This window comes from Eulemur rufifrons, chromosome 20 (genome assembly GCF_041146395.1).
Source record: "Eulemur rufifrons isolate Redbay chromosome 20, OSU_ERuf_1, whole genome shotgun sequence".
In the NCBI taxonomy this organism is placed as follows: domain Eukaryota; kingdom Metazoa; phylum Chordata; class Mammalia; order Primates; family Lemuridae; genus Eulemur; species Eulemur rufifrons.
In genome coordinates, this window is record NC_091002.1 from 16,138,607 (window position 1) to 16,208,944 (window position 70,338).

At 49.5% G+C, this 70,338-nt stretch overlaps 2 protein-coding genes across 3 annotated transcripts; both read right to left on the reverse strand.

Moving 5' to 3' along the window:
* Positions 1 to 2,785: 2,785 nt before the first annotated feature.
* SGK2 (serum/glucocorticoid regulated kinase 2) lies at positions 2,786 to 17,486 on the reverse strand. Its single transcript, XM_069495723.1, has 12 exons — positions 17,436 to 17,486; positions 16,262 to 16,311; positions 15,678 to 15,735; positions 15,431 to 15,514; positions 14,362 to 14,493; positions 13,143 to 13,255; positions 12,818 to 12,854; positions 11,769 to 11,855; positions 9,331 to 9,426; positions 8,181 to 8,336; positions 5,934 to 6,023; positions 2,786 to 3,018 (listed from the first exon to the last, which is right to left on the reverse strand). Exons 1-12 carry the CDS (start codon positions 17,469 to 17,471, stop codon positions 2,854 to 2,856), a joined length of 1,104 nt encoding a protein of 367 aa, XP_069351824.1. The 5' UTR covers positions 17,472 to 17,486; the 3' UTR covers positions 2,786 to 2,853.
* Positions 17,487 to 28,907: 11,421 nt separating this feature from the next.
* On the reverse strand, positions 28,908 to 57,432 carry L3MBTL1 (L3MBTL histone methyl-lysine binding protein 1). Of its 2 annotated transcripts, XM_069495641.1 has the most exons (20): positions 57,297 to 57,432; positions 56,901 to 57,127; positions 56,255 to 56,396; positions 55,835 to 55,985; positions 55,588 to 55,711; positions 54,835 to 54,919; positions 47,777 to 47,865; positions 47,144 to 47,248; positions 46,105 to 46,240; positions 45,661 to 45,752; positions 44,234 to 44,385; positions 43,748 to 43,824; positions 43,118 to 43,203; positions 42,820 to 42,930; positions 42,267 to 42,381; positions 41,272 to 41,371; positions 40,895 to 41,092; positions 40,744 to 40,793; positions 37,228 to 37,385; positions 28,908 to 29,710 (listed from the first exon to the last, which is right to left on the reverse strand). In XM_069495641.1, the coding sequence occupies exons 1-20, from the start codon at positions 57,430 to 57,432 to the stop codon at positions 29,576 to 29,578; spliced, it is 2,469 nt and encodes an 822-aa protein (XP_069351742.1). In that variant the 3' UTR covers positions 28,908 to 29,575. The 2 variants fall into 2 exon arrangements, with proteins under 2 accessions (XP_069351742.1, XP_069351744.1); XM_069495643.1 differs by lacking the exons at positions 56,901 to 57,127; positions 57,297 to 57,432 and adding an exon at positions 36,704 to 36,766 and having other exon boundaries at positions 56,255 to 56,663.
* Positions 57,433 to 70,338: the final 12,906 nt, after the last annotated feature.

Sequence of the window (70,338 nt, forward strand, 5' to 3'; positions counted from 1 at the left end):
ACTCAAACCGATGAGTGCAGAGACTTCTGACACTTTTGATTTACATTTATGTTTGTCTTCAAAGAGTACAGAGTAGTAGGAGTTTGGGATATTAAAGTACACACACAATTGGTGTTGCCTTTTCACAATACTGTCCCTGCAGATTTAAAAAAGTGGAGAAGAGGGTGAGAATTCTCTTTTGGGGGATGCTTTATTTTGGTGCAAAATTGGGTGAATACAGTCGGTATTTAGGGTAAAAATGGAAGGAGGTATTCCCACTGGAGAGAGAGTAGGCTGTTCCATTGAGGATTGGGACAAGTCTTAGGAATTTTCTGCCTGTGTGCAATCATTATTTGCTAAAGCATCTGCCCACAGCACTTCTCCCACTGTTGGAGGTTGCAGAAGAGCATGAGTTTTAGAATCAGCTGCCACCACATTCACCTCCACCAAGTTCAGCTGTGCCAAGTTCAGTTCCTGGATATGCCCAGTTCTTCACTAACTGGGTGACCTTGGGCAAATTGCTTAATCTCTCTGAGCAAATGTTTCCTATCTGCAAAGTGAGGTTAATAATTTCTAACAGCTGGCTTACTGTGAGTATTGTAGGTGATGCATATAAAACTTGGAATGTGCTCAATAAACATAGGTATAGCATGATCAATTCAATAGCCTAGTTTTTCATTTTTATTTTTTATCCTGGTGAAAAATTTGTGATTTTACACCTTAGATAAAACCATTACATGTTTCACAACCGATAGCTGATTGTGTACTTTTGACAGTACTAGCATGTGTCTGACAATTACACTTTTTGCTTTGGGAAATTGGGGGGATTTTGACCTCTCCCTCATCTTGTTCCATGTTTGTCAATTGACAAGTGTTATTAAGATGGAAATCAGAGTGTTTCTTTCAGAGTTCTCAGCACATGTCAAAGCTTAATATTAATTCTTCCTGACCCAGCTTTGATCTCCAATAGGTCAGTGTCACTGGTGTTTTTTCCATGGTCTCCCAGACTTGTCCCCATAATTGCGCGGGCAGGGGACTAGGTGGACAAAAATGGAAGGGAAAGAGTGGGACTGAGTTAAGAAGGAAAGGCAATAAAATCACCAGCACACACTGATCCTAAGAAAGTTCCTCCCCTTGTCCCCAAACCCAAAAGCTAATAAGGCCACCCTGAAGTAGGAACCACAGGTTTGTGAAAAACCACTAAAGTAAGGAAGTATGATCCATTCCACAAGTGTAGGGTGTCCCGAATTCATGAGGTGTTATATGCTTACATTCTGTCCATTCGAATTACCTTTAGAAATGACTAATCTTCAACATATGGAGCTCCATGGGTGGCCAGGAAGCTCTGGTCACCAAGCCTGCAGCAGTCTCCAGCTCTGTCCAAGGCCTGAGCTCCCCATGTGAGGTGGAGCACAGCATGAACTTGGCAGCCAGGCTCAGACCATGAACAGCATCCAGTTGAATGGCTCCTCAAGACCCCATTTCTCACACCTCCCTTGGTCCAACCAATTCTTGAATTGGCTCTCATTAGAGATTTTGACAGTCATTCTGCTTGGACCTAACTAACACCCAGAGTGAGGGGCAGACCAGCACAAAAGTTCAATGTGAGAGTCAAATATGGCTCCAAGTCCCAGTTCTGGCCCTTATTAGCTGTTCAACCTTCAGGCAAGGAACAACTTCTCTGACCCTATTTCCTTTATTGGTAAAAAGGGGATAGTAATAATTCTATCTTAGGGTTGTTTGGATGAAAATTGGTAACAGACATTAAAAAGTCTAGCACAGAAACTGGCCAAGCTTAGGCAGGCGATCTAAAACTGATTTTGGCCAATTAAGCAAAAAAGGAGTGTGTTAAAAGCATTAAAAGCTCTTGACATTATTGGGAAAGCTAGAGAGCAAGACTTGAGGCTTCCGGGAATGACACTGCAGTGCTGGTCTGTTGAGGAAACTGCTGCTGCTGAAACTAAGTACCAATTGCTACAATTTGCATTGTTGCTATTTTTATACCAGAAACTCAGCTTTGTGGGTACTCACCACAATTAACACATGAAAGAGAGCTCCTAGTCCCTTCCCTGAGTCAAAGACTGGCACAGGTGCATCCCTGGGCCACATGCCTGGCCCTAGCTCAGGGGAGGCTGGGAGAGTCAGTATCTAGCATTTCTAGCTACTCTACCTGGAGGTAGTTACTGCCCTTCATGAAGGCTTATGAAGTAGGGTACTCCCTGAATATAGGAAGGGGTTCAGATACCAGGCAACCAACCCAAAACAAATATCCAGTACTATCCACAACAAAGAAAGACACCATCAATACGGAGATGTTGGCTAATACCCTATAAACCTGTTACATCTCTGTTATTTTACACAGTGAGATCAAAATCCAAACACTAGGAGCCATTCTGGTAAAGAGTGCTTGCTTACCTATCCAACATTCTCCCTTGCTCTCTTAGTGTCAGCTGGGTAGTCATGTGTCCAGCTAATGAGCCACGCAGCCCAGCCTCCAATCCAGGCAAGGGTGTGTGGTTAGTGAGATGTAAGCAGAAGTCACTGGTGGGGCTTCTGGGAAAGCTTTTAACAGTGCCATTTTGCTCTTCTCCCTTCCTCCTTTTTCCCTGCCCAGAACACTAAAGTGGTGGCTACAGCTCCAGTAACCATCTTGTGATATGTAGCAACCCTGATATTGGAAGCCATTGCCTCTGAGTGTCTGATGACCTGTCACACTAGCCCTGGACCTCCTAACACTATTCTTTTATGTGATGGGAAAAAAATAAACTTGTTTCTCATTCAGGTCATTGTTACTTTGCATCTCTGTTCCCAGTAGCTGAAGGTAATTCCGTACTAATACCAGCTGGCCTCAGTGGTTTCACAGGTGCTCCTCTTCTAGCAATCCAAGAGGTCGTCATCCTCCTGCGCATACGAAAATCCCAGGAATGCACTGGAGGCCCCAGAGCTGCTGGCCACAGTGTCAGGGGTGCAGCCAATGGACTTGGACACAGCTTCCTGGGTGAACTCTGGGTCAAAGTTTTTCAAGTCGGCAGGTCCTGCCTGTCAATAGAAGCCAATGATGAGAAGGGAACCCTGGGGTCTGAGCTGCCCAAAGAGCACAAAGCCTCAGAGAGGGACATCAGGCCTGTCCTCCAAGTGCTTCCTAGTCACCCGTACTTGGCTGTCACTTACCCATGCATTGACATTAATCATTTTATTCCATGTGGTTGATTCCTGGCATCCTGCTTACTCCACACCAATCTTAGCCAGTCAACATATACTTACTAAATGCCTGCCAGGCACCGTTCATGGCACTCCCTGCTTTTGTGAAGCTTACATTATGAAGGGGATAGGAGGATTGATATTGATAATAAGCATGTATGCAGATAGATAATTTAGGTTGTTGCTAGGTCCTATGAAGAAGATAACCTAGGGCAATGTGGTAGGGAGTGCCCAGGGCAGCTTGCACTACCTTGGAGGAAGACCTGTGTGGGAGATTGCAAAAATGATCACAGATTCTCCACTTCCCATCCAGAGGTGGAGTCTGTTTCTCCATCCCTTTACTATTGGTTAGCCACGTGACTTGCTTGGGTCAATGGGACATTCCCAAATGTGATGCAAGCAGAGGCCTGAAAAATGCACATTGGGAGTGGTTCTCTCTTGCTGTACTTGGAACCCTTAGGCCATCATGTGAACGAACCCAGACTAGCCTGCTGCAGAATGAGAGGCCTCAGGAAGGAGAGCTTGGCTGCCCTGGCTGCCTGCCAACTCCCAGACACAGAGTGAGGCAACTAGATCATCAGCAGCCGCTAGCTGACTACAGGCCCGAGAGAGTTCTGCAGAGACCAGCTGGCCTGGCCCAGACTAAAAACACCACATAGAATCTGAACAAAATAAAAGACTGTTGTTTTAAGCCCCTTAGTTTTGAGGAGGCTTGTTATACAGCAAGAGCCAATCGATACAGTCTCTCTCTGGACGAGGCACAGGCTATGGAGATTATGCCACCTAGGTTTTATGATGTCAGCAGGTGACCCAGCGGAAGGGTCTGAAAATATGCTTTCTTCCTGGGCTGTGGAACCAAACAGACCACGGTTTCCAGTTTCTCAAAAAGGCCACAGGGTGCGGTGGTCTCAGCCAGAGGCTTAGGCTTCTAAGACCAGATTGTGAATCATGGCTCTGGCCCTTGACCTTGTTAGTTGTGTGGCTCTAGACAAGGCGGGTTTTGTTGTTCTTTTACAAATGAAGAAAATGATGCTAAAGAAACTTAAGGTCTCCCAAGCGGTAGCTGGGAGCACCAGGAATCCACCCAGCATGCCTCACTCTAAGATCTGTGCGCTGCTGCACTGTTCCGCACCCCTGCCTGGCACTCTGTGCATCGTCCTCTCTCCAGGGCGTATGCTTGACATGCTCTTCACTATCTTTTTAAAATCCCGAGCAAAAAAACTTTTCAGGTGCCTGGACGGAGTGTATCCTATCTGACAACTGTTGTCACAAATCTGGTACTCAAAGACACGTTCATGAACAGGTATATGTTCATGAACATTACGAACACCTGGGTTTTATAAAAATGGAAATAGTGAATCCACACTGGCAGTGTGTGGAGTGCAGACTGCTTGGGCGGAGGGGGCTGGACGCTGCTGGACACCGCACCTCACAGGTGGCCGAGACGACCTCACACGTCCACCGCAAATGGGGCTCCTTTCATTCACACTGCTGCTGCTAATTAATGTTTAAAAACTAACCACCTTCACCATAAATCAAAGAAATAGAAATTAAATTAAAACAATGAGATGCCATTTTTCCCTTACCAAATTTGCAAAGCAAACAACAATAACAACAACACATGATGCTGCAGAGGGCGAGTAAGACGAGAGCGCTCCAGCAGGTGCCGCTGGTAGGAAACAGATTGTCCTCCCTTCCGCACAGTGGACAGGCAGTACGAATCCAGAACCTAAAAACGTTCACATTCTCTGACCTGGCAATTCCCCATCTGGAATCCATTCCTAAGGAAATGACCAGAACTCTGGGCAAAGATATATACTGAAAGATGTTCGTCAGCACATTATGATAGACGGAAAAAAAAAGGTAACAACCCAAAGTTCACAATTAGGAACACGGTTGAGTAAATTATGTTACCAACATAAGATTGAAATATTATGCAGCCACTACAAATTGTATTTATAAAGTTTTATATGACATATGGAAATGGTAACAGTTTTTAGCCAAAAAAACAGGGAAGCCAGACACGGTAGTGCAGGCCTATAGTCCCAGCTACTTGGGAGGCTGAGGCGGGAGGCTCACTTGAGCCCACAAATTCAAGGCTGCAGTGAGCTATGATCATGTACTGCACTCCAGCCTGGGCGACAGAGTAAGACCCAGTCATTCAAATAAATAAATAAATAAATAATTTTAAAATGGGGAGGGGGAGAGACACACACACAGACACACACACACACAGATAGGTATTATAATGTATGACCTATGTGGAAAAAAAGACACAGAGAAAAAAGACTGGAAGGAAACATGCCAGTGGTTTCTCTTGGGTAGTGAGATAATAAGCATTTCCCTGATGCTGCTTTAAACTTCTCTGCTTTACACACGTTCTACAAGGAATACATATTATTTTTGTTATCAGGAAAAAGTCTAAAAATAGAAAAAGATACAACATCTCTGTAGGGCTTGGCTCTGTCGGGGTGTGCTACATGACACAGCACTTTCAAAACCATGAAAGATCCTGTGGTGAGGGTTACCGGTGCTAACGATCAAGGACGGCAGCTGGCCCCCAAAAGTTGAGCTGGCAACCAGGACTTGCGGGTGCTAGAGCCAGTTATGCCTCAGACTTACTGTGTGGCTTTGCACAAATCCATGAGCCTCTTGGCCCCCCAGTTTTCCCATCTGCATGAAGAAAGATGGCCCATATACCAAGCTTCCACCTGCCCTGGACACCCAGAATCTGGAATGTGGGGACCTCTTACCACATTTGGGTTGAAGGGGGGAGTTAGCCTCTTGTGGTACAAGTCGTCCCAGTTTATGGGGCTGAAGAATACGTGATTCTTTATCTCGAGCTGCAGGAAGAAGGTGCTGGTTAGAAGTACCCTCCCCACAGGCGCTCCACCCCACCCCCACATTCGCCAGAACCCCAACTCTACCAGCAACTGGCTGCCAACTGGAAAGTAACTTGCAGTTCTGGCTGGTCTCCTGGGATAGGAGATCATTCCACAGCCAGGCCTCGCCCATCATCCGGAATCCAAACCCTTCTCCCCCATAGCATCTGTTTATTCCACAACTATTTACTGTGCACCTTCTCTGAGCTCCTACGTTGTCTTAGGTTTTACAGGCATGTCACTGAGCAAGACAGCGGAACCTGTTCTGGGTGGAGGAGGGGGAGGGAGAACTCCTAAGGGGTGCTTGGGGACCCTCCCCCCATTCTGCCTCAGTACATCTTGAGTCTTCCAGAATGCAACCAGAGAAATAGATCAAATCAACTCACTAAGGAAGGTTTGAGAAGTTAAACCCCAAGAAAACCTGTAGATTCCGAGAGACTCAGAATTTAGGAATTGGACCTGGGCATGATTCACCATTTCTTTCGGAATTAAAATTAATGTTGTCACCAACTTCTTCTCATTGTAGCAGGACCTTCTCTCTATCTGTGTTTCTCAAAAAATGATTCCCCAATTCCCTGTACCAGAACCCTGCAGTAGGCTGGTTAAAAAGCCAGATCTGAGAACAGATTGATAGATATTGGAGACTTGGAAGGGTGGGAGGGACTTGAGGGATAAGAAATTACCGAATGGATACAATGTACACTATTTGAGTGATGGCTACACTAAAAGCCCAGGCTAGGCCTGGGTGCAGTGGCTCTCGCCTGTAATCCCAACACTTTGGGAAGCCGAAGTGGGGAGGAACACTTGAGGCCACAAGTTCAAGACCAGCCTGGGCAATATAGCAAGACCTCGTCTCTACAAAATATAAAAATAAATAAATAAATAAAATCCAGACTTCACCACTACACAGTACATCCATGCAATGAACCTGCACTTGTATCCCCTAAATCTATACTTTAAAAAAAAAAGCCAAATCCAAAATATCTCCAGAAGAATTCCCAAGAAATTGGTAACATTGGTTGCCTCTGAACTGAGGGACCTGGGTGGCTGGAAAGACTTTTTCTAGATGTTCTTTTGTACCCTTTGAATTTTGGTCTCTGTGAATGTACATAATTTATTTTACAAGTCACACATGTTTTTTAAGATGCAAACTTCCACTTGGAAGGAAGGGACTTATCTTCATGGAAGCCCCTGTTCTTTAAGCTGGCCAGGGATAGGCAGGCAAATGCCCTAAATGTCACACTTCACAGTACGTGGCCTGCAGGACTCTTGGTACAAACATTCCACAAGCACTTACTGTGTGCTCGGCACTGGTCTAGGTGCTTTGTGTATGTTAATTCATTTAACCTTCATATTATTATAGATGGGGAAACTGAGGCTCACAGAGAGAAATTAAGCAATATGCCCAAGGTCCTGCAACTAGACACTGTATCCCAGGTGCCCAGCCTGGGATCTGGCAAGCAAGAAGTGCTCAGATATTTGTAAAAAGCAAGTCCAGTCCACTCTCTGCACAGAAGCTGGAGGAATCTTCTAAAAACTTACACTGGGTCATGCTGCTCCCCTGCTCAAACCCCGCTAAGGCTTCCCACGCTCCTCATTGCTGCCACAGGACTTTTGCATGTGCTGTGCCCTGTGTCTGGGGTGCCTTTGCCCAGCTCTATGACTGGCTCCTTCATCCTTCAAGTTTAAGCTTAATTGTCACCTCCTCAGAGAGGACCTCTCTGATCACACTGGTGTGAACCTGTCCCCCTCCCATCATTGTCTATCTCAGCTCATTGTTCATTTCCTTCCTGACATTTGTCACACTTTGTGATAAGGGTATATAATGTTTGTTTTTGTCATCCCCCCCCACACTTAATAAGGACAGAGACCCAGTCAATGGAATCCCTAGCACCATGCTCTATAACCCACACATGGCAGGCGCCCAATAAATATTGATTGACTGAGAGAACTAAAGAAAGTAGTCAGCCAGCAGCAGCAGTGAATTTCCAAATGAAATAGTTAGCAGTGCCTGGTTTTTAAAGGGCAGGAGGACACATGTTAAGGTGCTTCTGAGCTGCCTCTGCAGGAAACTGAGAGCTGCAAGAGGGGCCAATGCTGTGCTGGCAGGTCACCTACAAAGTCCGCTTTGGAGCCCAGCCTCTGCCTCTGGTCCTTGTGGAGAAGGCCCTCCAGGAGGTCGCAGGCAGCCACTGTCCGGCCCCCAGGGATCTGTAGTGGCTGGTGCAGAATGTTCTCATACATCTGGGACACGTCTTGGCTGTAGAAGGGTGGCTGGTGAGAGAGAGACAGAGAGAGAGAAAGAGAGAAAGCTGCTGGAGGATCACCCACAAGACAGCGGGAACAGGCTCAGGGAGACCTGGAGCAAGCTGGCCAGCTGGGAGGATTCCGCCAGCCCTGTGTCTTGTGCTGTGGCTCACGTGGTGGACGAGAGAGACGGGACCTTCAGGCTCCAGCACAGTGGAGAGGGTTGCTGGGAAGGCCAGCAGTCTTTCCCCACCAGTGTGAGGCTTGTGGACTTCCTGGGAGCATCCCCTGGCCCATTGCTTTCTCTCTCTCTCTCTCTCTCTCTCTAGCACTGAACATGCAGAGCAACCCCGGCCCATCTCTCTTAATCCAGCTTGTGCAACAACTTCACACTTGGCCAAGTTTTCACTTTCACTTTCATCATTTCATCCCAGTCTCATAACCGTCTTCCGAGAGAGGCTGGGATTTTTCCCACGGGAAGACAAGGCTCAGAGCAACTACGTGCACATGGCTGGGAAGAGAGCCAGGCCCCAACCGTGTTCAGGGTCCACTTCTCTTTCTTGCTGCTCTTCCTCCCACTCCTCTGCCAGCTGTTCCTCCTCCCAGCTCCCCCAGCCTGCTCCTTCATATGCACCAGGCTATGTGGGTGAAACCACCCGGAGTAAAGCAGTGTGGCCTGGGGGTTGGTTCCACAATTTATTGGGACGTGACCTCTCTTGGCCTCAGTTTCCCTCTCAGTAAACTAAAAATAACTCCATTTCCAGCAGTGTCAACCTCCAAAGGCTATTTTGAGGCACCCAAGGTGAGACAGTGTGTTGTAAACTGTAAAGTGATAAACTAACATTATTGAAAAAATATATATAATCCTCATATCACTTTGGCATCATCTCTTTTAGCCTGGAAGGAACAGACGGCTTGTTCAGCTCCCCCAGCAGAGCTGCGTAGACCACATGCGGGAGAGACTCACCCCTAGCTCACCCCAGAGCCAGATGTCCCTTACAGATGGCTACACGCCACTCACCAGGCCATGCAGCATCTCATAGAGGACTGCCCCCAAGCACCACCAGTCCACCGCCCGGTCATACGGCTCTTTACGGAGCACTTCCGGAGCCAAGTACTGAAAGAAGGAAACACACTTGTCTGAAACAAGTCGTTCAGCCTCATTTGCCCCATCTGTAAACAAGGCACTCGGAGGAAGATCGGGGAGGGCTGATGCCGCTGTGATATCCTCATGGCTCTGCACGTGTTCGTTCAGCATCCATTTGTGCAGGCCCTCTGCCATGTGTTGGGGATGTGGAAGAGATCAGGCAGGACTGCCCTGTACCAGTGTGCATGTTGTGAACCACACAAAAGTACAGCCAAGGGGTAGAGGGGCCTGCAAGCCTGGCTGTGATCCACTCACCCAGCCATAACCTTAGTTCAGGGGTAAAGGTCTATCTGGCGACTTTATTTTTGTTTAGAGGGGTGCTTTTTCTAACTAGTCTGCCCAGAGCAGGTGCCTTTTTCTGATTGCACAGAGGCATCCAATGGGCTCTCAGTGTCCTGGGTGCAGGAAAGCCCTGGGAGTACTCACAGTGCAGCAGGGACACTGATGGACAAAGTGTAAGTAAATGTGGCTCATACTTGTGCTGGAAACCTTAGTGACAGAGGACAGGGTCAGGAAAGGGGAGGTGACAGGCTGACAGATAGATGCACACCATGCGTCTATGCCCTGCACCGGGAGAGAACCTGAGGCAGAGCTTTGATTCCTGCCAAAAAAAGGACTTGCTGACCTCTTAGCCTGGCGTCTCCGCCCTTGGGAGAGGGGTCTCAGCCACAGGCAAAGCCACCCTGAGAGACTGTGTGGTTCTGGGGAAGGGCAGAGACACACAGCCCTGAGCCTTGTTGGTGTGTGGTCTCAGGCAGGTCATTTAACCTCCCAGAACCTTGGTTTCCTCAGCCATGAAATGGGGATGCAGAATCCCTCCTGGGGGCTGTTTTAAGACATGTGCTAATACAGGTGCGGGCCCTCGGACGATGGGAGCAACCTTGTCTGCGCTCCCCGGCACCACAGCAGTGCTGAGTCATGAAAAAGGTGATGTGTTGGGGCCACATGTCTCCTACACGAGCCTGGTTCCACACCATCTGCTCCCCAGCCCTAGCAGCGTCCAGGAAAGGGATAGCTGGGCTGTCAGGCAATGGGGGCCAGCTTTGTCCAGCAAACACCCCCCATATACAAACACAGACACTGGGTCCTGCTCAGAGGTGGTTCTAGGGTCCATTGGCTACCTAAGCCCCAAATGGAGGAGCCCATCAGATCCCAGACCCGGCTTTTCAAGCATATGGAGAAAACCAGAGCAGCTGCGACCTGTCCCGTGCCAGGTGGGGAGGAGCTCCCCAGTCTGCAGCCTCAGCCCTCCAACCCCCACCCTGACATCTGTCCAAGCCACTGGGGGACCCTTCAGGTCCAAAGTCCAAGATTGGTGGGAGTTCAAGGAAAGGTTTTAACTCTAGGGCTACAGGGAGGCCTTGGCAGGACAGACAGATGTGTGAATTACCGCTGAGACCTGCAAATTTTAACCCTCCAGGCTCTGAAAGAAGGTGGACCTGTGTTTTGCACTTGCAAGCCCTGATCTTAACTCTCAGGCCAGGCCCTTCTGTTGCACATGGACTTCACCCACTGGCCACACGCGGCTGTCCAACACTTAAAATGTGATTGGTCCAAACTGAGATGGGCTGTAAGTATAAAATTCATGCCAGATTTCAAAGACTTAGTTAGAAAAAAAAATAATAAAACATTTCAACAATTTTATATGATCGTATGTTGAAATGAGAATATTTTGGATATATTGGGTTAAGTAAAATATATCATTAAAATTAATTTCAACGGTCACGTTTTACTTTTTATTTATTTATTTTTTTAGAGATGGGCTCTCACGCTGTCACCCAGGCTAGAGTACATCCTTGAACGCCTAGGCTTAAGCCATCCTCCCACTTTAGTCTCCCGAGTAGTTGGAATTACAGGGTGCGTGCCACCATGCCTGGCTAATTTTTAAATTTGTTTTAGAGTCAGGGTCTTGCTATGTTGTCCAGGCTGGTCTCAAACTCCTGACCTCAAGTAATCCTCCTACCACGGCCTCCCAAAGTGCTGGGATTACAGGCATGAGCACCTGGCCTTTTTACTTTCTAAATGTGGCTGCTGAAAAATTTTAAATTGTGTGTGTGGCTTGCGTTTCTGTTTCTGTTGGATGACAGAACTGCTGTGGAGCTTCGCTGGCAGCTAGCTGGCTGGGCCTTGGCAGCCCTAGGGCTGGTGTCATTATTACACAGATGAGGAAACCAAGGCTTCGTGCACAGCCAGCTCAGGGGAAGCGCTCGAGTCAAAACAGTGAGTCCCCTCAGCTGTAACCCGTTGGCTCTAATCAGGATCTGTGGTCCCAGCCACTCTGACCTGCCCTCTCCTGGCGTGGGTACGCTTACCTCGGGGGTGCCACAGAACGTGGACGTGGTCTCCTCGGGCTCGACACCTTCCTTGCAGAGGCCAAAATCCGTCAGCACCACGTGTCCCTGAGGATGAGGGTGGGTAGGGACAGGGGGGTGGGCTAATCCAAGGGTATGGCCGGGCCTAACCCTAAAGACCAGATGCCACACCCCAGGGCAGCAGCGGTAGGATCTGATGCCCAGGCACAGGTCGGAGGCTCCACTCAGACCCAGGGCTCCCGGGGCAGCACAGGGAACACGGCATTTCACTGTCTGCTCCCAGCTCATCGTGGTCTCAGACCCACCCCTACAACAGCGGCAGCTCCAGGATGTCAGCGGGACAGCAGCCCCCCTAACAGAGGGCTGGGAACTCAGAAAGCAACCACACCTGGTGGCAGCCAGGCGGGAAGGTAGAGTGAATGGAGACTCCCAGGTTCTGCCCAGATCCGCCCTTCCAAAGCTGCCACGCCCATCCCCTGCTGCGAGGACACTGCCTTCACCCAAAGTCATGCCCTCTCCCCACATCCAGTGACCGGTCGGGTGTAGGGGCACGAAGGCCCAGCCTCTTTGCCTCAGTGTGGGACAGTCCTAAGGAGCCATCCCAGCTCAGGCCCCAGGGAGATCAGATGAGGCCGCACTTGCAACCGTGATGCACGTGAGCTTACTCCTCTACCCAATTCTGTTTTCTTCACCCCTTGAAGGTATTTTATCTCTTGAAAGTGTTCCCCAATTAACCTTCTGCTCTCACCTCACCATCTCAGGGTCTGTTTCCAGGGAGAAACAGTCTAAGGTGAAATCCACTAGCCTCCACCTGGCTCTGCCTGCCCCACACGGACCTCGCATCCACATGTCTGCACGTGCATATACACATCTACAGTCTCATGTGCACACAATGCACATACACGTGTGTACACGTGCATGGGCACACATGCACACACGTACTTGAATGTATCGTCTACCCAGATGCACGCATGTACAATGCACATACACCCATGAGCACAGACTCATGGTCAGCACACATGTGTAGCCATGTCCATACACACACCAACCTGGCAGTCCAAGAGAATGTTCTCTGGTTTCAAGTCCCTGCAGAAAATAAGAGAAAAGAGCCCTATGGTGTCTCAGCCATTTAGTGTGAGGAGAGTTGGAGACTCAGGGTCCTGGCAGGAGGACCATATGTGGAGGCTCCCAAGATGCAGAGGAAGAGCCCAGGGAGGCCGGGCACCAGGCTCTAGGACAGAGGAGCCCCCACCTCCACCCCAAACAAAGGGCCAAGGTCACTGGGATTCCATCAGGATTTAGGGGTCTGTACAACCCCTGACTGTTAGAGCAAGAGGAACCCGGGCTTGGCTCTGAGCCACAGGTACGCCTCACCTGTAAATGATGTTGAGGGAGTGCAGGTAGCCAATGGCGCTGGCCACCTCTGCAGCATAGAAGCGGGCCCGGGGCTCCAGGAACCGGCGCTCCCGCTGCAGGTGGAAGAAGAGCTGGAGGGGAGGAGGTGCGTGTGAGGAGCTCTGGGGGCTCCAGCTCCTAGAATGCAGGGCAGGGCCCCCAGGACCCCACCCTGTGCAGCTGGCCACGTCACCCCTCTCTGAGCTGCCATATATTCCTACCAAACAGAACGTGCTGGCCCCTGCCCCACACAGCAGTCCTGGCTGTCCTGGCAGCAGAAGAGATTAATTAGCATCAGTTAAACACCTACTGTGTTCCAGGCTCCCAGTCAGGCCCTTTTACATCTCTTAGTTCATTTAATCGTCACAACAACCTTCAAGGTACAAATATCATGCCAGTTTCATGTAAGAGGAAGCTGGCAGGGGTCAGAATGGTTAGGTGACTTGCCCAAGGTCACGTAGCTTGTAATTGGCAGAGCTGAGATTTGAACCTGGGTGGTTCAGAGATGTGCTTTTCCTCCAACCCAGGCAGTAAGATGATTATGGCAGTCAAACCGAGCCCAGGTGAGACGTACCTGGGGGCCAACCGCTTTAGTCTACTTTGCGGGCATGGAAAGCGCTTCGCTTAGGGATGCAGGACAAAAACTCCCGTGGGCATCAGACTGAAAGGCACGAGGTCACTCAGGCTAAATCTGGGGTCACAGAGTGGAGCCCCCCAGACTTTGCCATCTTGCTCTGACAGATCGAGTGAAGTCCAGGAGAGCGCCCTGCTTGTCCCAGCTGGGCTTCTGGGTCACCAGGTGGCCTCGGGTCTCTGTTTACCACAGTGACAGGTCAATCCCACCCTGTGGCCTGTGGCATAAAATGGCAGCACTGGGCATCCTGACCACAGAGCGCCTCTTGGCCTTGACCTTTCCCAGGTCTGTCAAAGGGAGTCTGTGGGCAGCCTGGGTGAAGGAGCCAAGAAAGCGCCATGGGAGCCCGACAGACCTGCATCCACGTCCCGCCTCCACCAGGTATAGGCTGGGTGGCCTTGAGTGAGTGATTCACTCCCTAAGCCTCCGTTTCTTCAGCTACAAAATGTGTCTGTTGCAAGGATGAGCTGAGATCATTCCAGAACTTTCACGCAGTGGGCATGTGGTTTGGATAGCTCCCAGCCAAGAGCCGGCCCAGGGAAGCCTCCCTTCCGGCCCACTCACCTCTCCCCCATTGACATAGTCCAGCACAAAGTAGAGCTTCTCAGGCGTCTGGAAGGAGTAGCGCAGGCCCACGAGGAAGGGGTGCCGCACATTCTTCAGAAGCACACTGCGCTCTGCCATGATGTGGCCCTGCTGTGGAGTCACACAGACAGGGGGCCATGTCACAGCCCCCCACAGCTCCTGGCATAGCCCACACAGCCTTGCTGGTGGGAGTTGTCCTGCCCAGGACTTTCTCATGCCCCTGCTCAAACACCCATTATGGCTCCCTACTGCCCTCAGAGCCAGGCCCAGGCTACTTGCCTAATATTCAGGGCTCAGTGTGGTCAGCCTCACCCCCAGCCCCTCCATGTGGGTGCAGCTCCAGTCCCTGGAGCTGCCGCCCCCAGGGTGAAAAGCAAAGCATATATGATGATGACATAAATGAGTCCCAAGGAGAACCTCTGACAGAAAAGAAGCCCAGCATGATCCACATTCATGCCTTTGCTCGTGCTGTTTCCCCTGCCTGGACGTCCTACCCTCTTCTCACACCATTGAAATCCTACCCTCAAGGCCAGCTGCAAGGCAGCCTTCCTCCGGAAGACCTCCTCTTCCCACCCTGACGATGTCCTTGTTAACATTAATCACTCTCTTTCCTGAGTCCCCTGACTGCACAGTCAGTCCTCTCTCTGGGCCTGCTCTGTCCTATTCATGGGGCTGGCTGTTACAGGGACTAGAGTCAATGGAGGCGTCAAGCAATCCAGGCTGGCCTTGGCTTGCAGGGCCTTTGGAGAGTATAGCACACGACCCCACACTGCACCGCTGGTGAGCCTGGCACCTGCAGAGGGCAGAAGACTTGTCCACTTGGGGCCTGTATTTCCCAGGGGAAGGCAGAGGCCGGGACAGGTCTTCCTGAAGGCCCTATGGGTGAGGTGGCTTAGCCTCCTGGGCATCGCCTTTCCCCCACCTGCCACTGTGACCACCTCTGTACCCACACTCAAGGACCCTCAGAGGTTGGACCCATCTTTGGAAGCCACCCTAGGCTGGGGGTGGAGAAGCAGGAGAGGAAATGTCTGTGCCTAAGCTCTGGTACCTCTTTCTTCTTTAAGATGGATTTTTTCTGCAGCACCTTCACTGCATAGAAGGTCCCGTCGGACTTGTGCTTGGCCAGCAGGACCTGAGCAGAAGCATAAATGCAAGGCCTTGTGGGTGACTTTGGACTTCCCGACGGTATAGGGCTTCCTGCTAACCCCGCTTCCATCTGCAGGTGTGTGGCAGGCAGGGGCTGAAGGAGGCACAGCAGGGAGACCCTGGTCCCCCACCCTCCTCAAGTCATTCACCTTCCCGTAGTTCCCTTTGCCAATGACTTTGAGAAAGTCGAAGTCCGTGGGCCTGGCACTGAAGGAAGAGGGAAAACTCTGATCAGCACTGTCGAGCTCCAGAAACCTGGCACCCAAGAACAAAGCCTGGCTTCTCTTTATCTGTAGAGCTGGGAAATGCAAGGAGCCTTCCAGGAGCCACTTGCCCTTTCCCTTGAAGAACGCCAGATTCTCCCAGCCAAGAGAAGGCTTGTAAGACTCACCCCTGCCCCAGGGGAGCTCACATTCAAGTTAACAACAGGCCAGGTGGAGATAAAACCAGACGCCCTGCAGAAAAGGCGGGGATCTGGCCCCCAAAACCCTGAGAAGGGCCTCAAGGGTGGGAGTTGCTAACAATGCAGACATTTGGGGGGCACCGCAGGCAGTGGGGTCAGCAACGGGAAAGGCTGGGGAATTCATGGGAGGTAAAGCTGGGGGACTGTCCTGGGCCCAGATGGTAGAGGGTCTTGAACACTAGACCAGAGAACTTGGATTCTATTCTCAGGCTGCGGAGCCAGGTATGAGGGGAGCCAGGTAGGAAAGTTGCCTGAGAGACCCAAACTCACTTTGGGTTGGCTGAAGGCCCCAGGTGGACGTTCCCATTGGCCCTGGAGGGCTAAAGACAGTAAAGAAAGGGTTGATTAAGATCAGCAAGACCCTCCTCCCTGGCCCCCTCCCTTTCCCCCCTTGCCTGGGCCCTGATCCCTTCTCCAGCAACTCTACTAGGCTTCCTTCCTTTTCTCCTTCCTTCCTTGTTCCTTTCCACCCGTCTACCCACCCACCTACCCACCCATCCACCCCACCATCCACCACCCATCCACCATCTTCCCTCCTTTGCACAACAGCCTTGGGGGGCTGCTGGCTGTTGGGCCAATTGCACAGGTGAGGAAACAGGCCCAGAGAGTTGTCCAAGGTCTCACGGGCAACCGGGCTGGGATTGGGACCCAGGTGTCCTCAACACCAAGCCCATGACTTTTCTACACCATCGACTTTTTCTTTTCTTTTTTTTTACCAACCATATAATTCCAAAGGTTCAGATTCTTTTTAATATAATACTTTTTTCACAGTGCAAGCTGTCCATATCTGAATTAAATATTTGTTATTCTATTTTTTTAAAGTTGTTTCTAACATTCTGACAGGATTATCCTTTAACTTAGATCCTAAGAAGTACGAAAGAACATCTTGGTTCCTCAAAGAAAGAAGCCCATCTATTTTTTTTTTTGTTGGCAGAGTCCCACTCTGTCACCCTGGCTAGAGTGCTGTGGCGTCAGTCTAGCTCACAGCAACCTCAAACTCCTGAGCTTAAGTGATCCTTCTGCCTCAGCCTCCTGAGTAGCTGGGACTACAGGCATGCACCACCATGCCTGGCTGATTTTTTTCTATATACTTTTAGTTGTCCAGCTAATTTCTTTCAATTTTTTTTTAGTAGAGACAGGGTCTTGCTCTTGCTCAGGCTGGTCTCGAATTCCTGAGCTCAAACAATCTGCCCTCCTCGGCCTCCCAGAGTGCCAGGATTACAGGTGTGAGCCACCTCGCCCGGCCTATTTCTTGAAGCCCTTACTCACATCTCTTCTTTCTTTACCCCGTGAGAGGCCCAATCCTGTGTGCTCACGGTGGCCCCTGTTGGCCCCCAGTCCTGGCCTGGGACAGCCCGTGGGACTGGCTGGTGTCTCTACAGATCCTCAGCTTTGGGAGGAAGCGGAGCCCCTGGTGACGGGTGGGGGACCAAGAGCCACTCACCTGTGGACTGGGGGCCCTGGCCAGGCTAGAGTCCATTCTGTGGCAGTGATCAGGTGGGGTCTCTGGGGGCACAGGGAACAGCAGGCATGAGAGAGCTGGTGTTGGTGGGTTAACGTGACCCCTCCAGGACTTCAGGCACCACTGTCCTCTCAGTCCTCCCCAACCCCTGCACCTGCCACAGCCCAAGCATCTCCTACGCCAGGGGCCAGCAACCCCTGCATGGATGGGACAAGGAGTGACAGCTCCTGGACCCAACCTCTCTAACCAAAGATAGCAGGAGGGCGGGAGGGGCACGGCCCCTCCCAGGCTGAGTCTTTTCAAGAACTGGGGACATCCAGGGCAGCAAGACCCCTGTGAGCTGGGGCAACTCCAGGAGTCCGGCATGGCCAGGGCTGGAAGGACCCTTGCAGGGCATAAAGTCTGACCCCTTGCCCTCACTTCACAGGTGGGGAGCCTTAGGCCTAGTAAAGGACTTTCCTAGGGCCACACAATATGTGGGGGGCAGGCTAGGCTCCCCGACTTCCACACAGGCACGTTGGCAACCCTGAATTACTGCGAACAGTCCCAGCTGGGCTCCGTGTTGACTATGACTTCCTTGCCACAGGGAATGGAAGCTGACCTGGGGGCCTTGGGCCAGAGCCACAGAGTGACCCAAGACTGGCCAGGGTCTATCTGAGGTCAAACAGCAGAGGGTGTGACCAGCTGCTCTATGCAGCCGGGAGCACAGTGTCTTCCCTGCCCACTGCCCCCAACTCTAGTGGAGGAGGCCAGGCTGCCCAGATCCTGGCTCAGAGTATTTGGGGTCCCATAGCCTCATCCCTGCTTGGAAGGCCAAGGCCAAGAGCAGAGATCTCATCTGAGAGCCCACTTACTCGCAGGGGCTGCTGGGCACTGTGCATCCCAAGACCACAGGCTTGGCCCACTGTGGGGCCTGGGCTGCAGCCCAGCCTCTCTGGCTAGAGACCGCCCATCTTTACAAGGGGGTTCCTAGATGCACCCCCACATGGCTTCCTTGGGAACTGAGAAAGTGAAGGGCACGGGAAGGGATCCCCCCCGCCAAGCCCTAAGAGAGCAAGCTGTAGAACTGCCGAATAGGGCGTGCAGCCTGGCTCCAGCCATTGCCATCGGCCTGAGCTCCTGCACACCGCCCACCACTCTGCCACACCCTCTCCTGGGCTGACCCTGATGGCCTGCTGCCAGGCCCTGCCCTCCCTGGCCCCATGTACCTGCACAGCCTGAGAAGCCTCTGGGAGAACCAGCAGTTGGAGCTGAAGACAGGCAGTGGACAAGAGAGCCTCTCTCTGTTTTCCCAACAAGGGCCGAAGTGTCCGTGCCTGGTGCCGGCCTGGCCCCAGCACAGAGCTCGCAGCTCCCGGCAGCCGCGAGGGGGCTGGCTGACGTCACCCGGGATCCAGCAGCGCTTAAGAGAGGACCGGAGACCTCTGTTCCCTGGGGGACGTCATCTCCCCTGAGGGGTGGGCTGGAGGGGGTGGGCAGCAGCCCCAGGAGAGCCCTGGAGATGCTGGGGCTTGTTAGAATGTGTGTGACTGTGCAGGCCAGGGTGTGTGTGGTGTGCGGTGTGCGTGTGCCAGAGTGGCGTGCATAGATGTGCTTCAGTGCGTCTGGTGTGTCAGTGCGGCTCCGTACTCCAGGTATTTATGTCGGTGTGTGAGTTTGTATAGAAGACTGCAGGTATGTGTCAGTGTGACCACGTTTGTACTTTTATGTCAGTGTATGTGCACAGTGACTGTGCATCGTTGTGTTTCTCAGCATATGTAGTGTGACAGACCTACACACAAACCACATTGTTCGTACACAGGTGCGTCACGGTGTGTCTGTGTTCATATTGGCGTATATCAGTAAATTTCTGTGTGAGTGGGTGCGTGTGCATGTGTAGGGGCCTGTCTGTAAGAAGACATGATAAGAAGGCCTGGGAAAGACCATCTGGGATGAAGACGAGGTCCCACAGACCTCGGCCCTGGTGACTGAGAGCCCTCCATCACCCTAGACCTGCAGATGTTTCAGAGGAACCAGGAGCCTGGAGTCTGGCTGAGTCCGGCTGCCTTGGTCTTTGACTGCTGAGCACGTGGCCCTTCAGGCCTTTCCCTGTTGGCCCCTGAAGGCCTCTGGCCCCGTCCTCAGGGCAGGCCCAGTTGGCCCACAGCTCTCCTGCGGTGTAAGAAGCAGGGTCCCAGCGGGCACTCTGACTCATGAAGGCCTTGCTGACTAGAGCAGTCACTAGGGACTCACGGGGACCCTTCCTCTCCCCAGGAACTTAAAGAGGTGGGCAGGTGTTCTAGGGAATGAAGGATTTGATGGGCCTAACACAGCCTCTGCCCTTCTAGAACTTTCGGGGTCGCTACACCACTCCAGGAGGAGGACCCATGGGGCTGGGGCCAAGGGGGCTGGTCAGGGTGGGAATTGAGCCAAGTAGCCTCAGGGGTGCTTTGCAGGCTCTGAAATGCAGGGGACCTGGAGGTGCTGGTCAAAGGACACCTGAGTGAACAATGTCAGAGCCTTCTATCTTTCAGCAAAACAGAAATGTTGACCAAAACACGATCAGCAGGATGTCATGTTGACAAAATACACACCCAGAACAAGGACATTTCTTTTCAAAAACAAGACCCTGATGGGGCCTTCATTCAGCAGCACAATTTATAACAGCAAATGATAGTGATAACAGTCACCTGAATGTCCCACCACAGGCCACTTCAGAATACCTGCGGCTGTAACAGCCCTCCCTCGTGACCCCACACCGTGTCCACATACTCTCCTATTCCTCTGTTCCCCTTTTCAGTTAAACTTCTTGGAAGAGTTGTCTGGACTCTTCATCTCCACTCCTCTCCCTTTTCTCTTTTGAGCCCATTGCAGAAGCTTTCATCCCAACACTCCCATGAAACGGTGGACCAGTGACCTTCACGTGACAAAGCCAGTGATGCATTCTTCATCCTCATCTTACTCAGCTTCTCTAAGGGATCTGGCACACTCACTTCACCCACTTGGCCTTGGAAGCTCCTGGCTTTCCTTCTAGCCCACTGACTGCTTGCTCCACCTCTTGTGCTGGGATCTTCTCCTTTTTTAAATCCTTAAACACGGGCCTATCCCAGGGCTTGGTCCTTGGACCTCTATCTACATTTGTCCCCTAGTTGATTGCAACCAGTTTAATGGCTTAACCAACCATACTCCACAGTTCCCAAATTTATCTCTCTAGTTCCAATTCACTCCTGAACTCTGGACTTACATATCCAACTGCTTCCTTGACAATTCACCAGTTAGATTTCTAGTGACATCTCAGTCTTCACATGTCCAAAACAAAGGCTTTGTAGGCCTGGCTCGGTGGCTCACACCTGTAATCCTAGCACTCTGGGAGGCCAAGGCGGGAGGATCACTGAAGGTCAGAAGTTCGAGACCAGACCAGCCTGAGCAAGAGCTAGACCCCCGTCTCTACTAAAAACAGAAAAAATTAGCTGGGCATGGTGGTGCATGCCTGTAGTCCTAGCTACTTGGGAGGCTGAGGCAGGAGGATCGCTTGAGCCTAGGAATTTGAGGTTGCTGTGAGCTAGGCTGACGCCACGGCACTCTAGCCCGGGTAACAGAGTGAGATTCTGTCTCAAAAAGAAAACAAAACAAAAAACAAAGGTTTTCCCTCACATTCCTTCCAGTCTTCCCCAGCCTGCTCCTCCCTCAGTTTTCTAGCTAAGTAACGGCACTACCCACTGCTCACAAGTTCAAGCCAGCAACTTGGAATTCATTCTAGAAACCCTGTACCCTCACCCCACCTGCACTCCATTGTGAGATCCCATGCAAACCACTGATGCTCACCACCATTGCTGCTGCAGCACCCTGCCTGGGCTTCCTTCCTCACTTGCATGGATTATTGCAATAGATTTTCACTGACTCCCTGCTTCTCTATTCTCTTTTTTTAAAAAAAATTGTTTAGAGACAGGATCTCACTATGCTGTCCAGGCTGGTCTCAAACTCCTGGGCTCCAGCGATCCTCCTGCTTCAGCCTCCCGAGTAGCTGGGACTACAGGCACGAGCCACCGCACGCAGCTCCTGCTCCTATATTTACCCACTATAGTCTTTCTCCACTGAAAGCCAGGGTGAGTCTTTTAAAATGTAAATCATATCATGTGTCTTGGTAGCTCACAAAGTCCAGCCTCCATCAGCCCCTTCCTGACTGCCCTCGGCCTCTCTGGCATTCTCTTACTGTCCTTTGAACATATAAAAGTGCCCTCTGGCCTCCAACTCCTCGCACTTCCTCTTCCTTCTGACTAGAACACTCTTCCCCAGGCATCTGTATGGCTGGTTTCCAGTAACATCACAGAGGTCTCTGCCTAAACGTCCCCTCTTGGAGAGGCTTGCACTGATTACAGGTGACAGGTCATCCCGGTTTGCCTGGGACTTGGGGGTTTCAATGCTAACACCGGCATAGTCCTGGGCAAACCAGGATGGGCAGTCACTTTACAATGCCGGTCCTGCTCATTCCATACGCATTTCTTCTGCTTTTTATTTTACTTTGTAGCACTTATCAGTCTCTGATGCCTTTTATACAGCTATTTGGTTTTGTCTCAAACTAGAACATCACTCCATGAGGGCTGCTATTGAATCGCCAGCACCTAGCACAGGGCCTGAAATGCAGTAGGTGCTGAGTACATATTTGACTAATGAACCAAGAAATGAATTGATAAATTTCGGTGCATATACCAGATGGAAAATCACACAACCAAAAAAATGATATATAAACCTACACAAATCAAACAGGAACATATACATGATATAATGTCAAGCAAAAAAGCAAGTTTCAAAATGGTAGGTGTACTAGGAATACCAATTCTGTAAAAGAAAACAAAGACACACATGCACATATACATTGTGTGTATAGCCACAGACACACACAAAAAAGGCTGGAGGATCACGCCTCCAGGCAACATGGGTTCTTGGGTTAGGTTATTTTTTATTTCTATGATATCTTTATACTATGGTGTAAAATTTTTCAGGACATTGCTGTGCAGTTAATATTTCAGTACAAACTCCTAGTGGGAACTTAGGCATGCCCAGGGCCCATCACTACCCTCTCCCATCACCTTGACTGTGACCCACACCTGTGCAGCTTTCAGTTCCTGAGGCTTTCTTCTCTCTTGCACCACTGCTTTCTGATTTTTCTGGCCAAAGGCTGGGCATCAATATCTTCTCCTAACTCTTCAGACCTATGGAGGCCCCATGTGAACTCCCAAGGGGGCACCCAAGCCCCTCCATAAGCCCTCAAGCCTGTCCCTCCCCTAACTTACTGCAGCCTACACGTGTCTCTCTGTCCCATCACTACATGGACCTGCTTACTTCTCCCTGGACCTGCTGCATGGGGTGGGGAGCAGTGGTGTCACGCAGTTCTCTCTCCTTGAGAGAGAGCTCAAGGAGAGTTGGAACACTCCCCCAACCAACCTGGTCTGCTGGGCTAACCCTTTCGTCTGATCTCATTTGGCTTCCCTGGAAGCCAGACCACCTCCTGATCCCATGACCCCCTCTTCTGTTGTTGCACCTGTCTTCACTCCACCTGCTGGCCCAGTCCAAAGTGCCAGCTTGATCTTACTTTGTTGCTACAACCCCCTGGGACAGGAACTATCATCATCCCTGTCTTGAGGAAGAGAAAACTGAGGCATGGAGATGGGAAGTGACATGATCAAGACACATAGTTAATAAATGACATAATTAGGATTTGAACCCAGGCAGCCTGACTCCAGAGCCCAAGGCCTGGAATTTCAGGAAGAAGTTAGAAAGTTAGGAAGGAACGCAGTTAGTGGGGAGTGAGGATGTAAGTTGGTTAGTTAAGGAGGAAGAAATTTAGGCAGCTGAGAAAGCAGAGTTGGTTGGGAGGGAAGGAAACAAAGGAGGGAAAGGGGACAGAAGACAGTCAGGAAGAAAGGAAGGAAAGAAAGTAGGTAGTTAGGAAAAAGGTTGGCTAGGTAACTAGTTAGTCAATTTGGCAGACCAATAGGCTAGCAGGCAGGTGTCCTGCTCACAGGTGAGCCTCTCACCTGAAAGCTCTGAGTCCAGCTAAGGTCCTGGGGAGCAGCCTCAACCACAACTCTGCCCTCCGCTCTCTCTGCATGGTCCTCTGACCTGAAACCCAATTCTGCCGTGCACAGCAAGCTTCCCAGTCAGTAGCGACCTGTCACCCATTCGCCCAGTCTCCCAAACCGGCTCAAGTTCAACGTCCCAGCCCTGCCAGCTGAGAGCTGGCTTCAGAGCCCTCTGGTTACTAATTAACCACGGGACCTGGATTACCATGCTGGCTGCACCCACTGGCTTCTGGACAGCCCTGCCCTAGGGACCCTCTGAACTTCTAAAAGCTCCTGCACAACTTAAGTCGTGTGACCTTGGGCAGGTGACTTCAGTTCTCCGAGCCTCCTGTGAATCAGGATGATGGTGTGTGTTCTGCCTCCAGGGAGGGTCTGTGACGCCCCTTTCAACACTGGAATCACCCCACCCTCTCAAGGTCCAGCGCAAATGCTGACTCTTCCACACAGCCCTCCCTGACTCCACCCGCTGAATCACCTTCCCTTTCCCTTAGAACCTGGAGAGCTGGCAAGCGAAGGGCCTGTCTCACACAACTCTCTTCTCCACCCCTCCCCTGATGGGGCCACCGCCCTCTCTGTTTAGCCCTTTCAAGGACCCTTCCAGGGATGGGCAGCTCATTCCCTCCCGAGCCAGCCTCTGGCATCCTGTTGTGTTGGGCCAAAGGCTGCCACCCAGAGCTCATCTGCTCTGGCCCTGCCCTGGGAGGAGAGTCACAGCTGAGCTGAAACCCATGCCCCGCTCTGCCCTGCAGAAAGCCGGGGATCAGGGACCAGAGCTCAGCTTGCCCCTGCGAGCACGGAAGGAAGGCTTTGTCATGGTGGACCCAAAGCTGCCCTGGGTTCTAACTCAGGGCAGAGGCAGGGCCTGGCCCACCGGACAGGTGAGAAAAGCTCTGCCCAGTGATCCCTCCCCAGTAGGCACCTCAGAGCCTGACTTTCGTACTGCTGCTTCCATTCCCTTTTTAAAATCAATTAATTCAAAATACTAAGAGGGTACAAATGTTTTTGTTACGTGGACACCTTTTATAATGCTTAAGTTGGGGCTTTTAGTGTGCCTATCACCCGAATAGTGTTCATGTACCTGGTAGGATTTTACTCCTCCCCTCCTCTGCCCCTCCCCTTCTTGATTTCCAATGACCTTTGCATCTCTTTGTGCCCATGTGTGCCCATCGATTAGCTCCCAGTTATTAGAGAGCAGAGAGTAGGTGTGATGTTTGTTTTTCCATTCCTAGGATACTTCACTTAGGATAATGGTCTCTAGTTCCATCCAAGTTGCTGCAAAAGACATTATTTCAATCCATTGCCTTTTCATTGAACTGTCTACAACTTTCCAGTCATTCTAATGCCTTAAAAGCAGGTTGCTGTAATGTGCTCCAGAGGCGCCTGTATGGCCACACTCCCCACCTCCACCAACACACACGTGAGTCAGCATGTGTCTGGCCCCCACCCAGAGAGTGGTGGCAGCCCAAGTGCACAGAGCAAATCAGAGCGGCGCCCAGGGTCCTGCCCCTCTCCAGAGCTCCTGCTGCTACTGCTCCACCAAGCTCCTCCTCCCCTCCCAGCGCTGGTTTAAAAAAAACCCCACACAATGGTACTGATTGCATAAAGTGCAATCAAAGAATTTCAACTTACAGAAGAATGTCAAGTAAAAAGTGAAAGCTGTTTTTTGCACCCTTCCTTGCTCTTTTCCTGCTGTGACCATGGGTCCAGTCATCATCTGTGGCGTATGTATCATGCTCTGTAAACCTGTATCTTGCTCTTACCCTATAATCCTATCCTTCTCTCAACAAATCTCATTTTCCTGCAAATACTAGGCAGACACTAGGTTGGAAACACTCAAGCTGTCTCTGTACCTCACTTCCACTTTCTGTCCAGAAATAGTGCCTGCCCATGTTGGGGAATGGAATTCTCTGAACCTATTTGGGTCTGAGGGCTGCCCAATTCTTTAATTGTACTTTTGTTCAATTAAACTCTGTTAAATTAAAAAGGAAAAAAAGTGAAAGCTTCCCCTCCAGCCCATCTTCAACCTCATTTCCAGAGGTAGCTGCTGTTAACTAAAGGGTGACAGTTCTTGCAGACGTTTGTCTATGTTCTACTCTACGTACCTGCAGATATTTTTTCCAGAAAACCAGCCATACTATATATATTGCTCAGCAATTCACTTTTTTCCCTCACATATATCTTTTCATGTCACGTAGAAAGATTCAACTTTTTTTTTTTCTTCTTAGCAGCTTCATCATACTGCATACATGGTGTGGGGTTAATTTCGCTATCCCTATCCCTTATTCTCTGTTCCTTTGCTGATGGACATTTAGGCTGTTACCAGTTTCACGATACTTCCAAGGCTGCAGAGAACATCTTTGTGTTAATATCCTGTGGCCCTATGCTAGTATTTCTGTCTGATAAACTCTTATTAAGCGAGAGTGCTAGGTTAATTTTGACCTATCTACCAAGTTATTACAAAAGGTTGTGCCAACTGACATGGCTACCAGCAGTGCTAGAATGTGCCCTTTCCCCTCAACAATGCTGCAGAAAATTGCCAGGGCCACTCGCGCAGGAGGCCACTGCAGATACGCATCTCCTCCCAACTTCCTCTCTTTTCCCCTTCCACCTTGGCTGGATTTCATTGTCTGGGCATGAAGGTCAGACATGTCCAGGGATGAGAAGGGGGAAGCAAGAGACTGAACCAATAGGAACACACCTCCATGAATATTCCCTCCACCTTGACATTCCTCAGCCCACTTTTGTTTTCTTTTTTTGAGACAGTCTCACTCGGTTGCCCAGGCTAGAGTGCCGTGGTGTCAGCCTAGCTCACAGCAACCTCAAACCACTGGGCTCAAGCAATCCTTCTACCTCAGCCTCCCGAGTAGCTGGGACTACAGGCATGCGCCACTATATATTTTTAGTTGTCCAGCTAATTTCTTTCTGTTTTTTTAGTAGAGACAAGGTGTCGCTCTTGTTCAGGCTGGTCTTGAACTCCTGAGCTTAAACAATCCACCCCAGCTAGAGTGCAGTGGCATCATTATAACTCACTGCAACCTCAAACTCCTGGGCTCAAGCGATCCTCCTGCCTCAGCCTCCTGAGTAGCTGGGACTACAGGTGCACACCACTGTGCCTAGCTAATTTTTCTTTTTCTTTTGTTTTTTTTTAGTAGAGATAGGGTCTTACTCTTGCTCAGGCTGGTCTCCAACTCCTGAGCTCAAGCAATCCTCCCACCTTGGCCTCCCAGAGTGCTAGGGTTACAGGTGTGAGTCACTGCACGCAGCCAAAAATAATATTCTTTAAGACCCCTAACTAACAGCAAAGAGAACAATTTAGTCTCTTCAGTAATGACACTGATAATCATTTTGTTTTCTGGATGTTTTACCACAAAAATAGATAAAGACACTGGCTACATATCATCAGTTGTTCAAGTTTATTTAAGTTGTTTTGATACACTGACAAATTACATAACATTTTGTGTATAACTCTCCCTCAAGAGTCAGCTTAAGCCAGAGATCCTCTTAAAGCGCACACACACATACACACACACACACACACACACGTGCACACAAGAGAGGCAAGTACAAAAATGTAATCCCACCAAAGTGCATGTGAATGAAAGTGCAAAAAAGACTTCATTTTCAAACTCTGAGATCATTCTCTCTGCTTCAGAAATTAAACAGAAAGGTCTTCCCTGCCCTAAGCCAGAGCTGACCAGGGGCAGGGCGAGGCTGCCAGGGGCCAAAATGAAAGTGGCACCTGTTGCTAGAGAGCAGGGCAGAGGGCAAAGGGCAAAGAGCAGTAGGAACTGCTGCCAACCCCCTCCCCCCTCTGTGCTCCCAGGTCAAGATGCAATGATCTCATCTGGGGACAGAGTGGGGATGAAAGGACAGTGGGGTGGACAGAAGGCAGACTTCTTTCCACTTTTTAATGATTTGGTTTCTTGACAAAGAGTTTGACATCAGTGCAGAACGTGCTGAGGCATCAAAGTCTAGAGGCCTGGGGACGATTTCTCCAATGCCCTTGGTCCATCTTGCCTTTCCCACAGACAAGCATCAGGAGCTCGGCAGATCTGCAGGGCAAAGGCTGCGCAGCCCCTCCTTGGAAGCTGTGAGGCCCCACAGCACCAGCCTTAAGTACCTGCTGCCTTCTCCTCACACCACAAAGTCAGTGCGCTTCTCTCCTTTTGTAGAGGAGCAGACTGAAGACAAGGAGCTGATGAGTTTTGCCACCACCCAGGCAACCAACATAAAAGAGAGGCTCAGACTGGCTCCTCTGTACTCTTGGCCAAGGGGGCACCAATGCTACCTCTGCACATCCAACCTTCGCCCCGAGGAGCTCCCAGGAAGGCTGTGCTCAAAGCCACCTCTTAGGGTTGAAAGGGAAAGAATATCTGAAGCCCTGTGGGAGCTCAGCAGGGGGCTGAATGGCTGTCCTCAAAAAGCTGTCTGGCCTGTGTGAGAGAGGGGTCCCTACTGGGCCATGGCAGGAAATCAGCAGAGCTTTGGGTTTCCCACTTGTAAGGAAAAAATAAAGCTACATTTTTTTAATGACAATAGCCCTTGATATTTTCCCAGCACTGAGCTTCACATCTGCACCCTGTCAAACACTTCTGAGAGTGCCACACATACACACAGACACAAATCTCACATGATTGAGACAAGGGGTCTGGGGAAGGACCCCCCCCACCCCCGGGCCCCACACCCTGCAGGCCCATGTCAGCACCTAGGGGCATAGGAGCTTGGCGTGGCTCCTCACCTCCCTGTGGGGCTGGCTCCTGCCAGGGGCTCTGGCCCTTCCCCCCAGGCTGGGAAGCAGGTTTGGCAGTGGCTCAGTGGAGGCTAGGCCCCCAACCAGAGCAGTGGAAGTCACAGAGCCCCAGCAGGGACCCAGCTGGCAGTGCAAGACAGATGGAGAGTGGCAAGGAGGGCTTAAGGGACCTAGAGAATTCAAAGATAGAAGAGTTCACCTTCCCAACTCCCAAATTTCAGTGGTCTTTGTAAGACTTCTCAAGAGCAAGTGGTAAACATTTAGGAGCCAGACAGAATGTGATGTCATGTGGGGGGTGTGCTAGACAGAGTGCTATATTCTCATGGCAGGAGGCCTGGCAGGCCTGGGGCCCTCGCCCCATGGGCAATCCCTTGGCTGAGGGCCATGGCTGCAGAGAGGATGCTATGCCCAGCTTTGGACACCACCACGTCTACTGGAGCTGACCCTCTGGTCAAAGACCCAAGATTGTCTGACATACCCTCGGGCTGGTCTCCTGGCCAGGCTTCCTCCTCCCCAGACCCAACACCGGAAGGGTGTGTGGGAAACATCAGTGGAACCTCAACCTCTGTCAGTTGTGAAACAGGCTCTGACCACCTGCTCACTCTGCTGGAACTAGGGCGTGACATGGGACACAAATGCCAACTAGTCCAGCACTGGGCCTGTTTAAGAAGGCCTCTTGGCTCAGAATCCCCCACTTCTGGGCAAAAGGGAGACAGGCAGCCAGAGACTCCCAATGGATCATATGAAAACATGTTTCTGAGGTTCACACCTCTGAGGGGGAAGAACTAGTGGGTTCTGGCTGGGGGTACTGCCCCGGAAACCAGGAAGCAGGAACGAGGGCAGCAAAGCAGCCAGACAGAAAGGGAGGAGGTGACTTTAGGTGTAAATATGTTCATGGCAGAGTCACTTCTTGGTAGGAGGAAAGGAGCCAAGGAGAGAAAAGTGCGTGGAGATGCCAAAAAGGGGCAAGGACCTCAGATCAGAGGACTCCTGCTCTACCAGACTCGTCTTAACCATTAAGAAAAAGACCCTTTGGTGATAAAACAAGTCAGCTGGGGGTGTGGGGCTACCACAGCCAGGGCCTCCACCCTACTCTATCAGTAACACCCTGGCCAGTCACACCCTCACTGGTACACCTGATGGCAAATGAGCCCTAGGACCCGGGGGCCAGGATCCCACCCTCCCTGGGCTCCTCGGCTCCCATGCACCTTCTAGGAAGGACCAACCCTGGGTATGAGGAACTCAAGTGGGGAGGAAGCATCAGCTGGAGAGGGAGGCCCAGCAAGGAGGAGGGCCCAGCCCTGGGCCAGTCACTTTAAGGTGTCATCAGCATTTTTGAACATGAGAATGGCGTTATAGATCTTCAAGGCTGGGCCCAGCTTGACGCTCATGATCTTCACAATGTCCGCCTGTGTCAGCAAAAGGAAGGCCTCGCCGTCAATCATCTGAGGGATGGGGGAGGGAGGTGGGGAGTGGAAAACGTGGGAGGGTCACAGAGAAGGGGTGAAGGAAAGGTGGGGATATGCATGGGGAGTGGGGGGGGAGAAAATGGGCATAAAGGAGGTGGGAGGGAAAGAAGAGGGAGGAGGAGGAGGAAGGGTGAGGAGAAAGGAGGAGGGAGAAAGGAAAAAAGGAAGACAGCAATGGGGACGGAGAAGGAAAGAAAGATAGCCACTGGTTTCCCCATGCTCTCATACACGTACTCTCTCTTTCTTTCTCTCTTTCTGCTGACTGGTCTGAGTTTCAGCATTTGTATTTGCAAAATGTCTTTTGAGTACCATGGACAGTGGCTTCGAGAAACCTGCTGCTGCCCCCATGTGACTCTATGGTCACTCTTAGTGTTGCTAACAGCAAGACAAGCAGACACTGTGTGCACTGTATGATGTAGCATGAGGTACACAGAATCATCTATGAGCAACTTGCTGAAAGCCGGGGCAGGGGAGAGGGAGAGAGAGAGAGGAGAGAGAAAGACACAGAGAGAGAGAGACAGAGAGAGAGAGAGACAGAGAAATTTAATCTGAATCTAACGAAGCCTTTGGATCTAACTTTCAATTTATAGGAAATACAGGGGATAGAGGAACAATTTAAGTGACACCAAAGAAAGCAATGAGACAAATCCAGAAAAGCACATTCTTCAAGACTTTAAAAAGTGTCATTAAGAAAGGAAAAAAAAAAGAGAGAGAGAGAGAGGGGCCTATTCTAGAATAGAAGATATTTAAGAGACCTAAAAACCAGAACAAATTATGTGGGCCTTGTTTGGTTTTTGGCTCAAAAACTGCGAAAAACATTTTGAGATCACTGGGGAAATATAAATATAGACTGGGTATTGGATAATATAAAGGAGTTATTGTCAATTTGTTAGGGATAACAATATTGTGGTTATGTGAGAAAGTCCTTACTTTTTAGAGATGCAAGCTCAAGCACTCAGGGGTGAAATGCCATGTTGTCTACAATTGATTTAAAATCATGTCATCCAGAAATGGGTGAAGCAAGTGTGGCAACTTGGCAACTGTCAATTCTAGCAGATCAGTATGTGGGTAGAGTCATGGAGGGAAGAAGCCAGCTGAGGAGGAGGGAGTGGGATGACAAGAGCTGGGGAGGAGGATGGGGCCAAGCCAGGGGACCCCATTTTTGTGGTGCCATCCTCCTATGCTCAATCCTCAAGAATCATAGCAAATCGAACACTTCTATGTTATTTCTTATGTGCCAGGCACTACTCTTAAGCACTTGTCACATATTAAGTCTAAATTTAATTCTCACAGCAACCCTATGAAGCAATATTAGTATCACCCCCATTTTACAGACAAGAAGACTGAAGCAGAGAAGCTAAGGAATTTGCTCACAACACACCTAGCTTGTAAGTGCTGTCCTGTGCTCTTAGCTACTGTGAGGGTGGGCAGAGACTCCTAGGGACATGATTCATCCACCTCAGAGAATGATATTCTCATGGGCCGGGCACGGTGGCTCACACCTATAATCCTAGCACACTGGGAGGCCAAGGCGGGTAGATTGTTTGAGCTCAGGAGTTCGAGACCATCCTGAGCAAGAGCAAGACCCTGTCTCTACTAAAAATAGAAAGAAATTAGCTGGACAACTAAAAATATATATAGAAAAAATTAGCCAGACATGGTGGCGCATGCCTGTAGTCCCAGCTACTTGGGAGGCTGAGGCAGGAGGATCACTTGAGTCCAGGAGTTTGAGGTTGCTGTGAGCTAGGCTGATGCCACGGCACTCTAGCCTGGGCAAGTGAGACAGAGTGAGACTCTGTCTCAAAAAAAAAAAGAAAGAAAAAGAAAAAGAAAAGAGGGTGATATTCTCTCCAAGCCTGGCCCTGCCCACAGTTCCACGTGAGCCTTCCTTACGGCCAGCACCACAGACTGGACGACAGACCCTTCTCCAATCACTGGGTGTTTTCTTCCTTGGACCCCTATGCCCCCTGGCCCCCTTCCTGGCAGGCCTTCCCACTGTCAGCATGCTGGACCCCAGTGCTTCTCCCGCCATTCGCAATTGCCCACTCCTTCCTCCTTGCCTAGAGCTCTCAGAGTTCAACAAACTCCACTGAATTGTCCAAGTTTCTTCATCTGTATTCCAGGAGCACAAGAGAGCTGCTTATCTGACATGTGGCGCGTGCTCAGTAAATCCTGAAAGAACAAATAAAAGGATCTCTGGGGTGTGGTGATGGCAGGCCTGTATCTCTGAGAGGCTGGCAACCTTAGAGATTAAACGAGGTGGGGGGCAGCAAACTTCTTACGTCTGTCCCCCAGCAGCTCTGAGAAAAGTTACCTGGTCCTTTCCTATCCACTAACCAAGGAAGCTCTGAAAACTGGCACTTCTAATGGCTAAACACCTTCCCAAAGAATGAAAGAAAGAAAACGCTAAATAGCCAGATGCCCCTGATGAGATTATCTGCATTATGCTTCCTTTCAAACACCCTAAAATGACCAGCTCAAGTGAGAAGGAACCTCACTGGTCTAGGATGAATAAGATTTCTCCCTGTTCTCACCGAGTCTGCCACTCCACGTCTCTCCAGTGCTTCCTCGATGGGGAGAAGGGCCGGGATCCTGAGAGCTGTGAGGAGCACCTGCCAGCCAAGTGGCCACCCTAGGAAGCAACTCCCCTCAACCTACGGCGACCTCTCTGCTGATCCCGGGCAGATGTGTTTGTGCAGAAACACCCAGATCCAGACACCTGTGCTGGTCAGGCTCTGGGGTTCCCTCTTGACGGTCCCACTGAATCATAAAGCCTGGTCCAGGAAGATGTCAAGGCTGTCACCTGTAAGTGACTTTGACATCCTGAAGTTCAGAATATGAAGGAAAGGAACTCCAGGCAGAGTTAAGTATGGATTCTTCCATGGGTTCATTTATCATCATCCAGAGGGGTGGGGAATCTGCAGCCTGTGGTCCTCCAGATCCCCAAGTAGAGCCCCTCGACCAAATCCAAACTCCACAGAACAAATCCCTTCATTAACATTTGTCCTATAAAATTTGGATTCAGTCAAAAGGCTGCACTCAAGGATCCAGAAGGCCAGATGTGGCCCCAAGGGTGCAGGTTCCCCACCCTCACCTGGCAGTTTGAGGCCACATAAAGGGACAATGGGATCACATCAGAAAATATAAGATGTTGCATGTGTGCTGATATGTATGGGGAGTTGTGAGCCATGTGATCAGGAAAAAGGTCATGTTCTGATCTTGAAGATAAAGGAAATAAACAGGAAAATGGACAGAATGAGCCAAATGCTCCACCCTAAGCAATGACCTGCAATGCTGTGGAGTCCTGTCCAGGGAATTTCTGTAAATGGAGGTAACCTGGATAGATCCATATGCAGAATGTTTAACATCGGCCAAGCTAAAAATCTAGTCAGTACCTCCAAAATTTGATTGATGAGACTTCTCTGTTATCACAACAGAAAAGTGTGGTCCACTAGGAGCCCAAGGAAAAGGTACATTCCGGGAGCAAAAAGCAGCCAGTGTTCATCTGGCCACACGGCCAGCAGAGCCCATTGGCCCCTCTGTTCCCCTCCTCCTCTGAGCTCCCAGGACACCCACACACACTTCTCTCAGAGCCCTCACCACACGCCACCAGAAGTATCAATTTATAATTCTGTGCACCCTACTATGCAGGGAACCCTAAGAACAAGGACCTCTTCTCATCTACTTTGGTATTATACCAGCTTATACTGGGCCAGGCACAGAGGTTTGCTTACACTAAATAAATACACAAAGGCCACAATAAAGATAACTAAGAGAGGAATGGACAGACTACCCTTAGGACCCTGGGTACAGACCACCTGTAAGACCATCCATCTGCTTTGCTCTAATTCCTCACTCATGAAGCAACCCTCTGATGACTGGTCTGTATTCTGGATGGAGATCATCTTGACTGGTGTCCCTGAATGTCCAAGCTCACTTAAGCCAGAGAGAGCCCACTCCCTGGAGAACAGTCCTCCCTGGGGATGGACACTGATGACGTGGACCAGCTCCTGGAGATGGTAATCCTCAGGCCCCACAAAGGTCCCCCTCCACTCTGAGACTCATTTGATGCTAGTGGTCCACCAGTACACCTTCCTCCTTAGCCGTTTTTTTTTTTTTTGTATTACAGACCATGCTGAACCAAGAGAAATAGCAGATGTTCCTGGGAGAGACAGCCCTTGTCCCAGGAAGGGGAGAAGGCAAAGGCAAGCATAGGCTAGAGAATTAACTCTTGTGTAATTCTGCAGTTGGCTGAACAACTATGCTTAGAAAGTGTTGATTTATGACCTGTAAACCTACAGGAAGATCTCAAATGGGGTACCATGTTGTTCTTTTGTCTCATTAATGTATGGCAAAGACTTGGACAAAGATACAGAAGCCTTAGCTATTAAATGTGCACATTGTAGGAGGTTGGAAAGGCTTACTGTCATAGATGACGGAATCAAGATTTAAAACAATAAAGCTATGAAACCAACAAGATAACATTTAATAGGGTAGATGTAAAGTTTTATATTAAGTTAATTTTTTAAAAGCCCAGTAGTACAAGGACACACTCGAAAACTAGGTTTGACTATAGTTGACATGAAAAGCACTTGAGGACTTCATGATCCCCAAACTAGTGTGATGTGGCTGTAATAGAGCTAGTGCAGATTCAAGTTTTGCTAACAAAAACATAGGGTTCAAATCTAGGGGAAGAGAAAACAACCCAAATATTTGTTAACAGGAGAATATTCATATTCATAAAATGGAGCACTACTCAGCAATAAACAAACTATGGGTACACGTAACTACATGGAAAAATCTTAAGAACATTACAATGGGCAAAAAGGGACAGACCCAAAAGAGTGCATGCTATATGATTCCATTTATATGAATTCAAGAACAGGCAGACTTATTAATGGAGAAAAAATTTTTTTTAAATAAATAAAAATTTCTCCTGAGGTCTTTATTGGAGAAAAAAAAAAGAACAGGCAAAGTTAATATACAGTGCTAGAAACCAGAACAGCGGTTGTATTTTGGGGTGGGGACTGACTAAAAGGGGCTGAGAAAACTTTCTGGTATGATGGAAATGTTTTATACCTTGATCGAAGTGTTGGGTTCACCTTCAATAAAACTTGTGTAATTATACTTTTAAGATATGTGCATTTCACTCTATATCCATTTTATCTCAATTAAAAAACATCTAGTGCAGTGGCAGCTCAACGTGTTCTATGTTGCCCAGAGGGCATCAGAAACAGGCAGTTCAGCTTTGGGCACACACATGAAGACAAGAAGATCACCAACCGAGACGGCAAGGAAGGACCTAGAATGAGGAGGAGTTTAGGAACTCCACCACACAAAGACTACATGAAGAATCCGGCAGTGCTGGGCCTAGATAAAACCCTCTTCCAGGGAAAGAGGAGCTGGCTACTTTCTTACAGGCATCTGACCTGGAGTGGGAAGCTATGGGCAGCTGAGACCAGCTTCCTGGGTAAGGGGGATGCACAGGAGGGGTGTTTGTATTCTTTGGAAGGAAGCCCTAAACAAACTCAAAGGTCCCTTCCAGTTTCAAACTCTACAAATGAGAGTCATGATAAAGTTCTTTATTTAAGGGCAACTATGCATTAAAAGTCAGAACTGCCACTTATTGTGCCCCCACTGTAGCAGGCATTCTGGTATAGTGAAATGATTTATATGTTACTCCATAATATTGCTATATAATATATACACTAGTGATATACAAGTCATGTGCCACATGACGACATTTCAGTCAATGATACACCGCATTTATGACAGTAGGGAGCATATGTAGAAACTTGATACGTGGCACTTGATATGGGCACTGTAGATCAAGTAGGCGAAAACTTGATATTCAGTAATGTTGGGACATTTGGTTTTCCATATCTATCTATATATAATATATATACCATCTAGGTTTATATAAGTGTACTCTATGATGTTTGCACAACAAAATTGCCTAACGATGTATTTCTTAGAACATATCTTCATCACTAAGTGTATCTTCATTACTAAGTGTAGTTATACTAGAAATTCTGGGAGAGATTCATTCATCATTTCCAATGCTCACAATAGCTCTGCAAGGTAGACTTCATTATACCCACTTTATCTCCATTTTACAGACAAGAAAATACAGCCTTAGAGACGATAAACAGCTAAAATTGGCAAAACTGGGATGCAAACCTGGACTGTCTCCAAAGTTGGCGTTCCTTGTTTATCTACAACTCATTACTTTTTTTTTTTTTTTTTGAGACAGAGTCTCACCCTGTCACCCTGTCACCCTGTCTATAGTGCAGTGGTGTCATAGCTCACTGCAATCTCAAACTCCTGGGTTTAAGTAATCCTCCCAGCCTCCCAAGTAGCTGAGTCTACAGGTGTGCGCTACCACGCCCGGCTAATTTTTCTATTTTTTGTAGAAATAGAGTCTTGCTCTTGCTCAGGCTGGTCTTGAACTCCTGAGCTCAAGCGATCCTCCTGCCTCGGCCTCTCAGAGTGCAAGGATTACAGGCATGAGCCACTGCACCCAGCCATACTTCTTATCTTTACTAAGCTCCTAGGTCTTGATTTTAGGTGTGTATTAGGATCCTTGCTGTGATAGCAATACCTGTGCCATTCAAAATATGCTTTAATTACCAGTCATACTGGACTAGAGAAAAAAATATACTTTAATTTCTTGAGCATCGCTGATGAAGCTAAGTTTGGCAAACAAAGGACTGGGCAGAGGAGTAAATGGAATCCTGTCTCCAGAATGTCTTTTCCTTCCTGAAGATCTGAACACACAGGGTCCCCAAGCTGGGCCACAGTCCATACCAGATTTTTCCCAGAGATATGGGTCACTCTGTCTAGTCTTGCCCGGAGGGGCAACAGGGGTCCCTCCCTAGCTGGGGCAGTGCTGAGGAGGGCACCTGCTTCCTGCCATCTCAAGGACACAGTGACCCCAGCTCCATCTCCCACTCTGCACTTGCACCTCACCTCATCTTTGAAGACGCGTGCTTGGTCCTCACAACCTGTCAGGGTCTGAACAAAGCCGAAGACCTTGGAAACCAAAGAAGACACATTGACCGGGGGACAGGGTTTGGGAGTGTGGGGAGGGGCTGGCCTACAGGGCCTGGGTGCCTTCTGGGCTGTGCCAGTGCGGCCTTTTCTCGTCAGCCTCTGAGGATCCTTGGGTCTCTCTGCAGGCAGATGTGCAAGGTGGGGGCCCTTGCTCCTGAGGCCCAGGACTGAAGCCTGCCTCTCCTGCTGGACATCTGACCGGACTAGCAGCATGGCCCCACCCCCACCCACCACGGTGGGCCTCTTGGGCAGTGTCTCAGTCAGCGCTGCTGGGCAGCCAAAAGGGACTGGGCAGGAAGCACATGCAGGAGGTAGCGTCAGGGTGAGACTGGGCCCTACCTGACCAGAGCCTTTCCTGGGCCTCCCATCAGGGCATGGTGAGAGGGAGAAGGAGTGGAGAAGGAGGGGAGAAGGACAAGGAAGGTCCCCTTGCTCCTCACCTCATCGATGGTCCACTTGGTGACTGTCGAGGCCGAGATACCTGCCACTCCTGGCAGGAGCTTGCAGTGCTGCTCCCAGCACACTGAGAGTGAGCGGTCAGGGTGGGCAGACAAGGCAGACATGAAGAGGGACTGTGGCATGACACCAGGGGTGAGTGCTGGAAAGCAGAGGCAGAGGCTGGCGGGCTGATGCTGAGAACTAACCTGGCGTCTGAAGCCTGCTCGCACCCAGGCTGCTCAGGAGACTGGCTGGAAGGGCAGACAGGACCATGGGCCCTTCTGATAGTCTGCAGAGCCAAGAGGGTGAGCCACACTCCTGACTCCCCACTCGGTACTTGCTCCTTCTGGTCAAGTGGGTCCCTTACTTTACAGTCGCTCAGGTGAGCTACTTGGAATGACCCTCTGCCCCTTCTCTCTGAGGCTGCACCACTCTGGGCTCTGTAAGGATGCTCTCTTGGAGCTGCTGCAGCATCTCTAAAGACATCATTCTTTAGATATCATGCATCAAAATTGTCCCCAACAGCCAAACAAGCTCAGCCCCAAGGTCAGAAGTCCATTATTTGCCCTTCTTTTCCTAAATCCTTTGGGGCCCCGACCAACTCGCTCAGAGCCATGGTGATTCTGTTTCAGAATCACAGTCACCCTGACCAGTCTGAAGGCCATCCCTCTAGCCACTGCCACTGCCCCAAGCTCTGGTTCCTCCTCCCTCCTCCACCAGTCTGGTCTGCACTACCACCACTCTGGCACTAGAGGGTCCCCTAGACCCACCCACCCCCAACTCCACGATGCCTGTTGCTTTGCTTTCTGATCTGCTTCTGGGATCCCTGGCTCCTGACCTCTGGCCTCAAGTGTCTCTACAAAGCTGCTGACTCAGCTCGGCTGGGCCTCCTCCTTGGCCAGGCCTGGCACTTGCCCACTTGGACTTCACCCACGTCTGATTACTCTGACACTCCCAGCCCCGCCCACCTCTGCCAGCCTTGGCTGGCCTTTGGCAACGGTGCCACTCTCCCGTGGGGCTTGCCCAGCCTCTGCCCACAGGCCAGGAGAGCTTGTTCTTTCTTATCCTCTTGGTACTGATTCCAGATGCTTGTAAATGCAGCACCTCCAGCGCCCTCTCCTCAAAGACCCTCGCTGCTGGTCAGACTGTCCTGCCCTTTCGCCTTGGTGTCACAGCCTTTCATTCTGGCTCTTCGGCCCCTCACACTCACCCGCAGAGCCTCTGGGATTCCATCTCCAGCCCCACCGACCACCCTTTCCTGTGGCCCCGCCTCCCTGCTGCCCTCACTGCAGACCATCTAGCTGTGGGTCACAAACGGCTGCTCTGTTTCCCTTCAGCAGCTGACACTCCCGGGGCCTGAAGACCAAGCCCAGCCAAACCCTGTCCTCTCCAGGCAGCCCTCCCCACGGAGCTGCTCACCCGCAAACCCCAGAGCCTACACTGAGAAGGGCTACCCATGGGTGCATGAGGAGCTGCCTCCAGAACAAAACCCAGAGTGACCTGTGTCCCTTCTGTGCAAGAGGCCCATTGGTTGGGCAGAGGAGCCCCGCACAGAGTCAGAGACCTGGGTTCTGTCCCCTGCTCTGTCCTTGAAGCTCTGAGTCAGTCTTTCCTCTCCCTCTCCGGCCACAGGCTCAGCCTCTGGCAAGTCATAACTTCCCAAGAAGTCTACGGCATAATTTTGGGATGAACACAGTAGGCAAGTGCCCTCTGATGGTCAGAACTTCGTCCTGCCACGGAAGCTGACAAGGTGTACCAGGGCCAGGTAAAAGTGCCCGCTGCAGTTTGATCCTCAGAAGTCCTCACTCTGAGGGCCTGGGGGCCAGCTGAGACCCTCATCACTCAGGCCTAAGGCTGCAGACATTGCTTCTGTTTCCACCAAGAGGAGAGAGTACAGAACAGCAAAAGGGAGTCAGGCAAGAGATTCAGACTGCTAACACCAGCAGGGAGCTGTGCTAAGCACTTTCCATGGATCACCGCACTGCAGCCTCTCACCACATCACGAGGTGGGTACTATGATCATTGGCAGTTTACAGATGAGGAAACTGAGGCTCAGAGAGTGGTATCACCTGCCCAAGGTCTCACATCCTGTACAAAAGCCGTCTGACTTCAGGGCTGTGCTTTTAATCACTAGCTTACGCACTGCCCAGGGTACAGAAACTGTTCCTGAAGAAGAAATGGAACAGTCTGGGTCCTGCCCAAGGGCACTGACCCAGGTGATTTCTCAAGGTCTCTTCTAGCCTTAAAACGACAGGCACTCAGTTCAACTGCGGCAAGATTGCCAGCTTCCTTGCTGTGTATCAGGCCCTATACTGGTGGCTGAAGACGTGAAATAAATTTGCCAGTCATGGGAGAGCTCAGTCACTCTGTCCCTACCCTTGGAGCACATTATGGGCTGAACTGTGTCCCCTCCTAAATTAATATGCTGAAGCCCTAAGCCCCAGTACCTCAGTATTCGAAGAAAGGGCCTTTAAAGAGGTAATTAAGTTAAAATGACGTCATTAGGATGGGCTCTAATCCAATCTGACTGGTGTCCTTATAAAAAGAGACACTTGGACGTACAATGAGATACCAGGGATGCTTGCACATAGAGCAAAAACCATGTCAGAACACAGCAAGAAGGCAGGCACCTGCAAGCCAAAAGAGGCCTCAGAAGAAACCAAACCTGCTGACAACTTGATCTTAGACTTCTAGTCTTCACAACTGTGAAAAACAAATTTCCGTTGCTTAAGCCACCCAGTCTGTGGCATTTTGTTATGGCAGCCCTAGCGAACTAACATAAGGGGGTTGAGGAGTGAACTGACATTTGGGTTAGTTGCTTTATGTCTATTATACCAGCAGCAGTAGTAGGAAAAGTCAGATCAGATCAGAGTATGAATCCCAGCTCTGCCCCTCACAAGGCTAATGACCGTGGACAAATGACTTCACCTTCTGAGCCTCACAATCCTCCTCTCTCAGAAGGAGAGAACAATACCCTTATTATAGGATGCTTGTGAGCATTAGAGACAGTCCGTGTAAAGCACCTGGCACAGTGCCTGGCTCATAGTAGGTGCTCAGTAAATGGTAGTAGTAACCACTATTAATTTAGGTATTGACACCTGAAAGGCAGGCTTTATCCATGTTTTCAAGTGAGGAAACTGAGGCTTAGAGATGTTATGTGACTTGCTCAAGGTCACACAGGTAGAAAGTGACAGCATTGGCCTCCTTCCCAAGAATCCTAGAATCAGGGAAGAGCACAGCCAGGGGCATCATCCTGCCTGACAGTGGAGACCAGAGGCCCAAAGAGGCTCTGGCCTTTCCACTGACTCTCACCAGGGGGAAATGAGACTGGAACCCACAGGCCCTTAAGGCCCCTTCCCGTGCTCTTGCCACTGCTCTATGCTTCCAAAGGACCGCAGAGAGGCAGCCTTCCTTCTAGCTTCTCCCACTCTGGGCAATCCTGGAGTCTCATCCCACCAATTGGAGCACTCACTGTGAATACATTGTGTAGGACATGGGAAGAGATGACCTGAACTTACTCTGGAAATCTTCCTGCGGAATCTTCTGAAACTTGGGAGGGCGTCCAATTCTGGAGAGAGAGGGACCAGGTCCATCACAAGGAATCTGGCCCAAGACGACACGAGGCCCCATACCCAGGAAGGCCAGGCCCTGACTCCCTGGCCTCCATACCGGCTGTGATGGCGAGGCTTCTTCCTAGGGGACGGGCCTGAGAGATTCCTCTTGCGGGCTGAGGCCTCTGTGTCAGACAGCTCTGCTTTCAGCCGGCTCTGGTTCCTCTCGGCCAGTGGGCAGCCCGACAGGCAGTGGTGAGCTGTGAACTTGCCTGTGACATGGCCAGAGCCGTCACAACCAGGAGTGGGGCACTTCCTGGGGAAAAAGAAGGCTTAAGTTGGGCTGAATCCACTTGTCCTCACCGAGGCCTCCCCAATCCTGGCCCCATCTGGAGGTGTCTTGGTGAACCCCAACCAGCTGTGCACAATAGGTACAAAACAGACCTTCCTTGAACAACTAAGCAAAACTCCTCTCAGCAGGAGCCCTTCGCTCACCGGTGGTGAAAGCTGTATTTGGAGGTCTTCGTGTTGGGCAGGTTCCGATAGCTGAGAGGGGGACAGCTCCCAGGAGAGGCAGAGCTGGACTCTCTGGGGCCTGGAAGCACAGAGAGAAAAGGGTCAGCGTAAAGTCCTGGGGATGAGGAAGGGCAGGGAAGGAACAGTTTCCACGGGGGAGATCAGCACAAGGAACTAGTTCCCCAGGGATGGGGGCCCTAAGCTAGGCTGTGATACCACTTTCTGCTCCTAGATACTTGCCCCTCTTTGGGGAAGGAGGGCTTGGCTCTTGTGTGCTTTGATGAAACCTATAGGCCATGCCTTCAGTCTGACAGGAGAACCCCCAGGAAAAAAATCAATGCGGAGATGGTGCGGGCATATTTGTCCCTTAGAAGCCACGTCAGGCAGATTCATTTTATCATCAGTTCTTTTCCCTGTTTTCATCTCCAAGGCTTTGGTAACTTGTTTAAGGCTCTGCCCATGCTTGGAGGAGAATATTCAAGAAGGGTCAACAAACACCCCACGTGAGATAGACGTGGTGGCAGCAGGGAAATAAGGGGAATCCTGAGGTTGAGAATGGGCCTGACCAGTCCAATGACCTGAACTCTGACCCCTGCCTGTGTAAAGGACCAGAATTTTACTTAAGGAAGCCAGTATTTCCTTAGCAAACCAACACATGCTTGGTGTAGCTCTGCTAGCTGCTGAGAGAAACCCCCAAGTGTATAACTACCCCCTAAGCACGTGCAACCACGTGAGCTTGCCCCTTCACACCTCAATATCCCAAACCCAACAACTAAGTAGCCAGAAGCACTGCTTAGTGCAGCAGACAGTCCTGGGGTGGGGCGGATGGGGGATCCCAGAGCTCATGGTGGGCACCAGAGCCCTGTGTCATACCTGGGCAGGAGTGTCAGAGCCTCCTGGACAAGATATAGGAAGGGAGGGTTGTCAGAGCTTGCGGGGAAGGGAAAGGGTCAGAGTGCCCTAAGGGTACACACGGAGAGGAGGCTGCAAGGGATGTCCTGTCTTGGAGCACCAGCCCGCAGGGTGGATGTCTGGGTGGTCAGCATCGATCCAGAAATCATAGCCATGACTCCAGCCATCAAAATGGAGCTGGGGAGAAAGGTCCTTGGAGGTCAGGTGTTCCTCATAGAGCCCAGCTCAGCCAGGAGGTCCTCTAGGCTCCGGGAGGCCCTCCCCATCCCCAGGGCCTGTCAGAAGCAAGATCCTGGATTGAAAGAACCAAGGAGCCAACCCTACAGTAATCGGTCTTGGCCACCACATTTTCCAAGGGCTTCACTCATTAAGTTACTGGCATCCCCCATCAATCCTTGGGTGGGACAAGGATTATTAGACCCATTTCATAGATGAGAAGGTTAAGGTTCAGAGATGGGTCTAAGCCAGCAAAAATAAGTCACAGATGAGGTGAGAATGAGATCCAAGCTCTTCGGCCTCGCCTCTGTTGTGCCATGCTCTTGACCTCTAACCAGTCTACAGGATTCCTGCCCAACTGGTCTGTCCACTACCCTTGCCCTAGGGTCCCCAAGCCACCTTTATCCGATGGTCCTCCACATCTTCCACGCTGGCCACACGGATCAGGGCTGGGTTCCTGCGGTCCACAGCCTCCAGCTTCATGTTGACCAGGAAGCTGTGAGGGGGTCGCTGCAGGGGGACAGGTCCCTTCAGGCCAAGGCCCAGCCCAGCAGAGCTGAGGCCCTGAAAAGGGAGCCCAAGTGCTGTGCCTGGGGAATCGTGGCCTGCCCAAAGGCGGAGGCTCGGGCCCCCCCTAGCTGGCCGGGCACTCCACATCTTCCTGGGCTCAGCTCTAGCGGACAGAATGCTGACTCACCACCTTGAAGGCCCAGGTGGGCACAGCAGAGGCCCCAGTTTCTTCCAGATATTTCTCCCAACAGAAGCTGTCAGGGTCTGGGTAGTCTGGAGGAGAGGATGAGAGCAACGTTGAGCCATCCAGGTGTACTGGGGGAGCTCCCTGCCCCTTACGCAGGACCAGGAACACAGAAGGGAGAGAGGCCCTGGGAGTAGAATCTCCTCCCACACCCCCTCAGCCAACTCGTTGCACTGGGCTCCTGAGGCAGATGGGTAGAAACATGTAAAGCACCACCACAACAGGTGGTCTGGGGACTCTGGCTCTTGTCACCCTTGGCCTGCTGCTCCCACTCCAGCCCCATCTGAACTTTGATTGCACTCCGGCCAGTGTAATACTCCGGGGAGGAAGGACACATTTTCTTCACTTTAGATTCCTTGCTCCCTTGCTGAGATGGTTATCTAACTTTCTTCCCCTGGACTTCAACGGAGTCAGGGTTTGACAAGACTCTACTAAAATCAAAGCTGAGGCTCTAGGACATATCTGTCCTCTCACCCTGACCCTAAGAGCCAGCTACGAGGCACTGGTAAGGTATCGGGGGAGTGGGAAGGGGACCAGGCCTGGGAGAGAGCCTTGCTCAGCCTGCAGGGTCACCTTGTGGAGGGGTAAGGGGCTTTCCTTGCTTCTGGCACCAGCCCACCGGGTGGATATAGGGGCTGCTGGGATCACACCTGAAACCCAAGAATACGTCACTGTCCCAAGAGCAACTTTAAAGCCCTGAGCCTGCTGTCCTCTGACAGCATGGCCCAGGGCCCACCCTCATCCCATTTCTTAGTGAGAGGGAGACAGATGGCTGATGACAAAGTTAGAACATTGCAACATTAACTAAAAACTCTAACACTACCATAATATCTAAGGGAAAATCATGAATCACGGGGGTTTGCTCATCTTAACCATGGTATTTTTAGATGAAACATTTAATACTGAGCGATGTTTCTCCTGATACAGCTCAAATCCATTATCCCCCACCCCAAACAAGATCTGCATGTTGGGACTGGACCGAGTGGGCCACATGGTGCCTGAGGTGTGAAAGCAGCTGCCCCTGTCCCCCACCCCCAGGTCACTGGGCCCTCCCACTACCAGTAGTCGTAAGTATCATCCCAGTTGTCAAAGTGCACCAAGAAGCGGCTGTCCACCACGTCGGTCACACTGGCCACACAGACGAGGGACGGGTTCATGCGGTCAACAGCCTCCAGCTTCATGCCCACCTGGAAGCCCAGGGGTGGGGGGCTCTACAGGCAAGAAGAGGGGCTGCCATGGCCAGGGCTAGGCTGGCTAGCACTAGCCCAGAGCCCACTGGCAAACAAAGGAGTGGGTTCCCTAGGAGGACGGCCTCAGGGCTGGGAAGGCGGGGAGGAGGGAGAAATAGGCTAAGAAAGAGAGTCCCTCCAATGCAGCATCGTAACCTGAGCTCTGAGCCACTCAGGAACTTCTGGCCTCCAAGATGCACTCAGAGGAGGCCTGACTTGTGGCAGAAGGTGAGTGCCTGGCAGGAGGTAATGCATTCGCCCTGAGAATCTGGCACGCCAAGTACAAGTCTTCTCTACCTGGATAGGCCTGGCCTAGCTTGGCCTAAGGTAGCTGTGGCAATAGTGGGGTGGTTGGGGAAGGGCTGACGCCTATGGCACAGAGAGGGGAGGAAACCAGCATAAACTGGACACCTGCCATGTAGCAGGCAGAAGTTCCCTTGACCTTTACAACAACCCTACTACACAGATACTGTTATTCTCATTTTAGAAATTAAATAACTTGACCTGGAACACAATGCCAGTAGTCAATGGCGGGGCTGGGATTTAAACAGCTTGACTGAAAAATCTGCATTCCCTGTCACAACAGCAGGTGGGACTCCATGTATCCCTGAGAACCTTCAAGTACGGACTCCGGGGCTGGAATGAGTTGGGGGAATAACTGTTCCTGCCTGAACGGCATGGTGGAGTCTCCAGCCCATGGGGACACTGGACCTTCAATATGGTAATATTTTTAACGGGGGTTCCCTATATCTCTGATCTTCTGCTTGGGGTTATGTGAGATACTTTAACTGCTGGATAAGCTGGCAGCTGCCCTGAACAGAGAAAAGGACAAGGAGTGAGTTGTTGGGAATGAATGGAAGAGCCTCAATGTGTGTCAAAAGGGAGAAGAAAGAAGCTTCCAGAACAAAGGCTTTGACTTTATACCAGAGAAAAGCAGAGTGAACCAAAGCAAGAATATTTGAACAACAACATCTCAGTGCCAGGCTGAGGCACTGGGCCAGGGGCTCCAAGGGGTGTGTGCAGGGGAGGATTTCCACAGTAGGGAAGGAGGGAGGGAAATGGGGGAACACCTACAACCAGCCTCCACCTCTGGCCCTGGGTCCTGCCCAGCTGTGCGTCTCCCACCTGATATGAGAGACCAGAACAAGGCTGAGAGAACAAGGGGACAAGCTCTCTTCTGATACGTCAGGTACCCTGGGCTGGCTGCAGTAGCTCTGGCCCAGAGGGTGATGTCCATTCTCACTTGGGGGCACTCACGTGGCTCTGGCTCACAAACAGGTGCTTGGGGGCAGCCTGAGCTCTTGTGCTGCGCAGGTACTGGCTCCAGCTGAACTCCTCCTCCTTGTAACCTGGGCCCCTCGGGGGGGAAGAACAGAGCACCGTGCAGAGGCTGGGCCATGGCGAGGGTACCCCACACTGAAGCAGTAGAATCAGGCAGGCCCCAGGACCCTACAACCCTCAAGAACTTGCCCAGGGACCTCCTGCCAAAGCAGGACCTGACCTGGGTGGACACTCAAAGGCAAGGGCAAAGCAGAACTTGGCCCTGGGGCAGAGTCATATCAAGATGCAATAAAGAGAGGCTGGCTTTGGAACAGGGTACAGGGTAAGAAAACCCAAGAGCTAGACGTGGGGACCCAAGGGGAGGAAGGGATGAGTCTGAGGACTCACTGCTTCACCATGACCAACCCAGGTAGGCCTTACCTTTGGGAGGCTGTAGCTTGTGCCCAGTCTTCTCAAACCAGCCAGCAGGGTGAATGTCAGGGGAGTTGGCATTGACCCAGAAGTCATGGCACTCGGAATACCCATCAAAGTGCAGACGTAGGCGGTAGCCACACACCTGGCCCCATGAGGGGAATCACAGGGACTCCAATGTCAGCAGTTGCCCCACGCTGACTGTTTCCCACCTCTCCTGGCCCAGCCTCCTGGTCTCAGGGGCTCTAATGCCCACAGGTCCCCAACCCCACCTTTCTTTGCCCCCAGGTTTCCCCATCCTGAACTCTGCCCCACACTCTCCATTCTACAGTGAGGACAGTTCATGTACTCATGAGCCCTGAGTGCCGGGTGCAAGACAGGTGGACTCTAGGACATCCTCCTGCCCTTTGAGCCCTGGACAGAACTTTAAGGGCACTCACCACAGCTCAGGACCCTGATGACCTGTCCTCCTCCTACTGTTCCCTACTCATACACTGTGCTTTGGTCTTGCTGAGCTAACAGCAATTCCTTGAACGTGGCGGTCTGTTCTGTGCCCCAGACTCTCTGCTTGCTTTGCTTCTTCTGCCTGGAACTCCCTCCTCATCACAACTCCTCTCTCAGGACTCAGCAAAGGCGGCCCTTCCTCTAAGCTTTCCCTGTCCCCTCAGGTAGAACTGACCACTCCTTCCCTGTGCCACCCTGCTCATGTCTGTCACCACCCCTGTGGCATGTCTCTGACGTTTATCTGTGAGCTCTTAGAGGACAAAGACCTTGTTTGACTCATGCCAACATCCCTGGCATGAGTCCTTGGATTTCCTCAAGGGCTCCCAGCATGGACGGCATATGCTCATTCAGTAACAGCACCACCCCTAACACTTCATCTGGTTTTTGTTCTTTTTTTTAAGCTTTCTGTGTGTTCCAATTTAACCTCCTACTAGACCATGTATGCTCTGAGGGTAGGGCAGTGCCTCCCTCCCTGTCCCCAGCAGGCTCCATCACTCTACCCTGAGAGCCATCGTTAGCAAGGTGGTACCATGCCCCAGCTCACCTCGGCCACAGTGAGGATGAAGTACATGGACGGGTGCTGAGGGTCAATGCCTTCCAACTTCATCCCCAGTTTGAAGCCATTCTTGTTATGAGTGACTGCCTGGGACTGTCAACGCACAGAGTGGAGAGGACCCAGCTTCCATCCAGCCTTAGCCTTGCCTAGTGGGCTTGGGGTGAAGGAGCTGCCTTTAGGCCCCACCCGCCTGGCATTACCACGGGGGCAACTTATTTGGGGATCTTTACTGCAGGGATCCTGGGAGGGACAGAATAGCTCCCAGGTCCCTTGAAAAATGGGGGCTGAGTCAGGGCTGGACTCAAGGACTCTCTCTTGCCCAAGTCATGGAAAGTTCAGTGCTGAATTGAGTTGAGTTGAAGGCACCAGGATTCAACAGTCTGCAGGTCTGCAGGCCCAGTGATGGGTAAGCCTAGGTTCCATCTCCCTATTTCTTCCCACCATGGCAGCCTCTTATGGCAGGCCCTTGTCCACTCTGGGCCCTAACCAGTCTCTCCCTCTTCCATTTTGCCAGTCCAATGAGGAATGTCAGACACAGAACACACCAGAAGGCCTAAGTTTGGTGGTAAGTCCCTGGACTAGGAAGATAAGCTCTTCCTATGTGGAAATCGTCCAACTCACGTCCTGGAAGAGGCTGACCGGGGCAGTGATGGCCTTCTGCTCCTCTAGGTAGGACTCCCATGACCAGCCTTCCTTCTTCTCACCTGTCGCTGTGGAGAGGAGACAGATAAGCTGATGTATGACTTTCCTTAATTTCCCTGACCAAATTCTTTTTTTTTTATAGACAGGGTTTCACTCTGTCACCCCAGCTGGAGTACAGTAGCACAATCACAGCTCTCAGGTGAGGCTATCCCAAATTCTGCCCATCCCTCCCCAAACCCTGGGCCACTGTCAGCAAAAATTTGTTTTTGTTTGTTTGTTTGTTTTGTTTTGAGACAGAGTCTCACTCTGTTGCCTGGACTAGAGTGCCATGGTGTCAGCCTAGCTCACAGCAACCTCAAACTCCTGGGCTCAAGCAATCCTACTGCCTCAGCCTCCTGAGTAGCTGGAATTACAGGCATGCGCCACTATGCCCGGCTATTTTTTCCTATATATATTTTTAGTTGTCCAACTAATTTCTCTCTATTTTTTTAGTAGAGACAAGGTCTCGCTCTTGCTCAGGCTGGTCTCGAACTCCTGAGCTCAAACGATCCTCCCGCCTCGGCCTCCCAGAGTGCTAGGATTACAGGCGTGAGCCACTGTGCCCGGCAAGTCAGCAGTACTTTGGATCACACAGCAACTAACTGAGGTTACAAAGTCTCAGCCACAGAGAAATCCTGCTCTTTGAGATGTAACACAGGACAAAGCTGGGTGACAAGTCTGTACCGAGGACTTAATCACAGTGCCACCTAAGCTCAAAAAGAAAGGAGGAAAAAGAGAAATGAGAGGGAAAACAAAGAGGAAGAAATGGAGGAGAAAAGACACAGAGAAATAAGAAACAGTTTTTTCAATTCTTCTTCCTCTGAACACTTATGGGCGCATACAGAGACATAAACAAATGTACATATATGTGTGCTCGGTGGACCCCCACAGTGGACGGACTGATTGTGCAGCCCTTCTAGACATACACACGCTGTGCACACACACACACTCAGGTGCACACATTATGGTCAGGGCCTACAGCCAAGGTCCTGCCCATACCTCGAAGTCTCAGGATCCTGGGGAGGGGAGATGAATTCCCCCACAGAACCTTCAGTTAGCCTGAGATGGAGTCCTAGCTTCCAACACAGAAGGCTAGAATAGACAGTTACATGTAAGGTATGGTGACCAGGTCAGCCGGAGCTGCCTTCAACTAAAGGCCACAGATAACTAAAGAGGCAGTAACTCAAAAGAATCAATTGGTATCACTCGGGTAAATAGCTCCAGCTTCTTCTGGAAACTTCTATGTCTCTACTTTGTCACCTGTAAAATGCAGATAATTTCATCTACCACAGAGGGCCATTATGATGACTGAGAGATGCTATGTACAAAAGATCCTTATGAAATACATTCGTGTTACTGGTCCTTCCGGGGTCTTCATTAAGTCTGCCTGATTTGGATTCTAGCTCTGCCTCACCCTGGTTACCACTTGGCTACTGCCCTGGATCACTCAGGCTTAGAGTGGTTTGTCTCTCAGAAAGATGCTCTTTTCCTTTGTTGAAATCTAAGTGGCTAGAAACACCTGTCTTACAGCTACCTAAATTCCTTGTCACTGTACCAAACCTTGAGATCCCAACTACCTGATCCAGTTGGGCCAAAGCAAGTATTTTGTTCATCAGATGATCAACTGAGCCATCAAACCCTCTCAGAGACACGCCAATCTAGAGCACATCTCTTCCAACTATCCTTGCCCTGAGTGAAACTTGGATTGTCCCTTATAACATATCACCTACTATGTTCCCTCAAGAAACCCTCTAGTTCTCCCATTCAGTCTTCGTCCATCCTTACTGAGCAGGGAAAGAAGAGAGAGTAGACTTCAGGATGCCAGGTTAGCATCGCCTTGCTGTTTCTTTCAGTCCTGTTGATTCTAACTCCAAGGTAGCTCTTGAATCTACCCCCACTTCTCCACATTTACTGTCCGTCTTGCTTTGAACCTAGCCTAAATGCCTCTTAACTAATCTCTCTGCCGCAGATATTTATTCTATTGCCAGAATATCTCTAAATTAAAAATGTGTTTATCTTTGCTTTAAGTTCCACAGTGTCTTCTCATTTCCAACCAAAAATCAAAAATCTAAACACCTTTCTATAGCACACAAAGCCCACGGTGAACTGGCCACTCTATCACTTCAGTTTCATCATGCATTTCCATGCCGCTGTGCCTCTGGGCCTTTGCACAGACTGCTACCTCTGCTTCAAAGATCCTGACCCCACCTTGCCCCATCCTCCTATCTTTTTTACATTTTTTAACACTCAGTCATAGCTATAGCACCTAGAGAAGAGATGGTCAACCAATGTTTGTTAAATAAGGATGGATGGATAAAATTTCACCCCACCTACCCCATGAAGCCTTCCTTGATTCCATGAGGCAGAGTTTGTTCTGTGACAGTCTCTTGTATTTACCTATCTCAAACATAACACATATCATACTGTTACATAATAACTACCTGTGTACTTACCTATCTTTGCACCTACACTCTGAGCTCATTAAGTGCTAGTAATGTATACACTAAACTCTTAGCATCTAGTTCAGTGTCTGGTACAGAGTAGGCACTTGTGATTGTTAAATAAAAGAACAATAACGGAAATACTACATATCAAAAACTGTGAGATGCACAGGACCTGGAGGAAAATGACAGGTTTAAATGAACACATTAGAAAAGAAGAAAGGCTGAAATTAATAAAATTAGTCTCATGAAGTTAGAAAAAGAAAAGTAAAATCAACCCAAAGAAAATGTAGGCCAGGGCCGGGCATGGTAGCTAACTCGGGTATTTGTTGTTCTTTCACAAATGAAGAAAATGGGCTGGGCAGGGTGGCTCACACCTGTAATCCTAGCACTCTGGGAGGCTGAGGCAGGCGGATCATTTGAGCTCAGGAGTTCAAGACCAGCCTGAGCAAGAGCAAGACCCTGTCTCTACTAAAAATAGAAAGAAATTATATGGACAACTAAAAATATATATAGAAAAAATAAGCCAGGCATGGTGGCGCATGCCTGTAGTCCCAGCTACTCGGGAGGCTGAGGCAGGAGGGTTGCTTGAACCCAGGAGTTGGAGGTTGCTGTGAGTTAGGCTGACGCCATGACACTCTAGCCGAGGCAACAGAGAGAGACTCTGTCTCAAAAAAAAAAGAAAAGAAAATGTAGGCCAGGCATGGTGGGTGATGCCTGTAATCTCAGCACTTTGGGAGGCTGAGGCAGGAAGACTGCTTGAGACCAGAAGTTCAAGACTAGCCTGGGCAACATAGTGAGACCTCATTTCTACAGAAAATAAAAAAATAAAAACTTAGCTGGGCGTGGTAGCCCATGTCTATAGTCCCAGCTACTTAAGGCTGAGGCTTAAGGATTGCTTGTGCCAGACATTTGAGGTTGCAGTTAGCTATGATCATGCCACTGCACTCCAGCCTGGGAGACAGAGCAAGACCATGTCTTAAAAAAAAAAAAAAAAGAACGAAAGAAAATTGAAGTAAAGAATTTAAAAAAAGGAAAAGACAAATAAGATTAATAAGTATCTAAAACCAGATGTAGTGGCATACACTGAGTAGTCCCAGCTACTCAGGAGGCTAAGGTGGGAGGATTGAGCCCAGGAGTTCAAGGCCAGCCTGGCAACACAGCAAGATCCTGTTTCTTAAAAAAAAGAAAAAGAAAAAGAATAAAGAAACAAACAGAGAAGGCATAGATAATAATAAGAAATAAAAAAATATCCTGCAGACATTAAAAAAATAAAGAGAGCCAGAGAAGAAAGCTAGGTATGGTGGCAGTCTGTAGTCCTAGCTACTCAGGAGGCTTAGTCAAGAGGAATGCTTGAGCCTAGGCATCTAAGGCCAGCCTGATCAACATAATGAGACCCCCTTTCTAAAAAATATAATAATAACAAAAACTTAAAGAATAAGAATAAAAAAGGGGATATTATTAACTTTATATTCTTTTGACAAATTCCCTTGTTAATCACCCAGTCTCATGCGTACCTCTACACCTAGGGAAACTGCTCTCTTGAATTACTAGGGTCAAAATTCAGTGGCTTTTTCTTATTCCTCAAAGCTCTCTCTCTCTCTCTTTTTTTTTTTTTTTGAGACAAGGTCTTATTCTGTCACCCATGCTAAAGTACAGTGGTACAATCATAACTCACCACAACCTCAAATCCTGGGCTAAAGCGATCCTCACACTTCAGCCTCCTGAATAGCTGGGACTACAAGCGCAAGCCACCACACAAAGCTAAGATAGATAGATAGATAGATGTATTTAGAGACAGGGTCTCACTATGTTGCTCAGTCTGATCTAGAACTCCTAGCCTCAAGCAATCCTCCCACCTCGGCTTCCCAAATGCTGGGATTACAGGTGTGAGCCATGGTGCCTGGCCTCTTTAACTCTCTTGATGGTCATGTGCTACCAACCACTCATTCCATCTTGGCACTTCTTTCTTACTACACTCTCCTAGTTCTATTCTTCTTCCTTGTCTATTTCCATTACTGTTTCTTCCTTCCCCTGCTGTAACCCTGTTCTTCAATGGTGCATCCCTAGAAATAAACACAGTAATTTCCTCCCATCTCTCTCTCCTTGCTGCTCACTCCCCTGGGAAGCTTCTTCGCTCTGAATCTGAAAAGACTAAAATAGGCTGATCTGAAGAGTACCACTAGAGATACTTGATCTGGATGTGGGCAGAATGAGAGATGACATGAGAATATCAGTACAGTAGTCCCCCCCTTATCTGAGCTTTTGCTTTCTGCAGTTTCAGTTACCCACAATTAACGGTGGTCTGAAAATATTAAATGGAAATTTCCAGAAATAAACAATTCGTAAGTTTTAAATTGCGTACCCTCCCAAGTAGCATGATGAAATCTCGCACCATCCCACTTTGTCCCACCCAAGACAAAAATCATCCCTTTGTCTATCATATACTTTATCATACCTTTATCACAGGTATGTGTATATAGAAAAAAACATACTATATAGGGTTCAGTACTATCTGCGGCTTCAGGCATCCCCTGGGGGTCTTGGAACATATCCCCCACAGGAAACGGAGGACTACTGTAACTGTTAACATAAACAGAATAGCTATTAATGACTAAATAAATTGTAAAGACTTGCAATGCTGTGTCAGAAAATGATCATTCACACAAAATGGCTGTTGAAAAGGTAAAAGAGATGTATGTGAGAGAAAGTCCGAGTGTGTACATGAGTCACACATGTCTAACTCTTGAACTACTGGAGTACTCCACCAACACTAGATTATGTCAGGTCTGTGGGACATGAATTGAATAGGTGGCTATCAAACTGCATGGGAAGCTCGAACAATCCCAACACCCATCCCTACCCCAGACTCTTCCGTCAGAAGACCCAGAAAATGAGTAGAAAACATTTTCATCATAAATGCAAACTTCCATCTACTCACAATTTCTTTCCTTGAAAAAAGAAAGGGAAAAAGAAAAAAGGAATGGAAGAAAAATACCCAGAAACCAGTGTCACATTAATGTTCACAGTTAAGATGATGAGTGGCATGAATCAAAAGATAACTTTGTGCTGGCCAACAGGACCCAGCTAAACGAATGCTGATTTAGGAATCTATTTCCCTAAGTAAGATAGAGCACTTGAGCCAATAGTAGTTGGTCACTGTTTCTTTCCTCTCCGTGTCTTAAGAGACCATGAACTTAAGAGAGCTAAGCCTTTGCCTTCTGATGTGACTGCCTTAGGTGAGCAGTGAAATTTTGGTTTGGCTATAATGCGCAGAAGTTGGAAGAAGCACCATGAGGTTCAGAGCTCTGGACACAGACTTGACTCCTCCAGCTGGCACTGGATCCATCAAGGGACAGAAGGACATCCTAAGAATTGACCTCACCTTTCTGGTTCTCTCTGGGATGAGAAAGACACTAACTAAGGCAACTGAGCATAGTCCAAGAGGAACCACCAACATACACATCATTCATTCACCTACTGAACAAACACTGATTGAGAACCTGCTCCACACCAGGCTCTAGCACTAAGTATACAACGATTAATAAAACAGACTCAACAGCCAGGTACAGTGGCACATGCCTATACTCCCAGCTACTCAGGAGGCTGAGGCAGCAGGATTGCTTGAGCGCAGAAGTTCGAAGCTACAGTGCACCATGATCATGCCTATGAATAGCCACTGCACTCCAGCCTGGGCAACATAATGAGACCCCATTTCTTAAGGGAAAAAAAAAGAGGCCAGGTGCAGTGGCTCATGCCTGTAATCTTAGCATTTTGGGAGGCCAGGGCGGAAGGATTGCTTGAGCTCAGGAGTTCGAGACCAGCCTAAGCAACAGTGAGATCCTGTCTCTACTAAAAATAGGAAAATTAGTTGGGTGTTGTGGCACATGCTTGTAGTCCCAGCTACTTGGGAGGCTGAGACAGGAGGATCCCTTGAGCCAGGAGTTTGAGGCTGCAGTGAGCTGTGATGACACCACTGCATTCTACCCTCTGTCTCAAAAATAAAAAATTTAAAAAAAGAATAAAAAAGAAAAAGAAAGAAAGAAAAGAAAAAGAAAACATTTCAGTCTCTGTGTTGATGAAATCTAAGTCTTTAGGGAGGAAGACAGACTAAATAAATTGCTGTAGAGTATCTAGGTGATTATAAGTATGATAAATGCTAATAAAAGAGTCAGGATGGGGTCCCAAAGAGGAAGGTCAGACCAATTAAGTAGGGCAGCCTTGCCTATAGCACCAAAGAGAAGCAATGCCATGTGGTGCCAGTAAAGGCTGCTCAAATCTTCAGATACTGAGTGAGGACCTCCCTGGCAGTGGGGCCTACTCATAACTAGATAACAGAGGATAAACAAACACATAATATAACCGCTAAGAACAGACATATACTAATGTATACACCATAAACAGTCTCTCACTGTTTTTCTCTCTTTCACACACACTAACCCATGCTCATCTATATATGCATAACACACCATCACATTCATAACCCACACTCCCAGTCTCACACCTCCAAAGGTTTATACACACCTCACACGAATATATACACACAGGCCACCATACCAGGCTGGCTGCTGCTCCACTCCTCACTCTCTGGGGTACTAGCAGTGGGTTGTCCCTCTGGATCCTTTCCTTCTTCTTGCTTCTCCTGTAGAAGACAAGCCTGATCCCAGCTTCCTGTCCTTATGAATTAGGGTGAGGCCCTAGCCTCTGATTCTGGCCCCTATCTGGCTCTCTGGCCATGTGGTGTTCTACCCCAAACAGATAGAATTTCCTCTAGGCTACCAGTAAAAATACAGACAACCTCCTACCACTTAGGCACACACTCATGTGAGTACACACATCCTGGTTACACAGCTGGACTACAACTCTCCTTATTACCAGGTAGAGAAACTGAGCACACAAAAGTCTGCTCTGTGCTGATTTTACACGTCCAGTAGAATCTTCATGCTTTGTCTCTTCCAGCTTATGCAGCTAAAGCCCTGTGCTCCCTGGCCTCTGGCCTACGTGCTGGACTCCAGCAGTGGAGTTTTCCATCTGCCTGTGTATCTACTTTGGGTGCCAGTTCAAGTGACTATGTCTTAACCATGACAGTGGACTAAGATAGGAGCTCCAGAAAATCAGAAGAGTGATTAATTCATTTCCCTCCTACCAGGTATAGGATCTGACTCAAGATGGGACCCCAAAATATGATAAGTGAATCATTATGAATATCTTCTCTGGCCTAGTCTCAAGACCTGGATTGATTGAGGGGACAGTGGGAATTGCGGCACAGGCTCTAGCTTCCCCCTTCCCTGCCCACTGCCCTCTTCTTACCATGGCTTCTGGCTCGGACTCCTCCTCTGATGGGCTGTGGTATTCCCTGTGCTTCCTCTTCTTCATGGGTTTGAGAAGCTCAGAAGCGCTGCCACGGCCCGAGGAATTCTCCACAATGACTGACCTGAGAGAGGGGCAGCCTTAGGAGAGGAACCTCCTGCCCTGCACCACCCAACCCCTCTCCTAAGCCCTGAACAGGAATGGGGCTGAAGTCAGAGCAAGTAGGGCTGTGACCTCCTCCCCTTACCGCTCCTGGAAGAGCTGAGGGCAGCCATCATTGGAGGAACCAAGATCTGGACCGGCGCCTTGCTGAGGCCCACAGGCCTGGCACTGGCAGGTGCTATCATCCTCGAGGGGCTCTTGAGGGGGATCTTCTGGAGGATTCTGGGGGAGGTCCTCTGCGGAGGCCAAATGGGCCTCAGGCCTCCTACCCCATCACAACCACACTCAGGCTCCACCCACGCCCCCTCAGGCCCTGCCTCCATCTTGGTCCCATCTCCGCACTGGACATCCTCCCTAGTCTTCTCCACCTGGAGATCTACCCCGGGGTGCACCTGCAGAAACCGCCCCAGGCCACGCCCCCCCCCACCAAGGCTCCTCGGGGAGCTCAGGCCTCGCCCCAACTGCGCAGGGTCCCAGCTCAGGGCCCGGGGAGCGGGACTCCTACCGGGCTGTTGGGTGCCCGCATCGCCATCTCCTGCCGGAGGCCCGCCATCTTCGTATTGGGTCACGCTTTCCCGCCTCAGCTCCGGGCTCTGGGGCTGCTCCACTCCCACCATGTTGAGCGGCGTGTACTCGCTTATCCGGAACTGGAGCGCGGGAGGGTCTGAGGATCGCGATTCCTGCGCCGGCCCTTGACCCACCTTGGAGTTGGCACCGTCGCCTTTTCGCCGCCTCATGCCAGATCGCGTCCCCCAGCACGCCTCGAGACTTGGCCCCTGGGGGCCTCGCTCCAAGCTACTACCCCAGGGCCCCTCACGCCAAGCCACGCCCCCAGGCACCTGCAGGTCCAATCCCAGGATGCCTCACTCTAAGCCACACCCCGACACACATGGGCCCAGTCCCAGAGTACCTAACTCCAAGCCACGCCCCTGGGCAGTTGCATGTCCAGTCCCAGGGTACCTTACTCCACGCCATGCCCCCAGAGACCCTCGGGCCTGGGAGTGCTTCCACCCAAGCTATGCCCCTTAAGTCCTTCACTCAAAGCCCCACCCCAGCTTCGCCCCCTTCTGCCTCAGGCCCAGCCTTGAGCCTGTAGGCCCCGCCCCGCAGTTGTGGCTCGGGAGGCCTAGCCAATCCCCACAGACACTGACCCGCAGGCCGCTCCCAGGGGGCGGGACTGCAGCCTCCGTCCACTCCAGAAGCCGCACTGTGCTGGCGCTGGAGCTGGCCGCTGGCCCGGCACTGAGCTGCGGCAGAACGGTGGCGGTAACTGGTTCGCTGTTGGCCACCTGCTCTGGGGCACCTATGTGGATTGGGTCCCGGGGAAAGCAGGAGACATCCAGGGCATTGCTGGGCAGGCCCAGGGTGGCAGAGCTGGCTGTAAACAGATACGCAGACACGACACGGATGAGCCTAGTGGCTCTCCCTCAATCCTGCCATGCATGTGTGGGAAGTTGAAAGAAGGCAGGTGTAGGAAAGTGCAAGTATTATCTGCCCTCCAGGATCCACCATAGGGATGCCCCTCCCAGACTTCTGGCTTGACGTACCTGGAATGATGAAGGCAGTAGCGGGCAGATGAGGACCGGAACCTGGGCTGTCTCTGGCCACCAGGTGCACGCTGACCTCTCCTGTGGAGGGCCCCGTCAGTGTCCTCAGCATCTCCATTTCAGCATGCCCCTCCATCCTGGTAGGCCTACAAGCCAAACACAGACCCTAGGGCGATCGGGAGGGGACCTTGGCTATGAAGCCAATGGAGATGGAAAGGGAGAGGGTTTCTCCAAGGAGATGGCTACCCTCAAGCCAGCAACCTGCAGAGAAAGGCCTCAGTCTTGAGGGGAGTAGGGTATCTTAGGAGACCAGCATCAGGCTTCGCTCCTGGTTCCACCCATGTCAGTGGGTGGGCTTTGGCCAACCTCTACACTTCCCCTAGTCTCTGTAAGGATGGGCATGATGGCATGTGTAAGGGTATTTTGTAAACTGTGACATACAGCACTGACTCTAGAGAGCATCACTGAGGCCAAGGTTCTTTCTGGCCAATTGTCTTCATGCCATAGCCCAGGACACATCCAAACTCAACTCTTTCTGGACCCCCCACTTCCATTCCCACTAGAGTCATTCCCTTCTCCCTCTGAAGATTCAGAGACCTCAAATGCCAGGTTTTCCTTCACCTATACAGGGTTCATCTTCCTGGGAGGTGGTATCTTTCCTTATCGTGTTCTATGCTGCCATCCTCCCCTCCCTCGAATCCTAAGCACAGAATGGGCACTCAAACATCTGTTGAACAAATGCATGCATCTGAGGACCAAAGTGGTAGTGTACGAAAGAAAACCTGGTCCCTACATGAGTTTGTTTTAATAAAGAAAAGGCAGTATAAGCATTTAATAAATAGTTAGTTCAACACGTAAAGACATGAAAAAAAAAAAGACCTAGAGATGTAACATACTTAATAGCTGCCATTTACTCAACTCCTAAAATATGTTGGCCACTGTCCTAGATGCCCACCAGCATTGGTCAGTAGAACTGTTTATGATGATGGAAATGTCCTACTCCTAAGCTATCCAACACAGTAGCCACTAGCCATATGTTGCTATTGAGCACTTGAAATGTGGCTGGTGTGACTGTGGAACTTATTTTTTATTTTATTTAATTTCAAAGAAATTTATATGGCCACAGTAGCCGGGCACAGTGGTGCATGCCTATAGTCCTAGCTACTTGAGAGGCTGAGGCAGGAGGATTGCCTGAGGCCAGGAGTTTGAGGCCAGCATAGGCAACATAGCAAGACCCCATCTCTGACAATAAATAAATGGCTGGCAACAGTGGCCATGACTATTGTATTGGACAGCTCAGCTTTATACATATGATAATTGGCCTGTTGGTGCCTTCTCCAAAGCACATTTGAAAGTCTGACCACTTTCCATCTCCATTGCCACTATGCTAGTCACCACCACCTTCAGCTCTCCTTGGACTTCTGAAACTGCCTTCTAACCCATCTCTCTGCTTCCTCTCCTGTGCCTCTAGAGTCCATTTTCCAGTAAGAGAAAGCTTTAAAAACATAAACCAAATCACATAATTTCCCTATCTAAAATTCTTCAATGGCTCTCCATTGCTCTTGGAATAAAATAAAAGTACATCACTCCCCAGAATCTGACCCCTGCCTCTCTCTTTGACCTCATTCTCCCCACTCTTCAAACTCTGGTTTCCTTCTATTGCTTGGCAAACTTTCCCACCTCATTGCCTTTGCCCCTGCTGTTTCCTCCACCTGAAATGATCTTCCCCAAGTTCTCCATTTAGCTGGCCCCTTCCCATCATCCAGGCTTCGGCTCAATGGTCATCTCCTTGGAAGGGGTCGTTCCTGATTTTGTAATTCTAAAGCAGCACATACCTCACCCCATCCCACCACTGTCTGTCTTATTACTGTGTTTCTTTCACATCCTTCATTACAACCAATAATGATCTTCATTTATTCGTTTGTCAGTCATCGCTACATAAATGCAAAGACTATCTGTCTTGTTCACTACTATATCCCCAGCACTTAGAATAGTGCCTGGCACACAGTAGGTGCTCAATAAATATTTGTGTTGGATTTCCGTAATTTGAACTTGTTAATAAAAAATACTGTATGAGTGATTGACACTGGTTGATTTAAGGTGTTAGAAGTACTTGACAGTGGCTTCTGGCACACAAATTAAAGGAAAGAACACGGGCCTAGGCTTAAGACAGACTCCAGTTCGAATCTTAGCCCCTCCACTTAGCTTACCCTCTCTGAGCCTTGGTTTCCTCATCTGTAAAATGAAGGTGGTAATGGTATCTGCCTCAAAGCGCTTTGGCAAAGATTGGAAATGGAAAAAGTATGTGAAGTCTTGATACCAACAGGCCCTCAACAAATACCAATCCACTCCCTTTTACCAGAAATTCCAGGGAGCTTGGTAGCTTCTGGACAGTAACATTTTATCTGCCTGCTTACAAAATCAGCTTGCAATGGTTGCAGTTTATCCTACCCTCCCTCCCTCCTGCTGTTCTTGTGTATTCATTTACCTTCCAGCTTTTCCTCCCAAAAATACAGAGTCTATCCTCTATATTATAGATATTTATAATAATAAAGTTATATACTAGACATATAATAAGGCAGGCAAAAGCTAGATATATAACCTGATTAATTAAGGCAACATTCAAAGCAATCAAGACATATTTTCCCATTTTTTTAAATCATAAAACATAATTCCCAGAATTTGAATTCCAATTATTTTGCTCTGCATAGCTGAAGTACTTATACCATTTAAATTATTTTAAATACAGTCAATCTTTTGGGGTCTTTTTGTTGCTGTTGTTGTTTTGAGACAAGGTCTTACTCTGTCCCTCAGGCTGGAGTGCCGTGGCATGATCATAGCTCATCACAGCCTTGAACTCCTGGGCTCAAGAGATCCTCCTGCCTCAGCCTCCTGAGTAGCGGGCACTATAGACACATGCCATCACACCTGGCTAATTTTTTAAAAAATTTTTGTTGTAGAGGCAGGGTGTCTCTATGTTGCCCAGGCTGGTCTTGATCTCTTGGCCTCAAGTGATCCTCCTCCCTCAGCCTCCCAAAGTGCTGGGATTACAGGCATGAGCCACCACATGCACCCAGCCAAGAGTTAATCTTTTTATTCAAAACACTGGCAGTCATTAAGAGAGAATGTGGTTACTTCCGAAAGAATTCCACTCTGTTTCAAAACCCTTCACATGTTTCTTGTCTATCAGGGAAGAGTGGTTTGCTACCTTTTTTTCAGCAAAGCCAACTAGTGTCAGCACCGTTCTGTGCTCTGGAGATAGTCACAAACATGACAAAGTGTTCTTACGAAGCTTATATTCTAGAGATAACACATAAGGTTGGGAATGGATTTATAAATTTGAAAACCAGCATGTGGAGATGGCATTTAAAACCACAGAACTGAGTCTAAATAAAAAGTGGAAGCCTTGCAGCACACTTCTTCTTGGGAAGAAGATCTAGCAGAAGAGACCTAGAAGGAGTTTGCCATGAGGTGAGAGGGAACCCAGAAGAGTCGAGGGCTTCTGGAAGACAGGAAAGAAAGTTTTCAGCCCTCAGCTGGCCGCCCAAGCACTCTCTCCTGGAAGCAGCCACCCAATGGTTAGTTGATATGGGGTATAAAGGCCCCATCCCTTGCCTTAATTTGGGACATCTCTGCAGGGCCATCTGTTTCAGGGCCTCCCTTGGGTCAGGCTGAGGCCTCTGTTGAGAATACATCAGCAGTTCAACTCCATCCTCTGCCCAAGCCCTGCCACCCGTCTTCACTCCCCTACAGGTGATTTTCCCAAGGGCACTCCAATTAATCTACACTCAGACCTCCCCATCAGAGTCTGTTTCCAGGGAATCCGACCTAAAACAACCATTGTATCCCCAGCCTAGGGGGTGCACATAGCAGATCCTCAATAAACATTTATTGAATGAATGTGTTCACGTGTGTTTTCTGTCTGCTAAGGTTTCCCCATCCCCTGCCCTCAAAGACCTTGTATACAAAGGCGCCCAATAAATGCTCTTGCTCTAGGTGCCAGGGGTGGGGACCTAGTGCCCTGAACAAATACCCTAAGCCAACACACACAGAGCCCCAGGGAGATTTAGCGCCACAAACTTGGGGCCTCAGCCCTGCCTCCCGCTGCAGCTGCGGCTGGGACGCGGGAGCGGGTGGAAGGCGCCGAGTGTCGGGACGCGCCACCCGACTCCCGGGACTACGACAGACAGCAGCGGGCGGGGCGGTCACTGATCCGTCAGCTCCGCAGAACGGTTACTTTTAAAACACCAAAATGGCGGAATTCTTTTTAGTCTTTCCTTTTATGTCAAAAAAAGAAAAAAGAAAGAAATTCCATTTTCCATCATAAAAACTGACAATTAATAGTAGGAAAGTTTGCCAAATGACCCATTTTCTAAGAAAACCCAAACCCCGCCTTCTATACCCTCCCTTCCATTAATGAAAAACTCTTAATGGATTGCATTTCTCTGCAAACGAATACTCCGCCCTCCCCGCCCCTCCGGACCGCAGCCCGCAGCCACCCCGCAGGACCCGCCAGCCCTCGAGCCTCGCGCCCGCCCGGCCCCCCGCACTCCGCCCCGCCCGCCGTCCACGCGCATCTCCCGAGCCTCCTCCCCAGCCGCGCCCCCAGCCGGAGGCGCTCGGAAGGGGCGAGGCGCAGGGCCGCGGACCCGAGCACTTGCCGCGCTGGGCGGGGCCGGGTGGCGCGGCGTCCCCGGGCCGCGGCGGGACGCTTACCTGCCAGGCCAGCCGGTGGCCGCCCGGCGCCGAGCTGCGGTCCGAGCGGGGCGCGGCGCGCCTGCGCGCACAGGGGGGCGGGTCCGCCTTCCCGCAGGACGCAGAGCGCGGAGTCAGCGCGCCGGGCAGGTCCGCGGGGCGCAGGCCCAGGCTCCCGCGGCGCCCGCGCCCTCTCGCCTGCCTTCGAGGCCGTAGCTGTGCGGACCTAATGCCGTCTTCCCCTGGGGCCAATGTGCTGCACCGGCGAGGCGGGCCGGGATTTTTCCTGCCCCTCACCCCCTGCATCACAGCCAGCCGCGGGCAGCGGGGCGCGGAGACCACCGAACTGGAAGAAGGAGCCTGGTGGGCCCCCGATCTGAGTGATGGGTGACAAAGACAAGGCTGCACCCCAGTCGAGTGGCCGCTCAGCCCAACGCCTTCTACGGCGCCTGCCCTCCGCCTGGAGAAGGGGAGCCCTGGAGCGTCAGAAAACTGCCTTGGGGAAGGGTGAAGGGCGTGTGCGACCAAAGGAAAGGAAACCCGAGAGTGTGGCGTGGTTTCTAGTCCTGGCCCTGTCTGGTATAAAGGGCGGCATCAGCTGCGCCTGCATTTAGGTGACCCCACTGCCCTTGGCTGATGGTGTGACCTGGGGACATCTCTTTATCCTGGTCGTCCATTTCAACAGTTGTAAAGATGGTCATCTAATTTATAGCACAGAGTTGTTTTCAGTGATGGTTCTGGTCTTGGTGTTGCCTTGAGCGAGTTACAGCTCCTTTGGGCTTCAGTTTCTTTGACTGATGTCTTTACCTAGTCAAATCTCCTTGTTATTGGTTCTGGTAACACAAAATACCTGTCTTGCTTACACATACCACAGCCGTAACTTCACAAAGATTTGAGTAATTCAAGAGATTAAGAGAGTGCAAACTCCAAGAGGGAAGGAAATACTAGTTTTTGTATCCCTAGCGCCTAGCCCAGAGCTGGGCACAGAATGAGTGCTCAGTAAGTATCTGTTGATTGATTAAATGATGTACTGCATGCAGATGACAATAGGGCAACTCTTGGTACAGTCCAGAGTCCCAGCCCCCTCTCGCACACTAATGATTTAGTTTAATCTCTTATTGTTACAGAAAAGGAATTTGAGGTCTATTTGGCCTTAGATCATGGCCACAGGTCAGACCTCTAGGCTCCTGACTCCCAGTTTAGATGAGAAAAGGGTTCCTAATTAATTGTGAGCAAATTCCCCAAATTGCTGTGATCAACAGGTTTAAATTTATGCAGAATTGTAACTATTTTGGTTGCCACGCCAACGCATTACGTGTGTTCTTCCTTGCTGCAATGTCAATTTTTAATCACATCTCGTATTATTGGGAACAGGATTGCATCAGTCAAGGATGCTGGTTGCCATAACAATGGAAGCCTCTTTATACACCAGTACACACACAACCATCCGCCCGGTTTTCTTTCATCTCTACCCAGACTGTGCTTGTTCTGGATTCCAAAAGGTTTATTTTAGGTATTGAGAAGATTAAAAGAAAGTGGGAAACCTACACAAACACATGGCTTCTCAGGAACAAATGTTTCTTTTAGATAGTGATTAAGACAGACAAGTGGAATTTGAGCTAGCAGGGCCTAGGAACAAACAACTAACACGGATTTGAGTTGCTGAGACATTATTTTTCTGCCTATTAACAGTATTTTGGTGGTCTTTTTTTTGTTTTTTTTTTTTTTTTTAAGAGACGGGGTCTATGTTGCCCAGGCTGGTCTCAAACACCTAGCCTCAAGTGATCTTCTCACCTTGGCCTCCCAAAGGGCTGGGATAACAGGTGTGAGCCACTGCACCCAGCCTATATTGGTGGTCTTAATGCCTGGCTTTCTTGCTTGAACGCCTTCAGGAATGAAGAGCCCCTCCCAAGTTGAAGTGATGGGGGGAAGATTCTGCCTCATGTAGCCAGAATTTGCCCTGCTGGTCCCAGTCTGTCTTCAGGAGCAAGTGAGCAAGTCCAATCCTTCCCTCAAGTGATGGCAGAGCATGGTGGCTCACGCCTGTGATCCTAGCACTCTGGGAGGCCGACGTAGTTGGATTGCTTGAGCTTAGGAGTTCGAGACTAGCCTGAGCTAGAGTGAAACCCCATCTCTACCAAGAAGAAAAGAAAAGGAAAAAAAAAAACAAAACAGCTAGGCATTGCAGCATGCACTTGTAGTACCAGCTACCTGGGAGGCTGAGGCAGAAGGAACACTTAGAGCCCAAGAATTGGAGGTTGCAATGAGCTGCAATGATACCTCTGCACTCTACCCAGGGTGGCAGAGTGAGACTCTGTCTCAGCAAAAACAAACAAGGAAACTGAGCACCCCTCCTCACAACCCGCCGCCCCTTCATATAAAAAAATTAAAAAAAATCAAAATCATGCCATGTATCTCTTCAGCCCACAGCAGAATAAAACTAGAAATCATGCACATGAGAAACACTCAAAGTGTTTCTTTTCCTACACAAAGTCATGGAAATTAAACAACCTGCTGAACAATTACTGGGTCAAAAATGAAATTAAGGATGGAAATCAAAAAATTCTTTAAGCTGAATGACAAAGGGGACACAATCTATCCAAATCTTTGGGACACAGCAAGAGCATTCCTTAGGGGAAAACTCATAGCCTTAAATGCCTATATCAAAAAGAAAGAAAGATCACAAATTGATAAACTCTTGAGGCAGGAAGATCACTTGAGCCCAGGAGTTTGAGGTTCCAGTGAGCTATCATGATACCACTGCACTCTAGCCCAGGCAACAGAGAGAGACCCTGTCCATAAAAAAAAAAAAAATTTCCCAGAATAGGCAAATCGTGCAGGCGTAGGGGACGTGGGTCATATAAATGTCATGCTACTGATCCTAAGGTTATAGATGGCAACTTGGAGAGTTGCAAAGTACCAGGTCAGGATGTTTCCAGAGTGTGTGACCCCAGAAGCTCTTGACAGCTCAGGCAGCTCAACTCATACAAGCAATTTTGTGGGCAACTTTGTACTATAGGGTGTATCTCATGACAGCCAATGGCCCTGCAAAGGTTGAAGCAGCATTTGATTTGACAAATTCCTGTTTAATTAAATGACTACATAAATTTTGCATAACAGGACTCAACCTATGTGATTTAATGACATAGATGAAATTAGATTTGATTTGTAGAGGACTGAAGTATTTTGAGTAGCATAATGTAAAAACCAGGAATTTTAGGGCTGTATTTCTAGGGACGTAATTTGAAAAAAACAAAGGATGAATGTTTGGGGAAAGTAGCCGGAGGTGCCTAGTGGGGAGAATTCCAAGCAATTTCCCTACTTCAACCAGAGTAGCAGCTTTTTAAAAAATCAGTTTTACAATTTTTTTTATGTAAATGGGGCATTTTGCTAAGGATCTTGGAAATGTCATGGTCTTGTCCTGTGCCAGAATCCAGGACACAGTCCAGTTCCACAAAGCAATTTTATACTTTGTGCTTTTAATCCTCACCAGTTCCCTGAATTTTGATTTTCTTTTGTTTTTGTTTTTTGCTTTGTGTTGTTTTTTGAGACAGGGTCTTGCTCTGTCGCCTGGGCTGGAGTGCAGTGGCGTGATCGTAGCTTACTGCAACCTCAAACTCTCGGGCTCCAGTGATCTTCCTGTCTCAGCCTCCCAACCAGCTAGGACTACAGACACGCACCACCACACCCGGCTAAATTTTTTTTTTTTTTTTTTTTAGGGACAGCATCTTGCTATGTTGCCAAGGCTGGTCTGGAATTCCTGACCCCAAGCCATCCTCCTGCCTTGGCTTCCCAAAGTGTTAGGATTACAGGTGTGAGCCACTGTGCTTGGCCCTGGAAGCTCCATTTTAGAGGTGAGAACTGTGAGGTTCAGAGAGGTCACCAGCCTCACAAGCTAGTACACAGCAAAGCCAGGACTCGACCATCTCCCTATCCTCCTCAGCTGCCTCTGCACTACCTGGGGTAGTTTCTGTCACTGTCTCCTTCCCTACCTCCACCATCTCAGCTGAGACCTCAGGCCACTAGGGAGTAATACGGGCAGGTTTCCCACAGCATTAGAGCACATCGGAGGTTCCTCTTAAGGACTTCCAGAAACATGGAATCCCTGGGTTAGCAGGTACAAGGGATATCCCAGCAAAAGGTGGGCATTAAAAATGGCAAATATGGTGTCAGGTGAGTTTGAAGAGGCTTCAAGGAAGCAGGGCTTTGCTTTAGATTGAGTGTTGTTAGGAAGAAGGGGTAATTGTATGACTTGGTATCTAAATTTTTTCTAGAAGGTAGGAAATACAGAGCAGGGATACACCTAAAATAGGTAAAAACATCTTGTGACTCATAGTAGCCAGCCTAAGGGTATGTTTGGTCCTTTTGAGGTTTAGACATGTTCTTGGTTTCGTTTGTGTTCAGACATGATTATGGAATAGACTTGCTTTTGTCTCATTCCATTGTGGTCTTAGAACAGTCTTGTCTGATGTTGGTGTTCTGTGAAAATGTGTCTATTCAACAGAGCACCAAGGCCCAGCAGTGAGGGCCAGGCCAGCTCCCGGCTGCCAGGGGCTGGTTGTCTCTTTCTGTTTAGTGATATGAAAAACCAAAATTTCAACAAATTTAAAGATCTAATTTGGCTTTTATTGGTGATTCATGAATCAGGCATGTCTCATCTAAAGATTTGGAAAAGATGCCCCACTGGGCATGGCAGAATAGTCAATTTTCATAAGGTAGCTTGGGGAGAAACAAGGAAATAGCATAATACAAAAAGCAGACTGGTTAACATCAGGTTACTTTCCTTATAAGGGTTAAAGCAGAGGGAACTTCCTTGTCATACAGGCTAACACTGGTCTGTTTGAGGATTTGGCTGTCATCTCTCTCCTGATTTCTTGGAAGATCAGAAAAACAAGTTAGTTGTTCAGTTTGGTGACACAGAACTTCAGCATTAGTAATTCCATTTTGGGTTGGTCTGTTCTGTCGGGGCCCAGTGCAGGAGCTAGTACAAAACCCTGACCTCCCATAAATTTCGTTTTAACAGTGAGATTAAGTCATTATGGGTCTTACAGCCAGAATTTTGGTTCCTGAGCCTGCATTCCTACTGGAGAGACTACAGTGCCTTGTTTGAACCCACAAGCTGCTTGAGTCTGGGAATCTGGGTTATTTACCTGTTTTGCCTAATGCAGTACAAGGTACATGAATGAAAGAACAGAGGAATCAAAAAACAGACAATGGTGTGACAGCCATGGCTCAGTACACTAAGGCCCTTTATAATAACTCACGTCCTTAAAAAAATCCACTGTGTGGTTCCAGGTATGATGAGCCAGCTAAACAGAATGGATATAAAGAAGCAACAGCCAGCCTAGTGCGGTGGTTCACGCCTGTAGTCCCAGCACTTTGGCAGGCTGAGGCAGGAGGATCGCTTGAGCCCAGGGGTTCGAGGCACTCTAACCTGGGCGACAGAGTGAGATCCTGTCTCAAAAAAAAAAAAAAAAGAAAGAAAAAGAATAAAAGCAACAGCCAACTGAAGCATCACATAAGAGTCAGGACAAGATGATGGTAGAGATTTACTCCAGCCTGGAGAATCTCAGGTGGTATTTCTAAGAGTCTTTATTTGGTACATTGCACAAGGTCACAAGCTGTACTTGGTATTTCCAACAGCAGATGAATAGCAAGCACCTGGCACAAAAGAGGCTCTCAAAAGAAAAGTTCATTTCTCCCTTTCTTTGAACTTTAAAGTAACTTTCATCTAACTTTTGATTTGAACTTCTACTTTGCCCAAGAAAGACTACAGTGAAATAAAAACCATTAAAAGAATCTACCTTTGATAAGCAAAAAAATGGATCTCTCCTTTGGATTTCTTGTTTGCACAGGAATGACAGTGGGTATGAAGATGCAATCTACTGGTTTGCTGGCTAGTTACAGCAGGTCCTTGCATAGCATCATTTCGTTTCACATCGTTTTGTTATAAGGTTGACGAAGACAAAAATTGATTCCCAGCTGGGGCTGCTGTCTGTGTGGAGTTTGCACATTCTCCCCATGTCCTCATAGGTTTTCTCTGGGTACTGTGGTTTCTTCCCTCATCTCAAGGATGTGCATGTTGGGTCCACTGGCCTGTCTAAATTGTCCCAGCAGGAGTGAGTGTGGGTGTGTGAGTGTGTCCTGAGTTGGAATGGCGATCTGTCTAGGGTTGGCTCCAGCCTTGAGCCCCTGAGCTGCTGGGATAGGCTCTGGCAACCCATGACCCTGAACTTGGAAAATGAATGAATACAAATTATTGTAAAACAAAAAATCCATAAAATTCATAATAATCATACAAATGCATGACACTAAACAATGTGCCTGAAAGCAGCCTGCCCTGCTTGTGATTTATTTTTTTCCTTTTCTTTTTTTTTTGTAAATGTCAGAGTTCTCAGCTGGACTTGAAAACAAACACTTTTAAACAAGTCCTTGGCAACGTCCAAATTATTCTTGGTGATCTTGATATCCTTCTGGCCATATTGTGGACCACAGGGGCGTATAAAAAGATCGCCTTTAGAAAAAATTTTTACTTACGTATTTTTTTAGAGACAGGTTCTCACACTGTTGCCCATGCTAGAGTGCAGTGGTGGGATCTTAGCTCACTGTGACCTCAAACTCTTGGCTCAGCCTCCAGAGTAGCTGGACCACAATGTGTGCCTCCACACCAGGCTAGATTGTATGTATGTATGTATGTATGTATGTATTTATTTTTATAGAGACGGGGTCTAGCTCTTTCTCAGGCTGGTGTCGAACTCCTGAGCTCAAGCAATCCTCCTGCCTCAGCCTCCCAGAGTGCTAGGATTATAGGCGTGACCCACCTCACCCAGCAATTGTTGGTTTTTGACCTGTGTTGTGGAGGAGATGCCCCTGACAAATTTTGTTTTCTGGTAGAGACAGTGTGCGTGTGGGGGGAGCGTGTCTTGCTATGTTGCCTGGGCTGGTCTGGAACTCCTGGCCTCAAGGGATCCTCCCACCTTAGCCTCCCAAAGTGCTGGGATTATGGGTATGAGCCACTGCTCCCGGCCCTGACAAGTTTTGCTTTAAAACATTTATTTCTTGATTTAATCCACCACCACTACGACCGCCCTCACTTACTGATTCACCAAAAATCGGGTTAATCAATAATTCTTATTTGTACTTATTAATCTTTCTTAAATGTATGTATAGCTCACATTCATCTCAATGTTTAATATCAGAAGTGTTCTGGCCTTTAGAAGTTTAGTGATGTTTTTGTGACCAGGAACATGCTGCAGGAACTGAACTCTTGTTTATATCAATTAGCCTATGGTAAAAGTGATTTTGGTTTAGCTTAAAGTTGCAATTTCCAAAAACCTATCTGCCTAGATTTTTTTTTTTTTTGAGACAGAGTCTCGCTTTGTTGCTTGGGCTAGAGTGAGCACCGTGGCATCAGCCTAGCTCACAGCAACCTCAGTGATCCTCCTGCCTCAGCCTCCCGAGTAGCTGGGACTACAGATGTGAGCCATGCCCAGTTAATTTTTTGTTTCTATTTTTAGTTGACTGGCTAATTTTTTTTCTATTTTTAGTAGAAATGGGGCCTCGCTCTTGCTCAGGCTGGTCTCCAACTCCTGACTTCAAGCCATCCTCCTGCCTCCACCTCCCAGAGTGCTAGGATTACAGGCATGAGGCACCACGCCCGGCCCTGCATAGATGTTAAGTGAGCACTTAACTGTAGTCTTACCCAAAGTAAGGAACCAGCCAGCCACCCCCAAGAAACAGGATTTAGGAACTGCGGGCATCATTATTCCCCTCCCTTTTTTTTTAAAGCTAACTATGTGAGGCTTTTGTTTTGCTGATGAGGTATACAAACACAGGGAAGAATTAAAGGGCATTTCTTTTTCCTTTTCTTAAAGAAAGAGAGGAAGTGGCTGAGTTTAGAAATAGAGCTATCAGGCCCTTGTGGTGGGTGGCTCAGACTGGGTGCAGTGGCTCACACCTGTAATCTCAGAACTATGGGAGGCTGAGACAGGAGGATACCTGAGGCCAGCAGTTCCAGACCAGGCTGGGCAACATATTGAGACCCTATCTCTACAAAAAATAGAAAAATTAGGCCGGGTGTGATGGCTCACGCCTGTAATCCTAGCACTCTGGGAGGCGGAGGCAGGAGGATGCCTTGAGCTCAGGAGTTGAGACCAGTCTCAGCAAGAGTGAGACCCCGTCTCTACTAAAAATAGAAAGAAATTAGCCAGGCAACAACAACAACAACAACAACAACAAAAAAAAAAAAGAAAAAAATTCGCTGGGTGTGGTGGTGCACGCCTGTAGTCCTAGCTACTCAGGAGGCTAAGGCAGGAGGATTGCTTGAGCTGGGGAGTTTGAGGTTGCT

Coding starts and splice junctions, on each gene's coding strand:
- L3MBTL1 (XM_069495641.1), bottom strand. CDS start 57,432: ATGGAGGGGCATGCTGAAATGGAGATGCTGAGGACACTGACGGGGCCC. Junction 57,128..57,296: donor TACTGCCTTCATCATTCCAG/GTACGTCAAGCC, acceptor ATCTGTTTACAG/CCAGCTCTGCCACCCTGGGC. Junction 29,711..37,227: donor CCAAGTGGACCATCGATGAG/GTGAGGAGCAAG, acceptor CCCATCCCTCAG/ATGATTGACGGCGAGGCCTT.
- SGK2 (XM_069495723.1), bottom strand. CDS start 17,471: ATGGACTCTAGCCTGGCCAGGGCCCCCAGTCCACAG. Junction 15,736..16,261: donor GGGCCTTCAGCCAACCCAAA/GTGAGTTTGGGT, acceptor CTCTTCCTTCAG/TGCCAGGCCCACGGACTTCG. Junction 11,856..12,817: donor ACATTCTCTTGGACTGCCAG/GTTGGTGTGTGT, acceptor CCTCATCCTCAG/GGACACGTGGTGCTGACGGA.